Source organism: Muscardinus avellanarius (assembly GCF_963383645.1).
Source record: "Muscardinus avellanarius genome assembly, chromosome: 2".
Classification (NCBI taxonomy): Eukaryota; Metazoa; Chordata; class Mammalia; order Rodentia; family Gliridae; genus Muscardinus; species Muscardinus avellanarius.
In genome coordinates this window covers 78,289,239-78,361,327 of record NC_137787.1, presented here as the reverse complement: position 1 = coordinate 78,361,327, position 72,089 = coordinate 78,289,239, and the positions used below count along the sequence as shown (strand labels likewise).

General features: G+C 38.3%; 2 protein-coding genes across 3 annotated transcripts; one reads left to right on the top strand and one right to left on the bottom strand.

The window, feature by feature from the left end:
• Positions 1-13,484: 13,484 nt before the first annotated feature.
• Positions 13,485-54,657, top strand: GALNT5 (polypeptide N-acetylgalactosaminyltransferase 5; the record flags this gene model as incomplete). The annotated part of the gene is made up of 10 exons (XM_080689241.1): positions 13,485-14,905; positions 30,037-30,203; positions 32,335-32,454; positions 34,234-34,369; positions 35,056-35,175; positions 37,362-37,479; positions 38,709-39,032; positions 44,941-45,021; positions 50,251-50,412; positions 54,517-54,657. 10 exons carry the CDS (start codon positions 13,485-13,487, stop codon positions 54,655-54,657), a joined length of 2,790 nt encoding a protein of 929 aa, XP_080545367.1.
• An 11,043-nt stretch (positions 54,658-65,700) lies between these two features.
• On the bottom strand, positions 65,701-70,151 carry ERMN (ermin; the record flags this gene model as incomplete). Of its 2 annotated transcripts, none has more annotated exons than XM_080690155.1 (3): positions 65,701-66,212; positions 69,203-69,295; positions 69,911-70,151. In XM_080690155.1, the coding sequence occupies 3 exons, from the start codon at positions 70,149-70,151 to the stop codon at positions 65,701-65,703; spliced, it is 846 nt and encodes a 281-aa protein (XP_080546281.1). The 2 variants fall into 2 exon arrangements, with proteins under 2 accessions (XP_080546281.1, XP_080546282.1); XM_080690156.1 differs by having other exon boundaries at positions 69,203-69,235.
• Positions 70,152-72,089: the final 1,938 nt, after the last annotated feature.

Below are 72,089 nucleotides of genomic sequence, written 5' to 3'. Positions count from 1 at the left end.
TAAGCAACATCAAAAAATAGTCTAGTACCTATTCCCTACTCTAACCTGTAGAAGCATTATTGCACTGCCTACATGTAGCATCCCATGACTTTCCCCTTCCCCTCTTTGTCAGAGAGCACCAGGCCGTATCTGCCTCCGTGTCACCTTTTGTCACTGTCTCATGAATTCTGTGGCTCTTCACACCCTATTTTATTCTTCTCTCACTTGGTGTGTTTCCCCTGGGGTGGACGCACTGGTTTAAATGCCTGCAGGACTCTCCAAGCCCTCAGACAATTTTCGAAGCTGGTAGCATCTCTTGATTCTCATAATAGCTGATCACTAACTTTGCCATTGCATGGACAACCTACACACTGTGAAATACAATTTGCAAGAGTTTAAATCAAATACAATTTGATTTAAACTGAGCTCTTCCACTGGGCCCCAACCAAACCAAAACAGTCAACCAAGCTGAAGTTCCATACCACCAAGCCAGAGCAGAGGTGTTTACCTGACCTTCTGAGAAATCAGGATAGAGAGGGATGGAAGGAGAGAGAGAGAGAAAGAGAGAGAGAGAGAGAGAGAGAGAGAGAGAGAGAGAGAGAGAGAGAGAGAGAGAGAGAGAGAGAGATATGAATGGTCACATTCCCAAACAGGCCAGTTATAACAGGCATGATAAAGACTCCTCCTTTTTAAAAACCCTACTAGGATAATAAAGTAACCCAGTGTTAACCCCTATGCTTTTTATACTATGCAGCTTCTTTGTACCTGTTCAAGCCACCTTCTAAATGAGACCATTCTTCCATTCCATCAGAGCACCTTTTCTTAATTCTCAGAGGTGATATTGCACCAAGTAGTGAATAACTAATAAAAACAAATTAGACTATTAAATGTAACAATCATCATCATCTGTTATTAAATCCCATTTATAAGTTTGCCTTGTGATACCACTCCCAACTCTTCACTTTTGCAGTTGGTCTACTTTGTACACTTCTAAAATCCCAGAACCCATCAGAAACAAACATAAATATTTCTTCCTCTTGTGTCTTCTCATTCCTATCTGCCTTGAAACAGTCTTTCTCTAAAATGAACTAAATAGGCCAGGCGTGGTGGCGCATGCTTGTAATCCCAGCATCGGAGGAAGAGAAGGAGGATCACAGTTCAAGGACAGCCTCAGCTACTTAGCGAGGCCCTTTGCAACTCAGTGACATCCTGTTTCAAAAATAAAAGACTGAAAAATAGGGCTGGGGGGTGTTGCTCAGAGGTAGAATGCCCCTGGGTTCCATCCCCAGTACCAAAAAAAAAAAAAAAAAAAGAAGTAAATAGGAGGGCTGGAGATGTAGCTCCTTGTAGCGCACTTGCCCATCATGTGTGGTGTGCCAGTATGGGGAATGACCTAGGAAGATTTGGGAAAGCTCTGATTATTAATATATTTCAAAAGAAAATAATTGGTATATTTCAAAATAGTTGTGTCAAAATGGAAGCAGACATGGATAAAGAAAGGACTTGGTTTCGGCCTAACAACAGGCAGCTATTCCAGTGTAAATCAACCTAGCTCAAAGTACTTAACAAGTCAATAGAGGAGAGCTAGGGCTTCCTCTTTCTAAAGACAGATCTACATGATCTAGGGGGGATGGGGCAGGGTTTGGCCTTGCCCTCCGTGAAAAAAGACACCTTACCACACCTTGCTAGGGGAGGTACCTTACAGGGACATTCAAGTCAGAGTCACGCAAACAAGATGGAGGTCATGGGTATAAAAAGTCTGGTCCACGCGTAAGCCCTTTGGTGTACTCATTCGAGTCATCCCCTCATGCCATCTTGGCATGGGGCTGTATTTCTATTTTCTGTATTTCTATCTTTCTAATAAACTTCATTAAATCTTCAGCAGCTGTCCAAGCGATGAATACTTATTCTTAGCTTAGGACAAGAATCCACGGTTTTTCTGTTTGTCTGTTTGTCTGTCTGTGATAGTGGGGGGGGGGGTTTACTTGTCCACACATACACCACGCACATTTCCCCCCCCCCAACATATTCCCGCAACATGTGGGAGTCTGGATTTGATCCTGAGCATCCAAATAAAATAAAACAAATAATCCACCTGTTTTTGTAAACCCCTTTCCTATCTCTTTTGGGACCTCACTTCTATCTAATAAGAATTTATGAATGTATTCCCACTGTGTCTTCAATCGTAGTTCCTTACTTCTTCTATGCCTTATTTTTCATAAGCATTCAGGTCTTCTTCATCCTCAAATAAAAGACAATTTCATCAAATTATGGACTTGTCCCTTTTATTTCACTGTTTATAAGAAAATTTTATAATGAATTTTGTTTATGAGATTTATAGTAAGTATTCATTTATTAATAAAATATATAACTATAAAATCCCATATTTATGAAAGACATTACAGTATGAGATACATGGTTTCTTCAGTGAGGTAATGCCACTATCTTAGGGTAAATACTGGTTCTTGGTGGGCAAGAAATTCTTAAATATTATAAATATTCAAAGCTCAATACTACTTAACAAAACAGTATTTCTTAGTATTTAATTCCTCTTTCTTTAGGCAGATTTTAATTTGGAAAAAATGGGGTAGTGGGGATTGAACCGAGAGGCATTCTACCTCCAAGCTACACTTCCAGCCCTATTTTATTTTTTATTTTGCAACAGGGTCCTGCAAGTTGCTTTGTTAAGTTACTGAGGTTGGCCTTGAACCTGTGATCCTCTTGTCTCAGCCTCCCATGTACTGTGATTATAGGCCTGCACCACCACACCTGGCTGGAGACTTAAACTTTCCTCATAGAGTGGGGTTTAGTGACAAAGAGAAGTTGAAAAGACATTGGCATAGTGGATCCAGACCACATGAGTTAAGGGCAGTGCGGCTCTGCCGTGACTTGACTGTGTGTCTGTGCAGGTTGCTGAAGCTCTTTGTGTCTTAGCTTCCTTACCTTCTAAACACAGATATTAGCTCCTGATTCACAAAGTTGCTTTCAAAAGAAAAAAGACTGCATGAGGCAATATAACTTTGAACCAGTGAAGTTAGATACCCATTCACTGTGCTGTAAAATCTGGTCCCCGCCCACCGCTCCACTGTTCTCCATCCAGGTTTACATTCCCACCGGTCCCCAAGCTCCAGACTTGCTTCCAACTCAGGGTCTTGGCGCTGCCCCTTTTCTCCATCTGCAATCTCTCCCCCCAGACCTTCCCGGGCTCCCTTCCTCACTTGCCTCGGGTTTATCTTCAGATGTTACCTCTTTAAGGAATCCTTTCTGATGTAGAGCCCCAATCTGCTCATCTTTTTATTTCTCTTTCCAGTGAAATTACACTTTTTAAATTCTGGTTGTTTAGTTTTATAGCCACAACTAGAGGATGAACTACAAAAGAGTGGAACTATAGACAGTTTAGTTACTATTTTTTTCTTACTATTTTTAGTTACTATTTTTTTCTTAGTTACTATTTTTTTCTTACTGAGTGCCATGCCCTAAGGATATGGGGTTAAATAAGACAAATGAAGTTCTTGGGTTTTTATTTTTTGGTGGTACTGGGGTTCCTGGAAACCCTTCTACCTCCGGGCTACACTCCCAGACCTATTTTTTAAATATTTTTATTTAAAAACAGGGTCTCTTAAGCCAGCGCGGCTGGCTTCAAACCTGCGCGATCCTCCTGTCTCCGCCTCCCAAGCGCTGGGATCACAAGTGTGCGCCACCACGCCCGGATTAAAGTTCTTGTTTTTATGGAAACAAAAATCTAGTGAGAGATCAGACATTAAAAAGCAAATATGTAATTAATTCATAATAGAAAATTCAAAATCTTAAAAGAAAAGCCTGGCCGGGCGTGGTGGTGTACGCTTGTAATCCTCGCGCTCGGGAGGCAGAGGCAGGAGGATTGAGCAGATTCAAAGCCATCTTCTCTGGCTTAAGAGACCCTATTTCCAAATTAAAAAAAATATATAAAATAGGTCTGGGAGTGTAGCCTGGAGGTAGAAGCGTTTCCAGGAACCCCAGTACCACCAAAAAGAAAAGAAAAGAAAAGCCTGTATTGTCTGTATTAAATTTCTTATTTGTTTTATTCTCACAACTTTTGTTAAGTGACTCACTTAACACCATGTACAAAAATTAAAGCAAAGTGGATTAGTAGCCTGGCATGGTGGTATACACTTATAATCCCAGTACTTGGGAGGCTGAAATAGAATCACAGGTACAAGGCCAGTCTCAGTAATTTTGTGAGGTTTTCAGCAACTTAGAGACCATGTTTCAAAATTAAAAATTAAAAAAGAAATGGGGTGTAGATTAGAGATAGAATGTCCCTGGCTTCAATCTCCAGTACTGTGTGTGCACACACAAACATGCACCAGTAGCCTAGATATGAATGTTAAACGAATAATAATCTTTGAAAACAAGGTAAATCTCAATGACCCTAGTTTTATTAATGGATTCTCAGCTATTACACCAAAAGTATAAATTATAAAAAATATACCCAGCATTTGGGAGGAGGAGACTGGAGGATGGCAGTTCATGGACAACTTCAGCTACTTAGCGAGGTCCTTCTCAACTCAGTGAGACCCTGTTTCAAAAAATAAAAAAGACTAAAAATTAGGAATGGGGGTGTAGCTCGGAGGTGAAATGCCCCTGGGTTCCATCTCTAGTACCGCAAAAATATATATTTTTAGTAATATATATATTAATAATTATTGATTGGTGTAATTAATAAATATTAATATATGAATTTTAATAAGCCTTATATATTATATACTAAGCTTATTAAAAATTAAAATCTTTTGTGCATCAAAGAATATTTTTAAGAAAATGAAGACACCCTTAATATGGGAACATATATGTACATTATATATTTGTAAGGGTCGTATACAAAATATATAAAGAACTCTTACAACTCATCAACAAAAAGACAGTCTAATTTTTAAAATAGGCAAAGAATAGATTGAATAGATTTTTTTCAAAGAAGATATGCAAATGGATAATAGACACATAAAAATACACTGAACATCATTAGTCATTAGGAAAATACCAATTAAAACCGCAGTGACATACCATTTCACACCCACTAGGATGGCTATAGTTTTTTTCTTTAATGGAAAGTAACAAGTGCTGATGAGTATGTGGAGAAATTGGAATCATTATACATTGCTGGTGGAAATGTAAAAATGACTCAGCCATGGTGGAAATATTTTGGCAGTCCCTCAAAAAGTTCGACATAGGATTACCGTATTACCTAGCAATTCCACTCCTAGGTATGTATTGAAAACAACTAAAACTACTTACTCACATCAGCACATATAAGTACATATTTGTAAAAATACTATATTAAATAGTCAAAAGGTGGGAATAGTTCAACATTAAAGAGAATAGATTGCAAATTGTGGTTCACATAAACAACGGAATGTTATTCAGCCATAAAAAGCAGCAAAAAACTAATACATGCTATAAAGTGGATAAATCCAGGAAACATTATGCTCTTATGAAAGCAGTCATACACAGAAGTCCCTATATGGCATGATTTTATGTGTATTAAATATCCAGAACAGGCAAATCCATAGGGACAGAAAGCAGATTAGGTTGCCAGGGGCTGAAAGGAAAAAAATGTTGGGACTGGCTATTTAATGAGTAGAGGGTCTGTTTGGGGCTGGTGGAAATTTTGTAAGCTAGATAGAGCTGTTGGTTATAAATTCTAGTCAATCATGAAATGTTCCTAAACATGGAGTCCCCCCATCTCTCCACTCTCCTTCTCCTGGTCCTACTGAGTGTGAATATAGCAAATAGCACTAAATTGTCCTCTCTCTCTCTCTCTCTCTCTCTCTCTCTCTCTCTCTCTCTCTCTCTCTCTCTCTCTCTCTGTCTCTCTCTCTCTCTCTCTCTCTCTCTCCTTTCTCTCCTTCTCTCCTTTTTATGGTTCTGGGTGCATTTTACCTTGGTTTTTGACATAACACTTACTTCAAAGCCAGAATCAAATGGTTAACTGGCAAATCTAAAAAACTGTTTTTAGAATATATGTTGCTTAGTTTCTTACAAACATCTGAACCTGTTGACCATCTTATCTTTTCTGTCTCTTGTCTGAAATGTTATGATATTACTCTCCTGTAGCCTTCTCCTTCTTTCCCTCCTAAACTCTTCTTTCTCCATCTCTTTCTTGCTACGTGTTTCCTCCACCCTCTTCATATGCATTTCCCAGGGTTTTTCTCAGCCCAGTTTTTGACATGTGCTCTGGGGACACAGAGCTCACCCAGGTAGAAAGTATTAATAAGATGCTCAAGGTTCCACAAAGGTCTGGAGCCCCGGTCCTTTTCTAAAATCCAAGCCAATATTTTTGTTTTACAAAGGATATTTCTAATCATTCATCATCGTCTCCCCACAGATTTATTTCTTTTATAGGTTCCCATATCTCAGTGTTTCTTAAAGTGTGATTCCCACACTAACACCATGAGCCTCACAAAAGAACTTGTAAATGTGAATCTCTGTTCTCCATTTCGGACCGTCTCCATCTGAATGTATGGCGTGTGGCCCAGAAGGTGATTCCAGTCCTTGCTAAAGTTGGCCGACTATTGAAAACACAAGAAGACTATTCACCCGGTCACCCAAGTAGAAATTTTGAGTTTGTTCTTCACTTCCTGTTTCACTTATGAGAAATTCTAATGGGTCAAGAAATGTTCCTGAACACTGAGCCCCCCCCCCCTACTCTCCTTCTCCTAAAGCCCTTTCCCATCGTCACCAGTGGGCTCAATCTCAACTCTAGGCCTAGGGCTTACAGTCCCCTGCCCAACTCTGCCTTAGAAATACTATATTTTCAAATACATTTTAAAAAATAGGACATTAATTGAAGTCAATGGGCTTTTGTTACAAATGCTATGCAACTCAATGATAATATAGCAATATGGTTTGAGAGGCAATGGGATAGTTAACTCTGAACGTGTGCTTGGCTCATTTTTGGTTGGTGGACACTTTGTCTTTGGCCATGAAGAGTCAGAAGGACTTCCAACAGGATCCATAAGGAAGCACACAGTGGCCACTCCTCTCAGACAGCCTGAGGCTCCACAACACAGACCAGTGGTATTGTGCTGGCCTTGCCGAGACCCACTGGCAGAAGTTCACTTTCTTGGTGGTACCAAGGAAGTAGAGAAATAAGTTCTTGGGACTTATGGACTCTACTGGTCAATACTGGCTCTACTTTTATCCTCACTAGAGTAGGGAGAAACTATAACACTAAACTTATTTTCTTGTCCAGAAATTATCTTTATTCTTTTCTTAGGCTTTTTTCAAAATAGTTTTATTGAGGTATAAGAAATATACAGAGAGCTGCATATTTTAAGGTGTATAATTTAATAAATTTTGACATTATATATGTATCTATGAAACCATTACCAGGATCAAAGAAGTAAAATTATCTGTAGTCCCTAAAAATTACTTTGCGCCTCTAAGTGATAAAAATTTTACTAACAGTGGGAAATAGTTGAAACAGATCCTTCATAAAGAACATATATGGGAACCAGGCATGGTGACTTGTAATCCCCATGCTTGGTAGGCAGAGACAGGAGGATCGTGCAGGTTCAAAGCCAGCCTCACTGGTTTAAGAGACTCTGTTTCCAAATAAAAATATAAAATAGGTCTGGGAGTGTAGCCCAAAGGTAGAAGGGGTTTCCAGGAACCCCAGTACCACATACACACACACACACACACACACACACACACACACACACACACCATATATGGGTAGTAAATAATCATGTGAAAATCTAATCTACTTAAAATAATTATATCATTAAAGTCATAGCAATATAAGTTGAAGAAAGATACCACTATATACTAACAAAAAGATACTATAGAAAGATACCACTATATGCTGAAAAAAAGACTAAATTTAAAAAGCCAAGTATGGCCAGGCACAGTGGCACACACTTGTAATTCCTGTACTTGGGAGACTGTTCTATTCCATTGGACTAAACATCTGTTTTTTACAACAGTATCATACTATTTTGATTATCACAGCTTTGAAATCTATCTCTAGACTTCTTCTTTCTCATGATTGTTTTAGCTATTCAGGGTCTTTTGTGGGGCTATATAAATATGAGAATCTTTTTTCTATTTCTGTGAAAAATTCCACTGGAATTTTGTTAGAGATTACACAGAATTTATAGGTTACTTTGAATAGTATGTACATTGTAGCAATGTCAATCCTTCTAATCCATAAACAGAGGATATATTTCCATTTGTGTATGAATTCAATTTATTTCATCAATGTTCTATTGTTGTCGGTATGCCAATCTTTTCCCTCAGGGAAATTTATGCCTTAACTATTTTTATGTCACTTAATAGGATTATTTGCTTAATCATTTTGGAATAAAATCAACTCACAGTTGATTAAAGACTTAAACACAATACCTGAAACTTTAAGACTACTAGAAGAAAATAGGGAGAAAACCTTTTGACCTTAATGTGGGTGATGACTTACTGGATATGACTCTGAAGCACAGGCAACAAGTACGTGAGACTACAGCCCACTAAAAAGCTTCTGTATAGGCAAGAAACTAGCCAACTGAATGAAGAGACAGCCTGCAAGTGTTATTAGTCCATTTTAGCTTAATAATAAATAAAACTAGAAAAAAGAAATTCAGCGATGTATCTACAGATAATTATTAGTCTCCATAAATAGATATTTAAATATATTTCCCCTTTATACCTTCTTTATAATTAGGGGTGACTACTTGAATAAACATTTTAATTTTCCTAACATTTTCTCAAATAGTAAGTAACTTGTGTTTTGATTAGTAAGGACAACCTAGACAAAGAGGGAAAAATGCATTGTTCTAGAGAAAATGAATGTAAAAGAGTAAGGATATATTTTAAGGAGTATTTAAAATCTGTTATGTACAGTAATGATGTAACGTGTTGACTTTTGTAAGAAGTTTGATTAATTCCAACTGCTGTTTCATTTCAAGTAGGGACATGGTTGGACAAGACTTGAATCTTGTAGAGAAACATATTTACAAAACACTCTAATGTCCCAAATAATATTATAATGTTGCCAAGCAGAGTGATATATGCCTGTAATTTCAATACTTGAAAGTTGAGAGAGAAGGGTCACAGGTTTGAAGGCCAGCCTCAGCAACTTTGTAAGACCCTGTTTCAAAATAAAAAGGCTGAGGGTGTAGTTTAGAGATAGAACCCCACCCTGGGCTCAATCTTCTGCACCAAATAACAACAACAATATTATAATGCAAACTATTTAACCATGATACTAAAAATAACTCACTTTATTCTGGGATTATAAATAATTGTGCTATATTTTAAGTTCATGGTCTACTAAGTGAGTTTTAAGGTCACTGGGGGCAGATGCAATGTCTTCTACCTCATGTTTGTAGTACTTAGTGAGTTTTCAGTGAAAATTTGTCATTAACTAAAATGATAGAAAAGAAAATGGAAATGTTAAAAATAAAATAAAATATTCAGATATACTTCTTGACCCACTGATGGGATTATGTTAGTCACAAGTCTTCTGTTTGATTTTTGGAAAGAGTTGGCTTATTGCCTGACTGAAATATCCCAAACTTCTAACACAACAAAGAAATACTACACCATTAGTGGCAGTGGTGATTATTATAGGTTATATTCAATAAAACAAGAATTTAAGCTAAGTGTGGTGGGGCACACTTGCTATCCCAGCATTCAGGAGGCTGAGACCAGAGGATCACAGTTCCCGGACAGCCTCAGCACTTAGTGAAGCCCTTTGCACCTCAGTGAGACCCTGTTTCAAAATAAAGACTAAAATATAGGGCTGGGGGTGTAGCTCAAAGGTTGAATGTCCTTGGGTTCCCAGTACTGCAAAAATAAATAAATACATAAAATAAAATAAAATAAAATAATAAAATAAAACAAGAACTGAAATAATGCTCTCTAATCTTCACATTAATCTATGGGGGAGAAATCATTTTCTTTTTTATATTGATCCCACATAAAATGAACTAAGCTACAAGGTAATTCAAGTAGAGAAGTGGTACTATGCAATGTTTAAGCATGTGGACTATAGAATCATACAGTTGTATATACAAGACATGGCTCTTCCGATCTCTACTGTAAATTGCTTTAACTCTCTAAGTTTTCATTTCCTGAAAGCAAAATGAGAATTATAATTTTACTGTTCCATTGAATTATTGTAAGAATTGAGTGAGATAATCAATGGAGAAAGCTTAACAAAGTTCTTGAGAAAAATGAAGTACATATACACACACAGTAATACCAAAGCTTCTACTAATACTAATTCTCCAAGTCCGGGCATGGTGGTGCACGCTTGTGATCCCCGCAGGAGGATCGCACAGGTTCCAAGCCAGCCACGCTGGCTTAAGAGACCCTGTTTCCAAATAAAAATATAAAATAGGTCTGGGAGTGTAGCCCGGAGGTAGAAGGGTTTCCAGAACCCCAGTACCACCAAAAGAAAAAAAAAAAAGCATCTATACTTAACAAAGCAAAGCTATGTCCCCTTAAGATCAAGAATACTATTTTTTCTCATACTATATATTTCATATGTGGCTACCTGTCTGTGTCTCCTAATAACCTAAAACATCCCCAAGGACAAACACTATCGTCTTTTACTCAATGTCCCTTGACACCCAATACAATGCCTGAGCCATGGAGCATTTTCAGCAGACACTTGGGAAGACAGAAGAACAAAGACAGAGTTGCATGAAGGAAATAGCTAAGCTCCCAAATGCAGTCACCCATGTGGATTTTCCAAGTCAGAATGTGCAAGCACAAATAGAGGAGAAACTCGGGATCCAAGATTCATGTTCCCATAGCCATATTTATCTGGGTTCCCTCCCTTGGGGCAAAGTACAAATATAAAGGTCACATGCTGTGGAAGTCCATACATATGCAAAATGCCTTCCACTCTCAAGTGTTTGAGAGTCTAGGTTTACCTCAAAGCATGGATGCTAAGTCCTGACAAATAAGTATCCGTGCTGTCTAAAGATTACTCATAATTCCTCAGAGAATATTGCTCCTGAGTGGTGTTTTCAAGCTTTATGCACAGATTTTATAACTAGCAATGTTAAACAGTTCATTCTGATTTATTCTTGTGATGCATAGTTACTAGCTTTTACTTGTTCTGCCTGAGATGAAATTTTACCAAAAAAAAAAAAAAAGATGAACTGTACTAGTTAAGGTTCTCCAGAGAAACAGAATTAGTAGGATAAATAGAAGATAGATAGATAGCCGGGCGTAGTAGCGCATGCTTGTAATCCCCGCGCTTGGGAGGCGGAGACAGGAGGATAGTGCTGGTTCGAAACCAGCCTCTCTGGCTTAAGAGACCCTATTTCCAAATTAAAAAAATATAAAATAGGTCTGGGAGTGTAGCCTGGAGGTAGAAGGGTTTCCAGGAACCCCAGTACCATAAAAAAAATGAAGATAGATAAAATAGATAGATAGATAGATAGATAGATAGATGATAAAAGGAAATGTATTAAGAGGGTGTTGGCTCGCACCATTATAGAGGCTGAGAAACTCAGTGACATGCTGTCTACAACCAGGAAAGTTGGTAGCATGGCTCAGTCCAAGTCCAAAAGCCTCAGAATCAGAAGAGCCAATAACGTAACTCTCAGTCTGAGGACAAAACCTTGAGAAGCTGGAGGCCCAGAACCCAAAGGCCAAAGAACGTGGAGTTCTAATGTCTTAGGACAGGAGCTAATGGGCAGCCTATCTCTCAAAAACAGAGAGTAAATGTGTTTTTCCTCTGCCTTTTTGTTCTGCCTGGGCCCTCACTCCACTGAAGGATGTCCACGCTGAGTGAGGAAGAATCTTCCTTGCCCAGGCCACTGGTTCTAATGCCAATCTGTTCCTGAGGTACCCTCACAGCAAAGAAAAAAAGAATGCTTTGCCAGTTCTCTATCTCTTATCAAAGACAAGATGACAGGCAAAATTAACTATTACATAGGCAGTGTTCAAAAAATAAAATAAAATAAAATAAAATAAAATAAAATAAAATAAAATAAAATAAAATGGAGGCATTTTATTCTAGACCAGTATTTCTGAACTTTGGCTGTGCAGTAGAAAGACCTGAGAAGTTCTAAAACGTACAATAGCAAACCAGCTATCATTTCTACTTTTGCCTTGTTAATTAATGAGAGTTTGGAGGGTTCCTTCTAAGTGGTTCTAATGTAATGCCTGAATGGGAACTACTGTCCTGTCAGCTTACCAGGTCACTCGGAGTCTAAGCTAACTCCTGGCACAATTCTTGAATCCTCAGTTTGTTACTGATCCATAATGAGAAAATTACTGAAGCTAATACTGTATCTTAATTCATTTGAACAGCTATAACAAAACACAAGCAGAGTCACTTACAATCAGTATAAATTATTTTCTCACAGTTCTGAAGCCAGGAAGTCCAAGATGAAGTCACCAGCAGATGTGTGTGGTAAGGGCCCATTTCTTTCTTTAATAATAAAAAAAAGCTTTCTTTGCTGTGTCTTCACCCAGTGAAAGGGGTAAGGCAGCTCCATGGAGCCTCTTTTACAGAGGCACTAATCCTGTTCATGAGGGCTCCTCATAATCAATTTACTTCTCAAAGACTCCAAATCCTAATGCTATCACATTGGTCACTAGGTTTTCAACTTGTGAATTTGGTGGGGACATAAGCATTCAGACCATAGCAAAGCATCTAGAAACTTCTATAGCAGTATGACAAATTAAGTTTATGTCTACAAATAGATGGCTTACTGAAAAAATAGTTGACTTCCAGAGAAACATTTTTGTAGCCCTTCAAGGAAGCCTTCTCAATAACCAAATATCCACTATTGATACTGAGTATATGCTGGACCCCCTTCTTTAAGTCATTAACCTCTTAAAGCTGACACATTAATGACAATGACAGAGATTAGTTTCTGAGGCAGAGCACCGGAGCACGTGGGTACCACAGGGTTAATAAGCAGGAGTGGGGTAGGTGGGGTCGCAAACCAGGAACACATGCTCTCCAAGTTCCATAGCTTGCTTTCTGTTTAATTGCCTTTAAAACACACACCCTCTCACATAACACAGAAGGTGCAAGCTGAATGAAGTTTTCTGAGTAATAGCTTGAAATGTTTTCCTTATGAGAAGCGGTGTTGAGTTACAGCATGCGAAGGAGACTGGGAGGAGAGAAGCAACAGCCCCAACCCGGTCCCCACCTCTTCTTAGGATTGTAGGAAGATGGACACGGACTCACGGAGACAGGACAAGTGACATGTTGAGCTGTCCTGCAGCTGCCACCGACTGTGCCCGGAGCTCCCTGAGGCCACTTTCACCAGGGTTTAGCTGGGGCTGGCTGAGCAGGCACAGATGTGCTGCTGTGAAATGCCACGCAGGCAGAGACTGACAGGCAGTAGGAGCTGAGCTCTCCCCTTGGACTGCTGTTTCCTGCGGTGTGCAAGGGAGGGGCTTCTTCTGGCAACTCTGCTGCTTCTGCTGCTCCTTCATCTCCACCTCAGGTAAGCAGGCGCAAAGGGAGGGCCGGCCGCAAGGGAAGCCTTTGTACCATGAACAAGATCCGAAAGTTTTTCCGAGGAAGTGGGCGAGTCTTGGCCTTTATATTCGTGGCTTCTGTCATCTGGCTGCTCTTTGACATGGCAGCTCTCCGCCTCTCATTCAGTGAGATCAGCACTCAGGTCCTCAAGGAAGGCATGGTGAGGAGAGAGCAGACAGGATTCAGAGTCCAGCCAGACCAAATGAAGATCCTTTACGACAGCATCAAAGAGATGAGGCCTCCCCTGGAGAGACCGGGAAAGGGGGCCTGGGGCAAAGAGAAGTTTAGAAAGACTGAAGACAGGTTGCGCCAGGTGGAGGATCATTTGGACCAAACCCAGAAGGAAAGGAAAATGTACAATGTCCTGGGAAGGGGCCAAGCTAAGGCTCTGTGGCATCCTATACATGTGCAGACCCTCCCAGGAACCCTTACCAAGCAGAAGTCAGAGAGCAGCATCAACAAGCCAAAAGGGTTCCTTCACCAGGTAACACCAAAGCAGACGACACCTTGGGGAGCTGGGAAAGCCCCACTCCCAGTGGCAGGAGGAATTTCAGTGGTCAAAACCGCCGTACACACAAAACAAGAGGCCCTGAAGAGTCATCATCTCCTCAACGACACGTCAGAACAAGCAGCTGAGAGGGACCCGAGTATGACTATCACTCTTAGGACTGACAGACCAAAGCAGAAAACTCAGGCAGTAGCAATTGAGAGGATACACCCGGAAGGCCCATTGGTGACAAAGTCTGGAGATGCGATGGCCTTGAATAATAATGAGATTCAAGGCAAAGAACTAAATTTGAACAAACACAAAGTCAATGAGGGTCTTCCTTTTTTCAAGTTCCTGAACCGCATAAAGAAGCAATCTATGAACGAGACACAGTTGAGAGGCTTGCCAAAGGTCGAGGGAGCCCAAATGGCTCATGGGAAGACACTCAGTTTCTCTGAAAGCCACATTGTGATTATAACTAAGGAGGAGGCAGATACCAAAAAGGTGTCCAGTTCTAAAACCAAAACTACGTTCCCTAAAGTATTAGGCGAAAGCCAACATAAATATACTTCCGGGAACAGAAGTGAAGCATCTTTCTCTTCACTTGCTTTTCAGAGAGCAATGCTGTCTCCAACCAAAAAATCCTTAGCAGGGGTTCTAGGGCCAGCAAGGATTAACTTACCTGCCAGGGAACAGCCTTCAGAACACAATCAAAGTCATGCAAAAACCCCTTTACCTAAAGACCATGGGATGCACCAAGTGTTAAGAGTAGATGTGACACTTTCTCCAAGGGACGCCAAAGCTCCAGGTCAGTTTGGACGGCCTGTAGTTGTCCCTCCTGGGAAAGAGGAGGAGGCAGAACGAAGGTGGAAAGAAGGAAACTTCAATGTCTACCTTAGTGATTTGATCCCAGTGGACAGAGCCATCGAAGACACAAGACCTGCTGGGTAAGACTCATTTCTCTTCTCTCTTCTCGAGGATAATTTTTTTGGCTCTTCTATAGAGAATATTTATTTCTAGATAATTTTGTGTGAACTTTTGGTTACATCGAGAATAAAAGCAACAGTAATCATTAGGTATTCTCCGAGTATTCTGCCATCTACAAAGAAAACAAATTTGATATCAGAATATGATTTGTGTTTTCTTTTTATGTTTTCTTCTCTATCCTTCTTTCAGTACTTCTTTTCTCTGGCTTTCACCCATATGAACTCAGGTTCCATTTATTTTCCTTTGTTGTAGACATGTGAAAATGAATAGATGAATTCAATTTGTAAATATATATGAATGGTGGAATCTAAAGTGTACCTCCATTATAAGAGTGATAATAGAGAAAATTTTCAATTTTGAAACTTTTAAATGTTAGAAAGTTTTCCAGGAATATATCTGGGAAGTGAACTCAGATAAAAGAGCTTTTAAGTCTTTTTGAAATACTCTTATTTATCAGAATTTTGCCTTATGGGGAGTAATGATAACAGCAAGGAAGAAGTCCCTTTAATCTCTAAAACTTAATTCCTTTTTAGTGAAAATGATAAACACTTCAGGAGTTCATTTACACAGAATAATAGTATTGAGGAAAGTCCACGGATAATTAGCAAACACCTGTAGGAGTGCAGACCATAAGAATAGCAAGCACTTATGTTTGTAGAGTTTCACCATTTACAAAGAGCCTGCTGACACATAGATGTACTTCTTAAAAGCCTGAGAAAAGAAGGTGGTTGTTATATGGTTGAAATTAACAGATGAGGGTACTCAGAAGTTCTATCACTTTCTCCAAGTAGCATAGCTCTAAAGCTGCCCAAGGGGCCTTCTTGAGCCAATTCTTTGAAGAAATTCCTATAACTCAGTGATCAGAAGATGGATTAAATCACAAAAAAACTTGAATTGTTTAAAATACTTGGGTTTCTGGCTCAATTTGGCCCCTTAATAAATGAGGGTATATTCACTCCCTATTAATTGGTAGTAATTGGTAGTATAGTTTAAAGTATGCCTTGATAGTCAATTTCCTGAACTGGGCAATATTTGCCTAAAGTTAGAAGTAAGGAATGTCAAGACAGAAACTTAGCACATGGAGTATGTGAGCAGTAGCCTTGTTTGTCTTCTGTAGAAAACTCTTCTTTATAATCTAGGTGTCTGGGTTATATTTTAGTCAGTGTTACTAACAAGGACCTGTGTGTAGATGAACCATTTCCATATAAATAAGAAGAACATTTTCAGTGTCCACCATGAGGACATTATCAATTTCCTCGACATTGGCAAACTCCTATCAGCCACTTATGAAAGGTATGCTTAGACCAAGAACTGTAACATTTACATCCCATGCTGTGTTGCACTCATAACATTGATGGGAACACAAAAACACTCACAGATGAGGAAACTGAGGCCTTAGAAACATAAATAACCTGTGATCATAAAGCTAGTAACTGAAGAGCAATGACTAAAAGTCCTGCTCAAAATTAAGCTCACTATGATCTCTCTCCTCTTTCACTATTATCTCTCCAGGAAGGATAAAAAAAATATGTTGATCCAGCTCTAATCTGATATCCTGCATACCACAGGATTGCATGTATGAGTTTTGAACACAAAATGCAAGGGAACACAGTAGTGGTTAAAGTACCTCAAGTTAACATGCCCTGTAGCAACGTACCAGACTGCTATGGCGTCTAGAGAAGAATCTGACACAGCACAGAAGCCCCAGCTCCACTCCAAACTGGAGAGAGGGCCAGCGTGTGAGGCCAAATGCAAGTAGTAATGATGTTATCATCCCTGTGATGGATTTATGGAAGGCCTGGCAGCTCCCAACACTTGTTAGTTTTTATAATTTGGACTGTTGAAGTGAATCGTTGCAGCCTGGGAAAGTTACAGTCAAACTCTGTTTTCTGTCCAGCTGCAGAAGAAACTGACATGTGTGCTCAAGACCGTGAGTCAGACAGCACAGGGCCGGGCCCACTACCTCTTATCACACATCCCGCCTTGCTAAATAAAGGCGCACTGTGGGCAAGCCACCTGGCTGATGCTCTGCTCTGCCAACAGGGTGAAGGGTACAAGGGCGTCTAGATAGGGGGCTCCTCCCAAGGATATATAGCCCTTCTGTGCCACTTTTCCTTGAAAGAGGAGTCTTTTCTATTTACTTTTCACTTCTTTCTTCTTTTCTTTCCTCCCTTCCTTTTTTCTTCTTTTTCTCATACTGAGGATTGAACACAGAGACATACTACCTTTGAGCTACACTTCTAGTACTATTTTATTTTTTATTTTGAAACAAGGTCTGGCTAAGTGGTTGAACTAGGCACGAACCTGCGATCCTCCCGTATTATCCTTTTAAGTACTGAGATTATGGGTGTGTATTATCATGCCTGACTTCATTTTTTTTCTTTACCCAAACACTGACTATAACTATGTGCATATTATGTATTTGTATAGATAAAAGTGAGAAGAAAACACAGTGAAAGCCATTTGCTTCATTGCGTAGGCAAGGGTTGGATGGAAGATTTTTACTTTGATTTTATTTTCTGCATTTGAGATGTCTTACCAGAACATACAAAAGATTTTTTTCATTAATATTAATTTATAAACTTTTTACTGTGGTGTTGGGGATTGAACTCAGGGGCATTCTACTCCAAGCTATACCCCTAGCCTGATTTTTTATTCTTTATTTTTGAAACAGGATCTCACTAAATAGCTGAGGCTGGCCAAGAACCTGGATCCTGCTGTTTCAGCCTCCCAAGTACAAGCATGGGCCACCACACCTGGCATTAATTAATGAACTTTTTAAAGTTACCATAAGGAGAAAATTATTATAAAATATAAGAGTAAAGTGTGTGTGTGTGTGTGTGTGTGTGTGTGTGTGTGTGTGTGTGTGTGTTGAGAGAGAGAGAGAGAACTGGAAGAACACAAATCTTAAAATTAGCTATAGTAGCAGCCTACTGCACCCTTTAAATTTCAAGAGTCCTGGGGAATACATCCCTTATTGTCCTTTTTGTTTACCCCAAATTCACCATTAAATATTTATTAACAGAGTAATTAATATACTATATCTACTGATTAAATATGGTTTGGAAAAAAACCCATAGACTTTCTATATTCATTTAAGCTCAGTTCCCTTCAGCAAAGATAATAACTAGTTACTAGTTAATAACTTAAGGATGAATTAACTGAGATGCTAGAACAGGGTTAACATCAAGCTAAGTAGACAAGAAGGGTTGTCAGGACCACTTCTCATTCTATAGGTCTAGAGTCAGATTCTTTTCCAAACCTGCGTTTCCCTCCTTTTCCTCCTGAATCCCAAAGAACCATTTGTAAGATGAATTCTCATGGCCTTTATAAAACGTTCACGAACTTCTGTCTGCTACCAGCATTGTTCACACTATTCTCTATCGTTTTCTCTATTTCTATCGTATTCTCTATTCTGCTATCGTTTTCTCCCCAAGCAGTGGATCTCTGCCATTGTCTTAAAGGTGAGCCCTCATGCAAGGAAAACCAGTCACATGGCTCTTTCCTACAGATGCTTACTACATCCCCTGTTGTTGTTGTACTGGGAATTGAACCTAGGGGATTCTACCTCCAAGCTCTATATATCCATAATCTTTTAAAATTATTTTTACTTTGAAACAAGTTCTTGTTAATTTGCTGAGGTTCTAGCTAAATTGCTGAGGCTGCCCTTGAACCTTTGAGCCTCCTGTTTCAGCCTCCAAAGTACTGGTATTAAAGGTGTGTACCCCACTTCCTGATTTTTCTTTTTTGAGGTACTGGGGATGGATCTCAGGGGCATTCTACCCAAGCTACACCCCCAGTCCTATTTCTTTATTCTTTATTTTGAAACAGGGTCTCACTGAGTTGCAAAGGGCCTCACTAAGTAGTTGAGGCTGTCCTCAAACTGCGATCCTCCTGTCTCAGCCTCCCAAATGCTGGGATTACAAGCGTGTGCTACCACGTCCGACTCTTTTGTTTGTTTATTTATTGTTGTTGTTTTTGGTACTGGGAATCAAATCCAGGGGCATTCAACCTCCAGGCTATACACCCCCAGACATATTTTAGTCTTTATTTTGAAATAGGGTCTTAGTAAGTTGTGAAGGGACTTGCTAAGTAGCTGAGGCTGGCCATGAACCCGTGATCCTCTTAAGAAGTTCTGGGATTACAAACCCGTACCACCACGCCCAGCTTCCTGTTGTCTTTTATTAAAGAGTTTCTTCCCACAGTTCTCCCTCTACTTTCTCCTTACATGGTCCTCACCATTTTCTCCTCTGAGTGTTAATCCAACATTGCTAAGTCCAACTATAGGCTGCCTCCACCGGGACCATAACATGCTGTGGCCTCTAAATTCCAATGACTCTTAGTACAGCAGGCAGACCTCCTGGTTATGGAGACACTACCTTTTGTGCCTTTCACTAACTAGAGCCTTGAGCATCTGGTTTGCCGTTTCCATGAAATTATAAGCTTCTGAAGAAAACAATTCCTAACTTCATTCTGTACTTCCTGACCACTGAGCACAATGCTGTAATAGTCCAAAGATACGGGTTTATGCAATGCACATTTAAAGAGGCTGTTTTTCTTAAATGCTTTTTGATAAATTGATATTACTTTAACAAAATAAAGGAGAGGTATCAATTCAAAAGAGGATTGTAATAAATCATTTTATAAATTAATAATGATGCTCTATTTTTTTATATTGAATATGCAGAATATATTAGTATTTGGTTCAAGGTAAATATGTCCTGCTTAACACTGTGATCTATTGATTCATGTTTATTCATTAGTTTTTATTTTTGTTGTCGTTTTGGGCTTTAGTTTTAATGTATGACTTTCAAGGGAGGAAGATCTTTTTTACTTACAGGAATATTTTTATGTCAGTAAGGAAAATACTTCATCTTTACCTAGAATTTTATCATATAAAATATGCCTAAACTGAAATACTCTTTGACAGTTATTATAAAGTCCCATACTTAAACTATTTTATAAAAAATAATCCTGCAGTTCTTCCACCTAATTACTGGTTTGCTTTCATCATCAATAATCAATGCACATGCACACACACGCACATAAAGTTTTGCTGAAATGTAGTTCTATCTACTAAAAATGCAGGGCAGTTTTATTTGGAAAAGCCTTTTTTTTTTTTTTTTTTGGCCTGCAGCTATAGTCAAGATGAAACTCCAAAAATGAAGTTACTTTAAGAGTGAATTTTTTTATCTGAATTCATAGAAAAATGACTCAAAGAACTTTGGCTGCCAGCATTTCGTTTTTAAAGTACAATAAGAATTATGATGTGCTTGTCTATAACTTATGCCGTGATGTTACTCATTTGCCTCGTTTAGTGCTTTGCATTTCCTACAGAACTCTGGCAAGCTCCTCAATGAAGCAATTAGAATGGGGTTTTATTTTCTTCATCCAGAACTGGGACTGTCAACCAATAATTTGCTTCCTTCCCCCACGGTTATGGAGAGTTTTCTTTTAGCATGGAAAGCAAAAGATAGCACTGTGTTGCCACAAACCAGTCTAAATTACTGAGGGGAAAGGAAAACTTTTTGAGACCTTCATTTTGATCCTGCCAGGGTCAAAAACCATAACTAATGAGTTGCTGGAAGAGGAAGAGAAGAAAGAAGTAGAAAAGCTAGAAGAGAAAATAAACAGATGACATATTTTTAGGCTTCTAAAAGTTTATCAGGATAGAAGGAAAGAGAAACTTAAATGTCAATGAAAGTTAAGATTTTTATACCTGATGAATATTTTAATTATAAAATGAAAGCAGTCTTGTGACTAAGAGTAGTTGGAGAATATTTTCTAAAATTGAATGATGAAGCTATGATATCTCCCTAAAAAACCAATCACAGTAAGAGAAATTCAGAATGAGTTTTAAAGGGCTTTTTGCTGCTTTCATTCCTGTGGGTGAAAGCAGCGCAGTGCATTTGTGCTTTTTGAGTGTGTGTGTGTGTGTGTGTGTGTGTGTGTGTGTGTGTGCGTGTGTATGTGTGTGTGTATGTGTTTGCACCTACATGTATTTGTGAGCATATGTATGTTTGTAAGTTAGAACTCAGTGGTACTGTTTTACTGAGACGTCATTCAGGAAATAAAAGGGAAAGGGAGGCTAGATTATAACATCAAAAATTAAATATGACCAAGAAATGATGAATTAGCCTTTGGATTCTTCTATTTATTTATTTATTTTAATTTTATGTGGAACATATTGAAAATGGCATACATTCAGACTGTGCTTGATGCCCTCTCCCCCACCCCTCTTCCCCTTCTCCCTCCCAACAATGAGTGTCCCGGTTAACCATGCTACATTTATACTTTTACACATATTCAAATGTAGCTCCTCCATTAATCAACCTCAGCCTTCTTCCTCTCCTACTTTCCCTTTCTAGCTTTGCTGAGGTTTCCCATTCATTATCTGTAGTCCCTCTGGTATCCCTAATATCCCCTAGTTTGGGCATATTAGAGAAGACATATGTCCCTTCTCTTTCTGTGCTTGGTTGATCTCACTTAACATAGTGTTCTCCAGACCTTTCCATATTCTTGTGAATGACATGATTTTGTTCTTTTTAGCTGGGTAGAATTCCACTGTGTGTATTTCCTATAATTTTGCAATCCATTCATCTGTTGATGAAGACCTAGGTTGGTTCCATATTTTGGCTATTACAAATTGTGCTGCTATGAACATGGGTATGCATATGTTACTGTAGTTCTCTGCTTTTAACCCCTTTGGAAAGATACCCAGGAGTTGTAGAGCTGGATCATATGGTGGATCTACTCCCAGTTTTCTAAGGAATCTCCACACTGATATATAGCGGCTAAACTATTTTGCACTCCCACCAACAGTGTAAAAGAGTTCCTCTTTCCCCACATCCTCACCAGTATTTGTTGTTATTTGACTTCTTTATGCTTGCGACTCTGATTGAGGTTAGATGGAATCTCAGCATAGTTTTGATTTGCATCTCCCTGATGGCTAATGATGTTGAACATTTTTTCATGTATCTCTTGGCCATTTGTATATCTTCTTTTGTGAAGTGTCTGATAGAGGGCTAATATCCAGAATATAGAAAGAGCTCAAAAGACTCCACACTAGCAAAACAAATAACCCAATCAAGAAATGGGCAACTGAACTGAATGGATACTTTTATTTATCACATTCTCCCCACAACCAGACAGATAACAAAGAGAAATATTATCAGAGGAATGTAAGGAAAACATTCTGCAACTAATGAGAAAAAGGAAATGATTAAATAGTGCTTAAGTTATGTAAAACTGAGAAATGTTAGAGCATTTCAGATTGATCATGTACCTAAGTACTGCCAAAGACCTAGAAATACTCCTGGAAATGAGTAATTAGTAAATGTAGAACTTTAAACCTATTTGCACTACTTTATTCGCCCATCTAACCCGGGGCCCAATATCAAATTATTGATGTAATCTTTTTTTTTTTTTTGGTGGTGGTTCAGGGGTTCCTGGAAGCCCTTCTACCTCCGGGCTACACTCCCAGACCTATTTTTTTGGAAACAGGGTCTCTTAAACCAGCGAAGCTGACTTCAAACCTGCGCAATCCTCCTGTCTCTACCTCCCAAGTGCGGGGATTACAAGTGTGTGCCACCACGCCCGGCTTATTTATATAATTTTGCTCTGGGTCCTTTTGTCCTAGAAAATAACTTCCTATAGGGCTCTTCTGGCTGACCCATTCAGAGCAGAACTTCCCAGGAAGGCAATCAAGTTTTTTTGCCCAAGAGTCAGAAAATTCATGGAAAATACCAATGTTTAGAGGCACAGTTTTGTTGTTTGCTTTCAAAAATGAAAGGAGCTCTTTTTGGAGTACCCTTGGAAAAACATCTATAGTATGCCAAACTCAAATACCGTTTCAGTTGGCCCTGCTTCTAAAATGTTGGTTGGTGAACATGTGTGAGAAGGGATTATTTGCTTTTACTACGGCCTTCTCACTTGATCCTGACAATGATTCCTCAAGGTAGATACTGTCACCATCCCAGCTCAACCTACAGAAAAGTGGAGACGCACAGAGAAAGCCATGTTTCCAGATGTGGTGAGAATGCAGAGGGGCTGTTTATTTCACTCTGGGAATCATTTGCTCACTGCTTATCTTAAACGAGCGGGAACACGGTGTCAGCCCGCTGAGGCCTTCCATCCTGCAGGGACGTCATCTCATTTGATCCATACAGCAGCCATGCTGGATGGATAATTGTCACAGCTGTTAGTATATGAGGGAGAAAATGCAGGGAAATGCAAAGTGACTTACCCATAGGCCCACAGCCCAAGTGGCAGAGCCAGGCGCAGCCTTTAGCCTTCTGGTCCTTCTTTGCTTCTGCTTCCAAATGGGTTCTCCCTGATCCCCGCTCCTCTTCTTTCCCAGTGGCCACCTTCACCTCAGTGAGGGTTTGGATCTAGAATGTTCCCAGAGCTTGTACGTTGGCAATGCAATGACACAATGATATATTATTACTCAGTAACATAATGGAGTCATGAGGGCTCTGAACTCATTAGTGGATTAATCCACTTGGTGGATTAATATTATAAATGGATTACTAGGTGGTAACTCTAGGAAAGTAGGGGGTAGCTAGAGGAAGTAGGTCTCTGGGAACTTGGTCTTGAGGACTCTATCTGTCCCTGCCCCCCCCTTCTGGTTGCCATGGGCTCATCGGCTGTCCTCTGCTGTGTACTGCCACCCTGATGTTTCTGCTTAGAGCCTGCTGACCATCCACTGAATCTCTGAAACCATGAGCCAAAATGAACCTTTCCTCCTCTGAGTTCTTCTTGTCTGTCATTATGACCATAGCTATGGAAAGCTGATGAACACAACCTTTAGCTCTTGGCTTGCCAAGGTTCCCTGCACAAAAGGGAATCCTTCCCTTGCTGAGAATCACACACACAAAAGTGCTTATTCATGTTCTAGGCAATGGTGTGTGTGTGTGTGTGTGTGTGTGTGTGTGTGTGTGTGTGTGTATAGATTTCATATATGTGTGTATGTATGTGTATATATTTTTTTCTAAACGATCCTCACATAAACACTAAGAAGAAGATTCTCTGAGTCTCAGAGTCTCATATGTTTTACAGATGAGAAAATGAGGCTGTAAAAGAACAAATGATCTATCTTTGTTCCAGCAGCCTAATAGCATATTTGAAATTCTAAAGAAAACTTCCCAATTTCCAATTCTAGTACTCTTTCCACAGGGTACAGCTCCTGCTTTAACAGTTTCCTTGTAAATTGAAACACTTCTCTTTCTTATACATAAGTCAGAGGTACATGAGAGTAAATATACAGAAAGTCGCAGATGGTTTATACTGTATAAAGATTCAGAAGTGACTCATCTAGTCGTTGATGCTAGGAGAAGGTGTGAGAGGATAGTGACTTGCCCAAAGTCATGCACAGCAGGAAAGACAGAACTACCCTGAGGTACCTGCCCTCCACCCAGGACTATTTCCATCTCACCCCACCACCTTCTGCACATCTCCGTCTCATCCCGGTTTCACCCTGACAGCTGCCTGCTCAAAATAGACTATTGTTAAATAGGTGAATGTTGACACTGGTGGTTCATATTTCTGAGCCTGAGTCCAATCTCTTTGATGGATACACTCTGGCTCAGCAACCGCAGTGTCAGTTGGCTAAGCCCTGTGGAGAGTGGAAGATGAGCATGACTTAAATGTTCTCAGTTAGTGTCCAGGAGGTTTTGACCACGTGTCAGGGGTAGTCTTCAATTGAAGGAACAAGACCCAAAACCAAAATCGTTATAATGCTATACTGTCTTATCACTGAGAGGCAAAGATGACTGAATAGTTCTGTGTTTAAGAGGAAAAGAATATAATTTCAGGCAGAGCTCCTCAGCTGGGTATTCAGTTCTCCTGGCACTTCACAAGACAGAACTTAAGGAGTGAAGGTCCCTAAAAGCTCCCATCAAGACTGTACTTAAATTTTATTTATTTATTTATTTATTTATTTATTTATTTATTTCACAGTACTAGGGGTTGAGCCCAGGGGCATTCTACCTCTGATCTACACACCCACCCCTATTTTTAATCTTTACTTTTTGAAACAAGGTCTCATTAAATTGCAGAGGGCCTCACTAAGTAGCTGAGGCTAGCCTTGAACCTGCGATCATCCTGTCTCAGACTCCCAAATACTGGGATTACAGGCATGTGCTGTCACGCCTGGTGTTTGTATTTAAATTTTAAATTGAAAATAAGGAAAGAATTCAAGCTTTCCGCTCAAGCCTGTGAAAACTCAGATTTGACCTGCCCTGCATAGCATATTTGGACTATGTTGAGATAAAGGAAAAAATACATAAAAGTGAGAGAATGGTATTATTCCACCAACCTTCTGGTTTGAAACCTTCTTTATTTGGTAGGCTGCATTCAGATCAGGTTAGTGGCTATGCATTCAGCACAAAGGAGCTGGGAAGCTGAAGCACCTCCTGAGCTTCTTGATAAATTATTAAGCACTTCATAGATTCAGAGTAAACAACTATCCTGGAAAAGGGCAGCGTGGCCAGTCTGAAGGGGTGCATTGACATTGTCTCACATGGGCTTTTCACCCTGAAGCCTACAAAGTATTTTTATATTCCTCTCTCATAAAGTCTTCATCATCATCTGTGATACAGGCATTATAATCTTATAAGCAGGTGCTGGTGGTTAAGTGACTTGCCCAGAGTCGTGTGACCAATAAGTGACTTACTTCCTCATCATCTTCCCCAAGTCCAGATCTTTCTGTCCTCCCACAATAGTGCACCAGTTATGTGAAGGATGGTGAAATTCCCCATGTCAGAGTTCCCATTTGGGTCCAATAATTGGCTACAGTAATCTAAACCTAGATGCCTCCCAAATAAAAAAAAAAAAAAACAGTTTAATTTTTAAGTAGAAAACAGGACGTATAGACACTAAATACCTAATCTGTGTAGTAAGTGGGCATATAAAATAAAAATATGATTTGCGGTCCTGGGGACTGAACAAGGGAGCATTCTACCTCCAAGTTATACCCCAGCCCTATTTTATTTCTTATTTTGAAACAGGGCCTCACTAAGTTGCTGTCTTCAATCTGTGATCTTCCTGCCTCAGCCTCCCAAGTACTGGATTATAGGCATGCACCATCGTGCCCAGCTCCAAAATATGATTTTTTTTAACCTCAAAAAGTTTACAGAGGCCGGGCATGATGGTGCACGCTTGTAATCCCCACACTTGGGAGGCAGAGACAGGAGGATCACGCAGGTTCGAAGCCAGCCGCGCTGGCTTAAGAGACCCTGTTTCCAAATTAAAAAATCATAAAAATAGGTCTAGGAGTGTAGCCCGGAGGTAGAAGGGTTTCCAGGAACCCCAGTACCAACACCAAAAAAAAAAAAAAAAGTTTACAGACCCATACCAAGAAATATATTGCATTTAAATTAAATTTCACTTTAGCTGTCATTTCTCCCCTCGTAATACATCAGAAATTAAGATTTCTGCTGGGAAAATAGATTTAAAGGTATCTAATATTTCTACTTATTAAATAGGTATAGAAATTTCTAATTTTTCCAAGGTTTTCAATGTAAAAATAGGAGCAGAAACAGTTTACTTCAATTGGGTCCATGCAAGAAAATTTGAAATGGTTTTTACAACCTATGGAAACTATATGAAACTACATGACCATCAGTACATACAACTGGTACAGAAATTAATAATCTGAAAGCCTTTCTGGTCTTAGTCATCGTGCCTGTGAACAACAACAAAAATATATAAATGCATGCTGGCTTCTCTAGAGACCTGTAAACATGTCTAGCTTGTTTTGTAATGCAAAAGATGAAGACCTTATAACTGTTAAGAGTAGCCTGATATCTCAGTCACCAAAACCTGCCCGCTCTGAAGCTGTACTTGAAGCCTCTGCCACATCCTTGGTCCCCTCCCCATCCTTTAATACTGCCTTTTACTGGTCACCAGTGTGATCTTTACCATGTCATCTTCCCCAGGGCCTTCTGCAACATGATTCCTTAAACACATCTGAAATACTTGTCACTAATTTGCAGAGACTCTACTTAAGTTTTAGGATAGTAACATCTAAATGAATCTTTTGCAATTTACCTATATAGATTTCTAACAATGAAACTGAGGTACTATGACACATTAGGAAAAAATGAAGAATTAGATATTTGGTAGTTGAAGGTGCCTTACCTGAATATGTCAAATATTTCAGCTGTTCTCTCCAATTTCAAACTGGCTAGCATTCATTATATTTCTCAGAACTTCTATTTAAAACAGACCCCACATCTACTGATTTGTAATATAAGAAGTCATCTATATAAACCTACTTGTTTAACATATATATATATATTTTTTTTTGATTCCTCATGGATATTTCTAAAGCCAACCAAATTATAAACATAAAGTAACTCTTAGGACTTCACAACTAGTCTGGTTGATTGACACAGAATTTGTGCAGCTAACCTTTGCTTTTCAGAACTGATTCATTTTCTTTTTTCAGCACTAAATGTTGAAGGAACATTTAAGCATGAATTGGGCATTTCTCATTAATTTACATTATAAATCAGAGATATAAGCCGGGAATGGTGGCGTACGCTTGTAATCCCCGCGCTTGGGAGGCAGAGACAGGAGGATCATGCAGTTTTGAAGCCAGCCTCGCTGGCTTAAGAGACCCTGTTTCTAAAAATTAAAAAAAAAAAAAAATAGGTCTGGGAGTGAAGCCCGGAAGTAGAAGGGCTTCCAGGAGCCCCAGTACCACCAAAAAAAAAAAAAAATCAGAGATGTAAAGTCATAGGAAATCACTAGTTTCTTTTCTTCCTTCCTTTCATGCAGGCTTTTAAACTTTTAGCTTTATTTCCCATGATCCCATGAGAGAACACTTAACTGTTTTATACCAACATCGTTAAGATCTTCTACCAACCTTTTTGTTATGCTTCTCTGCACTGATGATGGTAATGGTTGGATTTTGAGTGTCCCTTTAACCCTCATGGAGAGTAATCAGCTATGTTAGGACTGGATGAGGAATGGGGAGTGGCCTTGGGGATTATATGTGGCTCCTCCTCCTCTGGCTTTCTCTTCTGGCCTCTGTGATTTGAGAGTAGGACACTTGCTTTCTCCCTGTCTCTGAGCTCCAGAGGCAGGCTGCCAGAAATGGCCCTCCAAAGATATAGTTACTTCCTAATTTCGAGAACCATTGCAAAAGAGTGGATAATATATTCTGTAACAAAAGGTGTAATTGAGCGTCAGATAAATAGGCAAAGGCTAGAAGAATTTTGAGTATCATAATATAAAAAGTCTAGGCTGTCTTGGAGATACTGTTTGTAGAAATATGGATGCTAAAGATGCTGCTGGTGAGAGCGCCAAAGGAATTGAGAGCTCCACCATCTTTGTGAATACATATATGAAAAAATGTTGTTAAAAAGAGGACCATTGTAGCCAGGCATGGTGGTGCACGCTTGTAATCCCTCCACTTGGGAGGCAGAGACAGGAGGATCGCGCAGGTTCGAAGCCAGCCGTGCTGGCTTAAGAGACCCTGTTTTCAAATAAAATATAAAAAGTAGGTCTGGGAGTATAGCCCAGAGGTAGAAGGGTTCCATCCCGAGTACCACCAAAAAAAAAAAAAAGACCATTGTAAGTGCTTCAGGTAAGGGCTCAGGAGCAAATCTGAAACACCATTGGGACTTAGTGGAAAGATAATGTGTGTTACATAATGACAACGAACTTGGCTAAATTATGCCCTACTGCCATATAAAAACTGGCAGAACTGCAAGTGATAAATATTTAGCTAAGGAGAGGAAAAACCAAGCATAGTTTTGAAGGTGTGACCCGGTGTTCTTTTTTCTGTTACAGTAAAATGTGAGAGGGAAGAGATCAATTGGGGAAGGGACTGCTAGGCAGACTCGTTAGTAACTTGTTAGAGCAGCCAGAAGAAACCTATATAGTCCTTTAGTGAAGTCAAAAGTATCTCATATTATTCAGAAATGCCATTTCATAGATTCTTTGTGTAGAGTAAGATCAGTTTAGGTAGTCCACTATTTCATTTTAACATTAGATACCTGATCATTAGATCAAGATACCTAATCTAAATGTCTTCATTTAATTTTAAATTGCCTGAAAATGTATCACCAGCTCTTATCAGCCCTCATTTTAACTTTAAGATCACTCACAAACAATAGGGGAATAAGTTAACTTTATCTTCCACCTTAGCTAGTCTACCAGTGACTTATCAGCCATTCTTTTGTTTGTTTTTCCCCACTTTGTTTTGTTTGTTAATTTTAGGTATTTTTTGCTGTTATAAGTAAACATTTTTATTTTTTATTTTTTTAATTTTTTATTGGTGCATTATATTTATACATCAACATGGGGTAAAAAAAACTTGTGCACATCACCCAGCCCGCCTCCACCAAGCCAGACTCCGTTCAAGCTCTCTAAATTATCCTCTGGTTGAAGGTGGGATGTGTTTATTGCCAAGGCTCTGTTTGTTATTTTAACAACTAACCGGTTTGGAAAATCACTGAAATCACAAAATATAGCTGGATTTGTCTAACATTTCTCAAGTCCATGCTATATGTCAAATATATACTATCTAGGTGTATAATAACGTATAACTCTAGCAATTGCTATGAATATTGAATTAAGTCTTATACATAATGCTACTTTGCTAACTGTAAATAAAGTGCCAACCCAATGTGACTTCCCCCATGGTTTATACTCTTATCTATTACCTATTGAATATGCAAAGTATAGTCATGTTATTTGATAGGTGAATTTTATGTATGCATTTAGTCTTACTTAGACTTATTTAGTCTTACTTACTTAGTCTTACAAGTAGACTTTTCACTTCTGATTCACTGGTAGAAAATTAAGGTTCAAAAAGTTATGTAACTTCTCCAATCTAGTAATTAGAAGGATCTGATGTTTGACCACATGTTTATCTGATTCCAGAACCCATATTTTTAGTATAGAAACACTACCATAGAGCACTGGAATGAAATATGTATTTATGCATATTTCCATGTAAATTCTAGGTGAATGCCTTTGGGTAAGTAATTTAACTTTCAGAGCGTCATTTTAGTATATCCGCAGAAGCGTGCTTCTGGATCTCAGGACTTCTCTTGTGTTCTGCTTATATCCTGGCCAGGTGTGCAGAGCAGCTAGTCCATAATAACCTCCCAACCACCAGTGTCATCATATGCTTTGTAGATGAGGTGTGGTCCACTCTCCTAAGATCTGTTCACAGTGTCCTCAACCGCTCGCCTCCACACCTCATCAAAGAGATCCTGCTGGTGGATGACTTTAGCACCAAAGGTAAGAAAACCACTCAGGCTTTCCACTACAAAGTCAATATTTGTTAGGTGGAGACTTGGGCATAAATCTAAGAATTTATGGTATATTAAAAGTTACCCAGGGTTTTGTTCAGCTAGCTTCCTCAGGCTCCCTCTCAACTGGGATTCTGCCACATAGGAGTGATTTTGCAACTACAGCTCTTTAGACATAGACACCTTAAAATATCAAAGTCAAGAAGATGTTCCCCCATAAGTGCACAAGTCTTTTGCCATGGAATCTAATAAGCAAATGGCCCACATTACTGGAGATCTTTTCTCACTGATAATAACTAGAGTTAATCCCTATGAAAAGCAAAAACAAACAAACAAACAAAAAAAAAAAACGGAAGTCCCGTGGCTTCTTCCTCAAGAGTAAAGCAAATTATGCATTAGTTAAGTGTAAGGAAGATACATTTCCAATGGAAACAGAGGTGTGGTTCCAACAGATTTTAAAAGCAGAATCCACCAGGGTCTTTAAGTTTGTATTTGTTTCTTGCAGTGAAAAAAAACAACTCACTATTTGAGATATCAAATAATTTGCATATATAGGCCAGGCGTGGTGGCGCAGGCTTGTAATCCCCGCGCATGGGAGGCAGAGACAGGAGGATCACGCAGGTTTGAAGCCAGCTGCGCTGGCTTAAGAGACCTGTTTCCAAATAAAAAAATATAAAATAGGTCTGAGAGTGTAGCCTGGAGGTAGAAGGGTTTCCAGGAACCCCAGTACCACCAAAAAGTAAATAAATAAATAAATAAATAAATAAATAAATAAATAAATAAATTGCATATATATGTAGCCTCTTGGGTTCAATGACTGTCACATTGTGAATTCCCCAAATACAATCATTTCATGAATTTTAGAAAATAGCAAAGAAATGGCAGTGCTACCAGTACAGCTTAGCCTTGATCTGTGACCACAGTGACGTGAATGGTTTCTTTGTCCACAGTTTCTCCTGTAATCACACTGAGCTCAAGATACAGTGAGATGCCACAGGAAAACTGGTTGAAACTGTACAAAGTGGCCTTGAAGCATAAACAAAAAATAGTATCCAATTACTAAGCCTGAAAAAAGTTCTTTTATGAGAGGCAGATCCAGGTTTTGTGGACATGAAGCCTAGGTGGCTTTTGGGGTCCCTTTAAGAAAAAGAATATAAGCCAGGCATGGTGGCACACTCTTGTAATCCCAGCATTCGGGAGGCTGAGACCAGAGGATCATGGTTCGTAGACAGCCTCAGCTACTTAGTGAGGCCCTCTGCAACTCAGTGAGACCCCGTTTCAAAATAAAGAATAAAACTTAGGGCAGGAGGTGTAGCTCGGAGGTCATATGCCCCTGGGTTCCATCCCCAGACACACACACACACACACTATATATATATATATATATATATATATATATATATATATATATATATATATAGTTAGTATGAATATAACCTGCAAAAATATTCCAGGAAGCCATTCCTACTTGGGATAGCTGTCAATAACTTAATTGTACACAGAAAGGACTGTAAAGGACATACATATCTCCTAAAACTCCTAAGTTTTCCTCTAGCTTGACTTCTTTTCGGCTATCTAATAAGTAGCTGGGTTTGGTGGCACACACTTGTAATCCCAGTACTTGGGAGGCTGAGACAGGATCTTGCAGTTTCAAAGCCAGCCTCAGCTACTTAGTAAAGCTTTCAGCAACTTAGACAATCTATCCAAATAAAAAATAAAATTGGAAGATAAAAGTGAAAAAAATAGCCGGGTATGGTGGCACATGCTTGTAATCCCAGCATTTGGGAGGCTGAGACAGGAGGATCCGGGTTCGCCGCCAGCTTCAGCTACTTAGTGAGGCCCTTCACAACTTAGTGAGACCCTATTTCCAAATAAAGAATAAAAAATAGGACTGGAAAAGTAGCTCAAAAGTAGAATGCTGCTGGGTTCCATTCCTAATACTGCAAAAAAAAAAAAATGAAAAAAAGAAAATAGAAAATTAGAAGATAAAATATGGAACAAGAAATAAAATTTAGTCACTATAGTAACGTCATAGTTTTGGGAATTTGATATTGCCCAGGCACCCCAGTACAGGACCTAGTTAATGAAAATTTTTATTTATTTATTCCTACCTGACATAGACTACCTAAAAGAAAATTTGGATAAGTATATGTCTCAGTTTCCAAAAGTTCGAATTCTTCACCTCAAGGAGAGACATGGCTTAATAAGAGCCAGACTGGCAGGGGCACAGAACGCAACAGGTAAGCTACTCATTCTTTTGTTCTTGTTTTTATTATACTTTTTCTGTAATTGAAAATATTTCTCAAACATACAGGAATTTTTTTTTTTTTTTTGGTGGTACTTGGGGTGGAACCCAGGGGCTTTTCTACCTCTGGGTTATACTCCCAGACCTATTTTATGCTTTATTTGGAAACAGGGTCTCATTAAGTTGCTGAGAGCTTCACTCAGTAGCTGAGGCTGGCTTTGAACCTGTGTGATCCTCCTGTCTCAGCCTCCCAAGTGTTGGGATTACAAGCATGCACCACCACGCCCGGCTCCAAACATACAGGAAATTTAAAAGGATAGTAATATGAACATTTATATCACTTAATTCTACAAATTTTTAACCATTAGATATACGTGCATAACAGATATGCTCCTACACACACACAAAAAAAAAACAACCCTTTTTTCTGACCATTTAAAAAGAAATTTACAGACATCATGACACTATACCTCTATGTATTTCAAAGGGCACCACTGATGAATAGAGACATTCTCTTAAATAAACATAACTTTCACTCCTCAATAACACCTAATAACTGTAAAGCTTCTTTGCAAATGTTATCATTGCTCCCATTTCTGTTTTAATTCAGGATCTAAGAGCAGAGAAGGGAAAGCCCTGGATTCTGAGTTGGAGTGAAGGGAAGTGTGTTCAGACCCATTTCACTCCCAGTAAGGGGTTCTGATAAGATCTCTGAATGGAGGCACCAGGGATGGGGATGGAAATACACTCATGAACAGGTCCAGTGGAGGGGAGGGAAGGACCGAGTCCTGGACTGCAGCTCACTTTAAAGATACCAGTGCACTGGCTGGGCACTACATCTGGATGGGAAGATGAAGTCTGCCAGGTAGTTGGGCCTGAAAAATCACACAGGGATTTGGGCCAGGAGCTAATTCCTCACAGTATTATTACACACACACACACACACACACACACACACACACACACACACACTGCTTATATAAAGTCATTTAAATCATGGTATAAACTACAGTGGAGAGGAAGAGAATTACTTCACACTACCAACAATAGGAAAAAGTTCCTATAAGTACTTCTGCATTTCAGGTTTTTTTCCTCATTTGTATTTTTTAAAATTGTGGTTAAATACACATAACACTAGGTTTTTCATACAGACAATTTTAACTGTGTAGTTCAGTAGTGTTAAGTATACTCATGGTATAATACAGCTAGTTTCCAGAACCCTTTTCATTTTGCAAAAATAAAACTTCGTTTATTAAATAATAGCTCCCACTGATCCCTTTCCAGTAACTCTTTTAACAGTACCTTCTAGTCTTGCAAGTTCTGCCAGTTTAAATTTTTTTTTACCCCTATTATGTGAAGTGATTTCTTCTCTTCATCATTCCTATGCCTGAATTTGTAACCTTAAAGTCTGGTCTTCTGAAAAGCAAAGTTCCTTGTCTGTCACCTCCAGAGTAAATGGTGCCCATCTTCCTTAGAAGCGACTCTAGCAACTATCCTTAACACTGAGCATTAATATTAAGATGGAGACTTGCTGCCTAGTCTAAGTGGGTCATCTTTTTTTTTCCAAATATGAATGATGCTTGTCCCACAAAACTCCTATGTATAAAATTTCTTCATATCACTCTGGTATGAAGTTATAGGGATCAGGAATTCAGTGAGAAGAATACTGTCTTTACACCCACATGTCTGGAGCAGCACCGGACACCTTTGAATATGAAGTATATGCACGTGGTATGTTGTATTTTCAAATGATGATTGTTTTTTTACCCTCTAGGTGATGTGTTGACATTCCTAGATTCTCATGTGGAATGTAATGTTGGTTGGTTGGAACCTCTACTAGAAAGAGTTTATCTAAGTAGAAAGAAAGTAGCCTGTCCAGTAATTGAAGTCATCAATGACAAGGACATGAGGTAACATTGCAATATATCTTGAAATACTCCTAAGTGCACTTTTACCCACAATAGTGAAAACTTCAAATCCCAATATGTGTATTTCTTTAAATCTAAGAAATATGGAGTATATCCACTAACTGAAAATATATGATAATATTTTGGGGTCAGAGCCCATCAGTTTAATAATTATTTGGTCACCATAAATTCTCAACTCTGATTATATTTTGGTGCTAGAAATTGAACCCAGAGGCTACAAGCATGTACCACCATGCTTGGCCATTAACTCTAAATATTAATAAACCCTACTATTCTTTGTTTGTTTTGTTTTGTTTTTGTTTTTTCTACTATTCTTTATTTAACTGATTCCTCTTTAAATTTGGCTAAACTCAAAATTATTTTCCTCAAGTTTAGTTCTTTCCTTTGTGGTAAACAAATGTAGTTTTTTTTTTTTTTTCTCAAAATGGCCAGGGCTTTCTTAAAAGTATAAGTTAAAAACAAGCAGTATAGCCAGTTAGTGACCAACTGCCAACTGTACTCATAAACTTTTTTGAACTGCTATTAAAAGGTGAAGAACTCAAATTACCTGCATAAACACCTGTTCCGTGCATGAATAGGTCATGGAGCCAAGTTGTTGGATTATATAAAGATGCATACAATCTCAGGTAGCACTTTTATTTCTGTTTTTGTTTTTTTCCTTGGATTAGTTATATGACAGTGGACAACTTTCAAAGAGGCATCTTCGTATGGCCCATGAATTTTGGTTGGAGAACAATTCCTCCAGATGTTGTTGCAAAAAACAGAATTAAAGAAACTGATATAATAAGGTAAGTGTATGAAATTTGAGACCAGGAACCAGTCAGATGTCTTTCTGATAAGGCATAGAGAAAAAATTCACAAAACAGCCATAATCTACAGTTCTGAAAAACATTACAAATTACAAGTGTAGCCAATGAATTACCAAATCAAAGTTTTCCTAAGAAATAGATCCCCACTATCTAAATTCATTTCTTAAATAGTTACTTGCCCCCTCCTCAGTCTTGACCTTAAAATAGTTAACTTAAGCCGGGCGCCGTGGTGCACGCTTGTAATACCCGAGTTTGGGAGACGGAGACAGGAGGATCGCACAGGTTCAAAGTCAGTGGCGCTGGCTTAATTAAGAGACCCTGTTTCCAAAATATAAAATAGGTCTGGGAGTATAGCCCAGAGGTAGAAGGGCTTCCAGGAACCCCAGTACCACCAAAGAAAAAAAAAGTTAGCAAAGTGGGTCTTCCTGTTGCTTCTCCCAGTCAAACCCTGCAGGACAGGCACCAGCCAGCCCCAGGCAGAGCAGTAAGAGTCCCGATGTATTTGTTCCCTGGTAGAGAAAGAACTTGAGCAAACACACGCTCCCACATCCCAAAAGAAAGCCAAGTTTAGACTGTGCACTGGAGCAGATTTTCCTAGACTCACTCCTGAATAAACCCTGCCTACTCACTTGCCAGGTAGGATGCCGTTAGAACCAATAACCCAAGGGAGGAAAGTGGAGGTTCTATGATATATTATGCACCAAGTGCCAGGCATCTAAGCCACTCCGTAACTGTAGGAGAAAAGTGGTAGTATGGAGATGAGAGAATTGAGGCTCAAAATGTTCCATAAGTTTTCCAGGGATACATAACTATTATAAGAAGAATTTGGGCTGGCATGCTAATGCATGCCTATAATCCCAGAGACTCAGGAGGTTGAAATAGGAGGATCACAGGTTGGAATCCAGCTCAGGCAATTTAGCAAGACGCTCTCTCAAAAATAAAAAGGGCCGAGGATATAGCTCAGTGACAGAGTGTCCCTGGGTTCATTTCCCAGAACTGCAAAAATAAGAAGGGAAAGAGGATTAAGAGGGGGAATAATAACAATTTGGGATTCAAACCCAGACCTGACTAAACTGTTGTTCTAATTCTACAACTCAATTTGTATTCCCAGTTTAGGGTCAATATAGGGGTTGAGTTTAAACTATATTCAGCATAATATTAGAGAATGGTAGGATACCTGGAGTACAAACAGAATGTGCACATCGGTGTTGGAAAGAAGGAATGGAGCAGGATTACTTTGCCCTTGAGATGGCTATAGGCCCTAAACAAAGCAGAGCCGGCTCCACACAAACCACTATTGGCTGGTGCCTTGGTAACCACCATGGGAAGGGATCACTGCCTGATCCACCTGCTGCCTAGAATGTCTCTTTTGTCCTCCACCATCAGTGATAGTTGTGAAGGTTCCGAAGTCAGACCTTGCAGGTTGGAACCTTACCTTGCTACTCACTAGTGTTATGACCATAAAGAGCTACTTCACCACTTTGAATCTATTCCCTCAGTTTTACATAAAGACTAATAAAACAGTTACTACTTACATTGTTTTGAGAATTTAATCATATTATACATACGTGTGTGTGTGTGTGTGTGTGTGTGTGTGTGTGTGTGTGTGCTTTGAACAGTTCTTCCTACCTAGCAATCTGTCAGTCAGCTTTGCCGACGGTTGAGAGGCAGGGCAGTCGAGTGGTATGGAGTCAAGTCAGACTGCTCGAGTGTGACCCTGAGATGTAGGATATACTTGTCTATTGTCCTAGGAAAAGTTTCTTACCTTCTCTGCATTGTACTCTTTTTTCAATAATGGTGCACATTCACAGCATTTTTGTGAAGTTTAAGTTAATACACTGTTAGTACAACAGGGCCTAGTATCAGATTAACCCTAAATAAACATTTGTTAAAATAACCTCCCTAGAGAGTTTGTGGTAGAGTACAAAGGAGAAAGAAGAATCCTAGTTCTAGGTCACTCCCTTGCTGACCCTAAGCAATCTCTGCACCATGAACCAGAGGATTCCTCACTTAAGAGCAATTTGCAATTCCATCCCAAGGCCTCCCTGCACTTGGCAGCTCTTCAGAAATGCCTCCTATCTCCGACTCACCTGTACAGAGGACCAGCTCTGAAAGTGGAGCTTCCATGTGATACAAGGTTAAAGACCAGCCTTCTCTTTTTGTAGGTGCCCTGTTATGGCAGGTGGATTATTTTCTATTGAAAAAAATTACTTTTTTGAACTTGGAACCTATGACCCTGGACTGGATGTATGGGGTGGAGAAAATATGGAGCTCTCATTCAAGGTATCACCAAGTGTTTCTTAAGTTTTCTTTGCAGTTAAGAGTGCATTCCTTTAAAATGGCTTTATTTAACTAATGCAATGGGAAAAACAACCCCCTTTATATAATCCCAAAGGCCACACCTTCAGGGACCCACCTCCAGCCACACCTTACAGGCCTACTAGGTACCACCCTGGTAAATCCTTTACAATGGATTTATCCACTTCTAGGATTACAACCCTCATGGCTCAATTACATCAGCCCCTAGCATTAAGTGAGCTCTTTAGGGGACATTTTATATCTAACTGTAACACTTTCCTATGGAGATGAGGGGTCTATACTAAAATGAGTGGAACTTTGGAGCTCTTGGTTAAGAATGGTGTTTAAGTTGTGCACCAGGAGCCTCACAGATATCCCCAGGAAGAGACAAGAAGAAAACGGGAAAAGAAAGGTGATTAAATAGATGTCCATTCACCATCTCAATTCAACCAAAACAGGAACTCACAGTATATATTTTATACAATAGTATTCCATGAAGATTTCTTTAGGGAAAGAAAAGGTTTGATTTGCTGGTTTAAAAAGGTAAAAATATAGCCGTGTGTGGTGGCGCACACTTGTAATCCCAACATTCGAGAGGCTGAGACCAGAGGATCGTGCTTCCTGGACAGCCTCAGCTACTTAGTGAGGCCCTGTGCAACTTAGTGAGACCCTGTTTCAAAATCAAGAATAAAAAATAGGGTAGGGGGTGTAGCTCAGAGGTCAAATGCCCCTGGGTTCCATCCCCAGACCCTCAAAAAAAAAAAAAAAAGTAAAAATATTTTTCTAATTGTATTCATTCATTCATTCATTCATTGGTGCTGGGAATGGAACCCAAAGGCATTCTTCCCCCTATTTTTAATTTTTTTTCTTATTTTGAAAGAATCTCACTAGATTGCCTAGAGTCTCGCTAAACTGCTGAGGCTAGTCTCAAACCTGTGATACTCCTGTCTCTGCCTCCCAAGTACTATGATTACAAGTATGCATCACCATGCCTGGCCATATTTTAATAGCCTTCAAAAGGTCCATCACACTACCGCAAAACAAAAAACTAAGTAAATCTGTAGAGTTTTGCCTTCTTTCTCTTAAGTGTTTCCTAAACTGAAAGTACTACTTCAAGCTATTAAGAACAGACACTGGGTGTTTTCTTGTTATTAAATGCCCATTATTTGTGAATAGTCATTTGGTAATGGATGCTTATCATCAAATTGTTCCAGGTATGGATGTGCGGTGGTGAAATTGAGATCATTCCCTGCTCCCGAGTGGGACACATATTCAGAAATGATAATCCGTATTCCTTCCCCAAAGACCGCATGAAGACGGTGGAGCGGAACTTGGTGCGAGTGGCCGAGGTCTGGCTCGATGAGTACAAGGAGCTGTTCTATGGCCACGGCGATCACCTCATAGACCAAGGGCTGGATGTGGGCAACCTCGCCCAACAGAGGGAGCTTCGGAAGAAACTGAAGTGCAAGAGTTTCAAGTGGTACTTGGAGAATGTCTTTCCAGACCTAAAGGCTCCCATAGTGAGAGCTGGTGGGGTGGTAAGTTCCTGGGGTAATTCAAATCTTAATCTGTAGCAACACAAATATGTCTTTTAGAAATACATGGGAAAGAATAGAATATTAGATTTGCATTATATCATAAGTAAACACTAAGTATGAAAGTCAATAAGATAAAACATAGTTGAGAATTAAATGTAGGTAAACTTGAGGAGAGTTAGTTTCATTGATTGAGGTTAGGTACAACTTCAGAACCGGATTCCAGAATAATGAATACAATAGACTGATCTCTTCCTTTTGGAAATCAAAGTTGAGTAGGAAGAAAGATAATAAATAAGTTTAAATACAATATACAGCGTACAGGTGATGAATCCTCCTACATTACTGTGGTCAAGAAATGTCTCTGAGGCTGAGACTTAGAAACCTAAACCTGAAACACAGGCGACCAAGCTCTAAAAAGAGAGGGCAAGGAAGAGGGTGCAGCTCATGCAAAACCCAAAGACAGGTGAAATTCAGAGGTTTCTGAGAAATGGAAAGAAGAGGAATGGTGTTCTTAGAATGGGAAGGAGGGGAGAATGTCACCAGATAAACATGGAGCAAGAGGCAGAAATGAGACCCCACAGGTCTCTGAAGGTAGAAAAGGGGTGTTCTTTATGTTCTTCAGCCCTCCCTCTCTCTCTCTTCTTTCCTTCCTCTGTGTGTACTGGGAAACTATTGAATAGGGTTAAGACATGTGATGAGATTTAAACAGGATTTTTTGCAAGGTAGCACACACTTGTAATCCCAGTACTTGGGAGTCTGAGCCAGGAGGATCACAGGTTCAAGGATAGCATCAGCAAGTAGCGAGACTCTTAGCCACCTAGCAGCTAGACCCTGTTGCAAAACAAAAAATAAAAAGGCTGGATTGTGCCTCAGAGGTAAAAAAAAAATACCCCTGGTTTATCCCCAGTACTGCCCCCACACACAAAAAAAGGGAAGAAAATAACAGAAACTATAAAAAAATAACAGATAAAATTCCAGGCCACAAGAGGAGGTATAAAAAGAAAAGATGCTAAAATAGATTGAGTAGAGTACAAAGCTAAGAAGGACTCAAGGAACAGAAGAGCTTGAGGCAAAGTTGCTTCAAACCCATCCTAGGAGCAAAGCCTCATTTTAAGACGATGATAGGACTTGGACACCCATCATACGGTGGGTTTAAGAATGACTGCTCAAGTCTCCACTTACATACAGCTCTTCTTTAATCAGACTTATTTTAATCTATTTTGCTTTATATCTAATTTAATGTTTACTTATAACATTTACTTATTCCTAGTGTTCTTTTGTTTTCTTTCAATTTCCTCTTTTTTTCATTCAAAAAGTTCCCAAATTTAATCATCAACAAGACTGCTCTTTCAGGCCAAATTGTTCTTGTTTTTTTCTGGAAAGTGGAAAGAAATCTTTCTACTGCTCTGACTGCATGGCAAATCTCCTGATTCTAAGAACTTAGTAAAGTTCTTACTATCAGACCATATTCTAGAAATTCATCTTGACCATATTAGAGAAATTCAGGAAAAGTGTTAAAGACAGAAACTAGTCTCAAAATTCATCCCGATTTATAAATTCAACTGATAATTATGTTTGACCTTCTTACATATAGCATAGTTTATTATAAAAGTTGCCATTTTTATAACTCAAAATAGAATAACAGCTGCTTTAGGTGTCTCAACCTGAATTCATGTATCTCAACCTGATAGTTAGCCTTGGGTAACCCATTAGAAAAAGTTCTTAGATTTATACACAAATAACAACATTTTAAATATATCTACAGCCAGGTGTGGTGGCGCACGCTTGTAATCCCCGCGCTTGGGAGGTGGAGGCAGGAGGATTGCACAGGCTCGAAGCCAGACACGCTGGCTTAAGAGACCCTGTTTCCCAAAATAAAATAGGTCTGGGAGTGTAGTCTGGAGGTAGAAGGGCTTCCAGGAACCCCAACACCACCAAAAATAAATAAATAAGTAAATAAGTAAGTAAATAAATAAATAAACAAACAAAAATATATCTATAAAATAATTTTGTATTTTAATTCTATCCTGGAGCAATGGGAACAAAAAAAAAAAAAAAAAAAAAAAACAAACAAAAAAAAGAATTCCTACCATAGTGATTTTCTTGTCCTAACAAAATCTTATCAAGAGTATTACTGCACTATAACCACTAGAGGGAACTATAAAACTACCTTTAGAGTACTGTGCAACTAACTTGTGAAGGTTTCCAGCAAATTTTTGAACTCTCCTAATGAAATAGCTCCTGCTGATTCCTAGATGATAATAATATATAAAATGCAGCAAATACTTCTAATAATGATTTTAATGGATCCCTTTATTCTGCTTTCCTGTCCATTTGTTGCTTTCCTTAGATTTTTTTTTTTAATGTAAATTCGGATTTAATAGATCTGGGAAGAAATGTACATTTCTCAAGAGTTCCCAGATGAGGCCCATGGTAGTAGTCTATGAACCACCATGCTGTAGGAAGTTTCCTTAGGTAAATTTTAATAAAGATGTCATTTGCTCCTTTCTGAAGCAATCAGGAGGGTTACCGTTTTTATAAAAAAAAAAATTGAGACTTTCTTCCAGATAATTCAGAAAAATATTAACTAGAGTTTGTGTGTGTGTGTGTGTGTGTGTGTGTGTGTGTGTGTGTGTGTGTTACTAGGAGGGTATTCTACCTCTGAGCTACACACCCAGTTCTATTTTATTTTTTATTTTGAAACAGGAAGTTGCTGAGGGTCTAAGTTGCTAAAGCTGGTGTCAAATCTGTGATCCTCTTGTCTTAGCCTCCCAGATATTGGAATTATGAGTATGAACCATCATTCCAAGCTGGACCAATATTCTTAATAGACAATCTTAAAATGTTTTGGAGGGAAAAAGAATCCGTGTGTGTGGTTGTTCATGGTTGTAATCTCAGCATTTGGGCGGCGAAGACAGGAGGATCTGGTTTTCAGACAGCCTCAGCAACTCAAATTAAGAATAAAAAATAGTGTTGAGCGTATAGCTCAGATGTAGACTGCCCCTTTATTCCATCCCTAGTACTGCCCCCAAAAAAAGTTTTGAAAAAAAAAAAGCCTACATCTTTTTTGTTATTTACTCTATGGTTTCCTGTCCTTCAAGCCACATATTTAGGAATTTAAATCAAATGAACATTTTATTTTTAAAAAGAAACAAGAACAAAAATTTCTTATTGAACTAAAAATACTTGACTCTAAGAAAAAACCCTCACCAAAAATGTATTTTCTGCACTGGATTTCATTGTTAGCAAAACAACCTGTAGTCTATGGTGTAACAATTTATAATAGTAGAAACATTTCACATTCTGGGTTGGAAAATGAAATAATTCAACATGGAAAATTCTAAATTTATACACTGTCTAACTAAAGAAAAAGTTGAAATAGTTTACAATAAAAGCATAGATACAGAGCTGGGCGCGGTGGTGCATGTTTGTAATCCCAGCATTTGGGAAGCTGAGACAGGAGGATCAAGGTTCGAGGACAGCCTCAGCCACTTAGTGAGGCCCTCTGCAACTCAGTGAGACCCTGCTTAAAAATAAATAATTTAACAAATAGAGCTGGGTGTGTAGCCTGGAGGTAGAATGCCCCTGGGTTCCATCCCCAGTACTGTAAAAAACAAAAACAAACAAAACAAAACAAAAAGATAATAGATATACACTTTCGTTTCCTTAAAAATAAAAATGAAAGAAAGAATTTCAAGCTATTCAAAATGAAATGATGAATATAAATTTCTTACCAATTTCTAGATACCATTTCTATAAAAAGAAGTATAGTTTCCTTAGGGATTTCTGTTACGAAAGAAGAGGAAGAGCTTTTTAGATGTAGTGAAGGAGAGGGGCATAGAGACAGGGCAGCTTTTTTCCTTCCAGTGCCTTTCAGTGCTTGGAGGAAGGAGTTATATACAATAATCACCATGCAATCCATTGAACCAGGGAATACCAACACTGTTCCATGCTAGGCTATTGGTGCTGCCATCATACTCCACAGTCAAGCAAACCTGGGGAACATTAGCTACGTTCGGAGCCTGAGCTGAACACTAAGGTGCTGAAGAGGCTGAGATGCTCTGCAGCCGGGCAAGCTGGTCATCTGTGTTGGAGCTGAGTTTTCCAAACATATTGAAAGAAAGAATAATTTTTGCATAATCCACCTATGCAGGAGCTTACATTTATCTCTTCTAAGGTCCAGGGCATGGTCCCTCTCTTTAAACCCCAGGATTAGTTGACTCATCTGTTCTCTCTCCTCTCAGAAGTTGATGGTGGTCATGTGCTAGGCCTGCCCATGTCTGCTGAAGGTGGACTGTCCACTCTGTGTTTGTCATTTTAAATCATGAATAGAGCTTTCTTTGAAGATTTTTATGGAGATACTGTTGCTCTGAAATTGACTTGTGTTTTTCTTTGCCAGACACCTCAGCAGTTACCAAGCTAGTATTATTTTTAATCTTTATTTTTATACTTTGAAAGTCTATGAGGGTTATTATTTAATTAAAGTAGTCTAAATTTTCTTCTAAAAACCAAATGAAGGTTTATATAAGGTTATGTAAGGTTAGATATTTCTAAGAAAGACCTAGATTCCTGTCCTAATGGGTAAACACTGCTTTTCCTAGTTCATTCTTCCACTACCTGTCTAACTCTAGTTTTCTGTCTTTCAGTGGAAGATCTCAATTCCAACTCTCTGTTTTTTCCATATCCAAATTCCTTTTCAATTCTTATGAGAGGACATATATCATGGTTACCAAGACTGCAATTTTCCCTCTCACTCTTCTTATCTTTTCAATGATCTCCCTAAATTATTGAGGCTGGCCTGTGATCTTCCTGTCTCAGTCTCCCAAGTCGTAGGACTGCAGGCATGCACCACAATGTCGTGATTCACTTTTCCTTTATTCTGCATTTTCTGGTCACTGAAGATGTCTCCTCTATTTTTTTTTTTCTTGCAAGCTAAGCTATGCACATAAGCTATGAACATAGGCACTTTCTTGTTGTGACATCTGGCAACCCCGTGAGCCTGTTCAAATGCAGCACCAGCTTCAGGGCCCTTTGCTAGGCACCATTAAAAAGGAAGGAGCAAAAATAGTGTTCGTGGCAATGAAAATTTCACTACCTACCATATCAGGATGTTTTTACTGGTTCATAAAACTTATATTTCGCTCTGGACAGCTCTTTTAGAAATCTGAAAAGCCTAAATTGCATTATTAACCTACCATCTCATTAGCTTGACCCAGAATGTCAAAGAAGGTGAGGGAATCAACATTTTTCTGCATTAAATAGTGACTGATAGAAAGATACTTCCATATTTGATCCTGTAAATCCATTAAAAACCTGGGGGGCTGCCAGAAAGTACCTCTATGCTTGGCTCTATATTAGCTTTCGTGACTTTCCTGTAATGAATTGTAGCCTGCTTGAGTCATTAGAAAAGTTCTGACAGGGAATCAGCTGGAATCTGCTGTTCTTTGAAGGACTCAGTTTATTTATTCAGTGTCTAAGTAGGCAGATAGCTCAGAAGGGTCAGTCAAGGAACATAGTCCATGACTCTTGGTTTGATTAAATTGAAAGTATGTGAATAGACTTTTAAATGTGCATCAGATAAACTCTAGGCAAGAAAACAACTCCTTTCCATGCTACCTATTTCTCATTTGCCATTCCAGGAAAGGGTTAATTAAAAACTTCTGTTTTCTGGCTCTCTGTCAATCACAGGCCCAAATTGATACATTGAAGCTGTACTGTAACAAGATCATATTATGTCTTCTCTTATCTAACAACCAATAAAATCATATGGTGATAAGTAATGCTAAGCTATTAACTATCCTTTAACCTTATTATGGCTTTATATTCTGTGTTTTCTAGATGTGTCTGAATGTTTTGTTCTACTTTAAAATGTTATTCTTTAATTCATATTTTACATTCTTTCTTCTAGCTTATTAATATGGCCTTGGGTAAATGCATTTCCACTGAAAACTCCACAGTGACCCTGGAAGACTGTGACGGGAACAGCAAGGTATGCTAAGCCAGGGCTTTCTATCTCGTGGTAGTTGATAGGTGCAGTGTGTGACATATGCATTGCTCACTTGAGAACTTTATCTGCACCTAAGGAAAACCTACAGTTAAATTTAAAACTTCTCCATAATCAATAGGCTGATGTGAGAAAGTCCACTACGAGCAGGTTATGGTGATACACACTCATAATTCTCATACTTGAGAGGCTGAGACAAGAAGATCGCAGGTTTGAAGCCAACCTCAGCAACTTAGTAAGATCCATTTTCCAAATAAAAAATAAAATAGTACTGGGGGTGTAGTTTGGAGGCAGAGTACCTCTCAGTTCCATCCCTACCACAGAGGAGGAGGTAGAGGAAAAGGAAGAGGAAGTAGAGGATAAAGAAGGAGGAGGAAGAGGAGGGGGGGAAGAAGGAAGAGAAATGTCCATCACCAAATCCAAAGACAGTGACTGAAAGAGTAAAGGTGTGGGTACTGAAGTCTGTCAACTGTCTCCTGGCTCCTTCACTTACAAAAGTGTGTTAATTTGCACAAATGTTTTAACCTTTAGGTAAATGGTAATAAATATAGTGCTTACTTCTAAGGGTGAGGCTAAAATTAGGTAACACATAGGAAGCATGTAAAAACAGTACTTAATGTTCAGTGTCCTGTAAACATTTGCCACAAAAATAATAGAGACCAAAATTTTTAAAAACATGTAAAACATGGACAAAATAATAAAAAATAGAGAATGTAGTGTGTGTGTGTGTGTGTGTGTGTGTGTGTGTGTGTGTTGCTAAAGATTGAACCCAGGGGCATTCTTTTCTGAGCTACACTTCCAGCCCAATCTTTTTTTCTGTATTTTGAAACAGGGTCTCACTAAGTTGCAAAGGGCCTTACTAAGTAGCTGAGGCTGCCCTTGAACTCATATCCTCCTGTCTCAGCCTCCCAAGTACTGGGATAACAAACGTGCACCACCACATCCGAATTGAGAGAACTTATTTTTAAATAAGCATTCTCTCTAATATGTGAAAACTAGGGAGAAATGGGTAATAGGAGGAACTCTCGTTGAAGAAGGGGCCCATTAGAGGAGCAATTAAAGTGACCTATCTGAGGGAATGGGAGGGAGGAAGATAGGAACTCTTTTTTTTTTGGGGGGGGGCAGGGTTTTGCTAATTTAGCCACACTGTCCTTGATTTTGATCCTCCTGCCTCAGCCTTCCAAATAGCAAGTAGTTGGGATTATAAGTATGCATTAGCATGCCAGGCAAAATTGGCATTTTTATTCTCAAATTTTTACAATTTTGGCAATAACATCACACACATTTATATTTTGTTAGTGAAAAATACTTTAAAAATGAGAAATTAAAAGGCATAAAGCTTGAACTTAATCGATAAATATATTTATTTATTTATTGTGGCAATTATTTATTTTTTTGTAATCATACATGACTTTGGAATACAAGACTTGAGAGGATACAAGCACATATCATCCAATAGGCCCTCATCCAGTCCCCATCCCATTCCCTCCCCCTCTCTCGATCCCATGCCTAATTGTTGATTATCTTTGATATAATTGTTTATACACCTCATGATTTTTAAAGAGATTCCATCCTCCCCCTTCCCCTCCCCTCTGATTGGTCACCTTAATTACTTCTCAATAGGGCCCTTTCTACTACTTGACCTCCTCCTGTTACCCCTTTCCTCCTAGTTCTTGCTAATTAGGGGAAGCATCTGGATTTTATTTTCTGTGCTATTTCTCTGTGCATGCCGCATTGCAAGTTCTGATCCCACTCTTGGCAGCCCCAGTAATGGCCTGGCCACCCGGAGGACTCTGATCATGACCTCGCTGGCTCCAGCACCCGCCTTGCCTCATGGGAGGCTCCAATCCTGGCCTCAATGGCCCCTGCACCGAACTAACCCCTCGGCTGGCTCCTCTCCCAGCCTCAGAGGCCCCAGCACCGGCCTAGCCTCACGACAGGCTCCGATCCCGGCCTCGCTGACCTTGGCACCGGCCTAACTCCTCGGCAGGCTCCTATCCTGGTCTTGCAAATCCCAGCTCCATCCTTGCTTCACAGCAGTTTCCAATCCCGGCCTCGCTGGCTCCGGCACCGGCCTTACCCCTCGGCAGAGTCCGATCCCGGCCTCATAGGTCCCAACATCGGTCTTGCCTCATGGCAGGCTCCGATCCCGACCTTGCTGGCCCCAGCACCAGCCTAACCCCTCGGCTGGTGCTGATCCCTGCCTTAGAGGCTTCTGTAGCAGCCTTGCTTCATGGCAGGTTGATGGAAACTCTTTAAAGCACATGATGTACTTAAATATATCAAAGTCAATCACTAAATCAAGCATAGGAATGAGGGATGGGATGGGATGGGGATTGGATAAAGAATAACTGGGTGATGTGTGCATGTATAGCTCCACTAGTTTCTTATTCCATTAAGATGTTTGACTACAATGTGCCAATAAAAATATATTTATAAATAAATAAGCATTCTTAGGAAATAATTTTACTTTCTGATTTCATCTCTCCTGCTCCTTGATCCTCCTGCATCTTAAAAGAGGAGTGGATATCATATAATCCCTTATCCATGATGGAAAATTCAGAAGCAAAACTCCTGCAAACTTAGGGCATAGTGATTAGGAGAAGGAGTTGGAGAGGGGAAATGGACAAGGACTCCCTCCTACAGTACTGGAGGTGAGCTGAGTGACCACACCTTGCTCTTCACATATGTTCCCTAATAGCTTTGTATTCTATGGAAATCAATATCTGGTTTGGGCACCAAATAGGACTCATAGGAACATCAATTCCTGAGTATAAATCACCCCCCCCCCCCATTGCAGATCACTCTTTGGTAGAAAAATTATTTTACAATGATAGTCTGGGTTTATTAAGTCTTACTTCTTTGCTTTGGCTTACAGATACTGCTTATATATTCAAGCACATCCTATCTTTCCTTCTTAAAGCTGCCATGAGAAATTGAGGCATCTCTATTGCTATAATTTACTATGGATTGTACATGTGAAGCCAAGGAAACTCTTTCTTAATTAGGAAGGAAAAGAGACAGAGGGAAGTAGAATGTGTCAAAAAATCAACTGAAAGAAACAACTTTTACCTACTAACAACTCAAAGAAGAAATAAAGTCATAAACTGTTAAACAAAACCACAGTTAGTCTAAATTACAAGAAAATATTAAATAATGCATTTCTTTAAGACTCATTATTGTAGGGATTTACTGTGCCTGAGAAACCAGTATCTGATCTGAAAACATAACTTCTGTTCTCTTCTTTATGGCATGGTTCTCAAAATGTAGCTACCTCATTGCTCCAAGCTTTCAGCTCCCATTTTATCTAACTGCTCACTTTTAGCTTCTGCTTCTTACAGTTTGTTTGAGTAATAAAAGGGACAGGAACTTAGAATAAATTAATTTGTTAATTAATAAAATTTAATTTTAAGCCTTGACTATGGCATTCACCATGTAATCTCAAAAGGAATAACATGCTTAGATTATCAAATTCTATCCCTTACCTTGCCTAAAAAGTCTCTCTTCAGTTTTAACATCTAAACCAGTTGAGGTGTCACTTTTCAGGGTAATGTCTAGCTTGTTTTAGTAGCCAAATAACCTCCTTCTATAATACCACTTGTCCATGATTCTCAGATTTTAATGTCCATACAAATCACCTGGTGAGTTTGTTGATGTGGATTCTGCATCAGTAGATTCACAGTGAGGCTGAGATTTAGCCTTCTATCTGGCTCCCAGGTGACACTGGTGTTGATCCAGGGACTACTATTTGACTGGCAAAACCCAACACAGTAACTCTAATTTAACCTGAAATCTAAATTGAATCTTTATCACATATTAAGTGATTCATTACGTAAAAGCATTTAGATAGACTTTACTAACATTATCTTTTCTCCTAAATATGTTTATATTAGTAAAAATGGCAAGCTTCCAAAGACCTAGAGCTTTAGAATAAATTGACCAGAAAAAAAAAAAAAAAAATATATATATATATATATATATATATATATATATATATATATATATATATATATATTGTGGTGCTGGGGATTGAACCCAGGGGCATTGTACCTTCAAGCTATACCCCCAGCCTGATTTTTCATTCTTTATTTTGAAACAGATTCTCATTAAGTTGCAGAGGGCCTCACTAAGTAGCTGAGGCTGGCCACAAACATGTGATCCTCCTGTCTCAGCCTCCCAAGTACTAGGATTACAATTGTGTGTCACCATACTAGGATTACAATTGTGTGTCACCATGCCAGGCTTGTAGAAAATATTTTAAGTATTATAAACATGGTTTTATTGCCTGAATAAGTATTTATCTTTGAAATTCTCAACTCTTCAAATTGAGACTTCACCAAGTGCAGTTTCCCTGAACTGAGGGATGCTAGTGTGAATGCAATCTCATGGTTCTTTGTGAAAGGTTTTTTATTCTTTTCCACAATAGGATGCGCCTTTAGGAGTCCACTTGTCTACATAGTCTGAAATAAGAAGGCATAATAATTTCCACCAAAGAGATTTCTGGCTATGATTAGGATCTCCCTAAATCTACGTAGGGCCTGGAAACTTAATCATGCTTCAAACAATAAGAGTTGTCAGATTCAGAAGAGCTGAAACAACATTTATAATTAAGTATGTTCTAATTGTACTAATAATTTTTATAATAACTAACATTTACTAAGGGCTTATTGACCTGTATATGGTGGTACATGCCTATAATCCCATTACTGGGTAGGCTGAGATAGGAGGACCACAAGTTCAGAGGACAGCCTCAGAAATTTAGCAAAGAGAGAAATCTAGCAAGACCTTGCTTCACAATCAAAAATAAAATAACCCTGAAGCTGTAGCTTGGAAGTAGAATGCCTCTGGGTTTAATTTCCAGTACCAAAAAGAGAGGTGGGGAGCTTGTTGTGGGCCAGACACTTGATGATCATTACTCCAATCTGCTTTTGCTATCCAAATTAAAAAATCAGAAAAATGAGAGATTAGACTGAGTAAAGAATGTGCTCCTATTGCAACAGAGATATCTTACTTCTCGCAGCAGCCTTAATAACAAAAGATGGAATATGCTTGAAAATATAATATCAGAATTGGAAGTGGTAGCACTGGAATTTGAGTATAAATTATCAGATTAGAATACCCATATTTCTAATTATTGCTAACAGAAATATCCGACAAAGCCCTCACCTTTATTTGCTGCCTAAAGTGACCTTTTCTTTATTCATTTCTCCAAAGCTTCAGCAATTTAATTACACCTGGTTAAGACTTATTAAACATGGAGAATGGTGTTTAGCCTCCAACCCAGATGAAGGATCCCTAAGGCTGCACCTTTGCGATAACAGAAACAAAGCACTAAAATGGCTGCATAAATCAACATCCACCTTTCATCCAGAACTGGTAAGCAGAACATTTGCACCTCTTCTTTACCACAAATTCAATGTTCAGTCCAATGGGATATAAAACCCTCATTTTCAATTTCCTTAATCAGAAGCTTTACATGTATCTGTGACAATAACAGCAGTGTAAAAGTTGATTCAGACAGATAAACTTTTCTTTTTGGTAAACTGTCTTTTCTTTGTCCAAATGTATTTCAAATGAACAATGTTCAAAAGAAGTTATTGGGTTCCTATGGTTTTATTGTTATTGTTATATCATTTTATTATTTCTAAAAGTAATTTGCTTCATTCAATCCACAGTGCCAAAAGTCTAGCTTATAGGCTGAAGCTGGTTGTCACTGGTAACCAGAAAAGCTTATAAGGACAGTGTAGGGAAAAAAGAAAGTAGCTCCAGCATTCAGGAGGCTGAGACTGGAGGATTAAGGTTCGCAGACAGCCTCAGCTACTTAGCGAGGCCCTACGCAACTCAGTGAGGCCCTGTTTCAAAATAAAGAATAAAAAATAGGTCTGTGGGTATAGCTTGGAGGTATAATGCCCCTGGGTTCAATTCCTATTACCACACACACAAAAAAAAGAAAATAGCCGTGTGCTTACCACAGCTCTGAACTTTAGAATGATTCTACTTCCTTATCCTTCCCTCTTTTCATGCAAAAGCTTCTCAGAGACCTGGGCTCTTAGGGGAGTGCAGGGACTAGTTCTTGTCAGCTTACAGGAGCTGATGGCCTACATCTCTGCCAACTTTGTATTCAGTGATATCACATGGATGGCATGAAACCATCCATGATGAGGGTGTGTACACCACAGCAGTTGGCAGATGCTATTAGATCAGGGTATATTTTCCCAGAGGTCTGGTTGTTAATATTTGCCAGAATACCCCCATTGTACTGTATTCACTTTCAAAGTCTTATTAGTTTTTCCCAATTTTATATTAGCAAAACAAATTCATATTCATGTAGGATCCTGAAATAGCAAGAATAATCTCAGAACTCCCTTCTCAAATTTTTTCCATCCCACTAGTAAGTAGCTTGTAAACCCGCTGAATGCTTCGGTTATATGAAAACGATATACATACACCAAGCAGTGCATACTTATCACCTTGAATCTCACTATTTCCTACAATTACAGTGAACCACTAAAAGTATAATATATTCAATAACTAACCTGAAACAGAACTTAATTGCAACAGAGAGGTCATTGTCAATAACCAAGGATTGTGACTAACTCAAAATCCTAATCCAATTCTTTGTTCATAATGTCAATAAAATTAATGAAAATGAGAGAGAGAGAGAGAGAGAGAGAGAGAGAGAGAGAGAGAGAACTAAAACACAGCCTTTGTTTCCAGAAGTGAAACTTAGAAAATATTATGGTAAAAAATATTTAGGAGTAAGTTTTTCTAAACAGTAAAATTATTTTGTCAAGAAGGTAATTTAATTAAGCCAGGCATTAAGGCATGTGTCTGCAATCTCAGTACTTGGAAGGTTGAGAGAGGAGGATTGTTGGGTTCGAGGTTAGTCTTGACAAGTTAGCAAGACCCTGCATCAAAATAAAAAACAAAAAGATTTGGGGATATAGCTCAGAGGTAGAATGCCCCTGGTTTCAATCTCCAGCACCACAAACAAGCAAACAAGGTAATTTAATTAAGAATTAAGATAGATAGCAAAAACTAAGTCTGGACATGATGGCTCACACCTGTAATCCAGTACTTGGGAGGCTGAGACAGGAGGAATACAGGTTTGAGGACAGCCTCAACAGCATAGTGAGACTCTCAGCAACATAGAGAGACCCTTTTCAAAACACACAAAAAAAATATTTTAAAGTGTTGGTTGTATATCCCAGCAGTAGAATGCCTGTGGGCTCAATTCCCAGTAACACACACACACACACACACACACACACACACACCCAAAAACTAGAAAACTGACCTCTTGTTTTTATCTGTCACTTTGCAACAAGCTACATAGTACATGCTTCATATTCCGTTTTTATGTTGCTAGATGGTCAAGGAGAATAATTTGATGATTGACTTTCTTATATAAGTTTTTTTGATAGTTTTCCTAAATATCTCCTAAGTCTCTGTGTTAACTTTCCATCACTATAGAAAATAACTTATATTTTCAAATTATAAAAAGAAAAGGTTTATGTGGACCTTGGAGGTTGAGCACCACAACCAATTACCCTAGTGCTTTCTACCTTTGGCAAAGTAGTGGTACAGCGTGACAGAAGCATGGTGCAAAGCCACTATGTTTAGGAAGCAAAGGAGAGAAAAAAGAGGAGACTGAGCCCCCTCCCAGTCCTCCTCACTGCCCCAAGGACCTACGGAGCTCCCACTAGGCCCCCATGGAGGGTTTCACCACCTCCCAGTAGTGCTTCTCAGGGAACCAAGCCTTAAACATATGGACCAACGGGAGCCATTCAAAACACAAGCTATGGCAGCCCCAACCCTGCCAAGACAGGCAAGTCTTAAAGAATAGGAAAACTGGAGAAAGAGACTACAAATGCCAGAAACCATCTGAGTTTGACCCCAAGTAACCATGATTGCTACATCTATGTTCAAAAGGTACTCTCTCTAGGTCAGCCCTCGCCAAGTACTCTGGATTCCAAACACCCTAAAAGAAATGGTCACGAAGGTGGCAGATATGGAGCATGAAATGCTTCTCCATTCTCAAGTACTATATCAAGTCTTTAAGTTGAGAACAAGTGATTTAGTGGCCTCTTTATGACTCACTGGCAGAACATGGTAGATAATCTAGGATGAGTTCCTTTGAGGCCAACTGCATTACACAGCCTTCAGCATATTCAAGCATCTACATTTCTTTTTTTCTTTTCTTTTCTTTACTTTTTTTTTTTTCAGTACCAGGGATGGAACCTAGGGGCATTGTACCTCTGAGTTACACCCCCAGCCCTATTTTTAGTCTTTTTATTTGTGACAGGGTCTCACTGAGTTGCGAACAGCCTCGCTGAGTAGCTGAGGCTGTCCGTGAACCGCGATCCTCCCATCTCTGCCTCCTGAATGCTGGGATTACAAGTGTGCGCCACCACACCCAACTAGCATCAAATTTCTAAAGACCTACAACAGTAATATTTTTTTGGTAAAGATGTCTTTAAAATAAGTTATAATAAAAGTCACCTCTGCTTAGATAAATTTTATAAAGAATTTTAAAAGAACTTATTTAAAATTAGTTTTATCATTTTCATTATCATGAGAGACTGAGAGGATCTATAGGTGAGAAATCTAAAGCCATTAGTAGGTTCTAACTAGGTTATCTATCATTTATAAGACATTCAATAAATACTAAGCAATAATAAGACCTTATAAAATAGCTTTGCCTTTTTTTCTAATTAAATCTGGATTCTGGACATCAAGCATTATGCCCTAACAGAAATTATGGAAAGGAGTTCATAAATAAAATACACTATTTCTAGCATTTTGCAATACGGATGTACATTCTAAAGCATGAACTTAATCAAAAAATAATAAACTCACTTTCTGTCATGGCATGTGTTTTTTTTTTCTCTTTACTACCAAAAATGAGGTATCCATCATCCATCAAATAAATTAAATGCCGTCTGGAGCTTTTTCCTTTAAGTAGCATAGTTATCAGCTATTTTCTAAGAAAATTCATCTTTTGTGTGTGTGCGTAGTACTGGGGATGGAACCCAAGAGTTTTCTACTTCTGAGCTACACTTCCAGACCTATTTTATATTTTATTTGGAAACAGAGTCTCACTAAGTTGCTGAGAGCCTCACTAAGTAGCTGAGGCTGGCTTCAAACCTGCGTGATCCTCCTGTCTCAGCCTCCCAACCATGTGAAACCATGCCTGACTAGAAAATTCATCTTTTACTTCCTGAAGTCCGATAGCTTGGAGAAACAAGATAACTTAGTTTGAGACACAAACATACTTTCCAAAGCCTGTGTTTATGTTAAGCTTGTGTCAATTTAGGTCAGGGTAGCTCCTTAGGAATAAAAAGTACAATTGCATATCTTAGGGATAAGCAGTTATCTTATCTCTAAGATAATTAGGTATCAACTTTCTTTTTTATTTTCTTTTTATCTCCATTGTCAACTTCAGTCTGTGGCTCATTTTTAGATCTTCTTTCCCTCCAGGTGGATCACATTATTTTTGAAAACCATCATCAGCTGTTATGCTTGGAAGGAACTCTTTCTCAGAAGACCCTGAAAGTATCTTCTTGTGACCCTGGGAAATCAAATCAAAAGTGGAAATTTGAAAAGTACTATGAAGAATGAAGAGGAACCGCTGCCTTCATCTATTAAACCTATTGGAGACTGTAAAAGTGACAGTCATTGTGTTGATGGTATTTGTTAATGGCAGTTAATATTTTCAACCTTAATAGCATTTCAATGGTAGATTTTTTTTTTAATTACAGTATTTGGAGTACCAGATTACTCAGGGAAACGGTCCTCTCTTGGACTGGAGTACTTCAGCATTGGGTAGCCTTTGGAATTGCCTGCTTCCTGCCCTGACTGGGAATTCATCCTGCAGATTTCCCCCATGCAATCTCACAGGTAACTAGGGGAGAAATGAAGAGCCTCACCATGACTGCATTTGATTTTAACCAGCTCTTTTGACCCACAAGTAGAGGTATAACCAATGTGAACCTGGTTCTTTTTTTTTTTTTTCTATCTTTTTTTCTTTTTCTTTTTCAGTACTAGGGATTGAACTCAGGGGTATTCTGCCTCTTAACTGGTTTTTTTTTTTTGGGGGGGGGGGAAATGGGGTCTCACTAAGTTGCAGAGGGCCTCCGTAGCTACTGAGGCTGATCTCAAAACTTTGATCCTCCTGTCCCAGCCTCTCAAGTATTAGGATTACAAGTGTGGGCCACCATGCCCAGCTGAGTTCTTGATTGGCTATTTTTTTCATTAACATAAACTGCTTGAGTTCTTATGACTAGAAGATCTCAGATAGATGTGCAGAGCTCTTGAAATCCCTCCGAACTACAGGTACGCTTGCTAATAGTTTAAATAGTATCAATCAACTATCAGTGCCCCTACCTAATAGCAGGGTTTTTATCTAGATTATTGTAGCTTTTTTCCTGTTGGAGTTAGCAGAAAAAAATTTAAGTGAGAAATAAGAGAGGTCTTTAAATACTTATTTAATTCTAAATATGGATATTGTTCCAGCTTATTTTGTGTTTTTAAATCCACACTTTAAAATTTGGTAATATCGCCGGGCGTGATGGCGCACGCTTGTAATCCCCGCGCTTGGGAGGCAGAGACAGAAGGATCGCACAGGTTCAAAGCCAGTCGCGCTGGTTTAAGAGACCCTGTTTCCAAATAAAAAAAAGTATAAAATAGGTCTGGGAGTGTAGTCTGGAGGTAGAAGGGCTTCCAGGAACCCCAGTACCACCAAAAAAAAAAAAAAAAAAAATTGGTAATATCAATAACCTCCTAGACTTATGTAGATGTTAATTTTTTAAAAGCAAAGAAAAAGAGTCTGGGTCACAACACAGTAACCAAAAATACACTTAATCATTAAAAGTATTATAATGCAGTGCAAAGTGAGGAGAGCTGAAGTAAATAAAGCAGAAATAGGGTGCTGAACAATATTTTTATATGAAACGAATAAAAAGTTACTTTTTATATAACAGTATTCACAGGTATGAAATATGCTAAAACTTTAAAGTAGGAAAAAATTTTTAAAAACGTTGTAAAGCCAGGTGTGGTGGCGCACGCTTGTAATCTCAGCTTTCCGGAGGCTGAGACCGGGAGGATCGCGGTTCGCGGACAGCCTCCGCTACTTAGTGAGTCCCTCTGCAACTCAGTGAGACCCGGTTTCAAAATAAAGAATAAAAAATAGGGCAGGGGGTGTAGCTCGGAGGTCAAATGCCCCTGGGTTCCATCCCCAGACCCGCAAAAAAAAAAAAAAAAAAAAAAAAAAAAAAAAAAACTTTAAAGTAGGAAAAACTTTTTTAAAACATCGTAAAGCCAGGCGTGGTGGCGCACGCTTGTAATCCCAGCATTCGGGAGGCTGAGACCCAGAGGATCATGGTTCACGGACAGCCTCAGCTACTTAGTGAGGCCATCTGCAACTCAGTGAGACCCGGTTTCAAAATAAAGAATTAAAAAAAAAAAATAGGGCAGGGGATGTAGGTCGGAGGTCAAATGCCACTGGGTTCCATCCCAGATCCAAAAAAATAAAGAAAAACAAAAAATACACACAAAAAACAACATTGTAAAGTTGGGTGTGGACGTTCATTCCTGTAATCCCAGCACTTGGGAGGCTGAGACAGGTGGATTGTAGGTGCAAGGCCAGTCTTAACAATTTAATGAGGCTCTCAAAAACCTAGTGAGACCCTGTTTCAAAATAAAATATAAAGGGATATAGGTTGGAAGTAGAATTCCCCTGGGTTCAATTTCTAGTAACACACACACACACACACACACACACACACACGCACACACACACACACAAATGAAAGAAGAAAATAACAAAAAAATAATAAAAAGGAAGAAAATGAAGTAAATAACTTTTAGGAAGAATGTTAAGAAAAAACTGCCTGGAATTGACCAAAAAGGATGTGGGCGGGGGTGGGATATGGTACCTCTAATGGGGAAAAACACAAGAAACCTTCAATATGGATCTAATGATCACAGTGTCAAAACTTGAGGAAAATTAAGTATACTTTTGTCCACATCAAATTATTTTCTTAAGGATAGCAATACTTCAGCATACTAGAAGATATTGGATATCTTTTACATTCATTTTGGTAAGAAAATTGATGCCTAAACATCAGCTACCTATCTAAAATGCACTGTCCAATTAATGGAAGAGTCAAGATAAGAATTCACATCTCCAGTGACAAGGCTTATTCATTTAGATGTTGCTTTTTGGATTGTTTGTGTTGTTGTGATACTGGGGATTGAATCTAAGGGCATTCTACATACTACCTCTGAGCTACACCTACACACCTTTTTGTTTTTTGTTCTGAAAAAAATAGGGTTTGGGTAGGGTGGTGAGACTCTCACTATTGCTGAGGCTGTCCTTGAATTTGCAGTCTCCCTGTCTCAGTCTCCCAAGCACTATAATTACAGGGATGCACAACCACACCCGGTAGACAGAGCTCATTCCACCATTTCAGGACACTTACCTAAACAAATTTGTTCCACAACATTCCTTAGAAAAAGATACAAAACCTTCTTTATTGGGGTCAGGTCCCTGAAGGATAGAATAATTAATTCTTGTAAATTTTTTTTTTTTGCTCCTAAAAATCTTTTTTCAGTTGAGATGATGGCAAAGCTGTACACTTTTAGTTCTGACTTCCCCCTATTTGACACCCAGTTTCAACTTCCAACTACATAAAAGCAGAGCTATAATGAAGAATGGGAAAGAGAAACATTTTTGCACATTTTTAACATATTTAAAATGTTTTGTTCAAATAATTGACAATTGCAAACGAGATAAGAAAATAACTAGAAAATCAGATTATTCTTTTCAAAACAACCATATTGTGAAAAATACACAAGTCATTGCCAAAGTACTTACTAATTAAGTTACTGACCAAACAACACACTGGATTCCTCATGTAATTCTAATTCTTCATGTGAATGGAAAATGAAGGATCGCCTCCAACCCCCAACCTCCCATCTAGTCTATCAAGTCTCAATTTTATTCGGTGACAGTTTCCACACACACAAAAAAAGGCAATGTGTTCAGAAAAAGAATGAGTGGTGTTTGGCTACACCTACCTTTGGGTATACCCGCTGAAGTTCAGTGTTTTCTCCAAAGAACCATCAGTGGTTTCTAGGCATATGCTTTCTCTGACTCTACTTTGACATGCTTATTATATGAAGCTATATTTGAACCTGCATTGTCAGTAGAACAAATTACTGTTTTCAAACATCACACATTTGCTCTTGGATAGAATTTTAATAACCATTTACCATATATTTGTTCAAAGACTCTGAAATGCAAGGAACTAATCACCAGTGAGGAATCTGTGTGGGCTGAACTTTGAAAGAATTGACTAATTATCAAATTCCTACCAACATTTTTTAAAGCATTGTCCTCTAAATTTTGTTGTTTAAAAGGTGGAAGAAGTGCGTAAATGCTACTTGTAATGATAAACCCTTGGATGGGAAACATTATGTTCTAATCAGCCTTGAATTCTTCAATACGGGACAGTGTTAGTGGGAGCTTGGGTGTTCCTTGGATTGGCTTAGGTTATTGCTCTTCCTTAGGGAAAAAAAAAAAAAAGCTAATACACCTGAGCATGCTCGCACACACCTGCAATTCTAATACTTTGGATGCTGAGACAGGAAGATCACAGGTTCGAAGCCAGCCTCAGCAACCTAATGAGATCTTGTTTCAAGATCAACAAAAATAAAATAGATGGAGGTATCGATCAGAAGTAAAATGCCCTGGGTTCAAAAATCCAGTACCACCAAAAAGAAGAAAGTAGAAGAAGATGGAGAGGAAAAGGAGGTTGATTCATCTTATTAACTTGAACACAAGGTATCTTTGATAATATTTGATGGAACTTATTTGATCAAAAACCAAACCAAACCATCAAAAGTGCTTCTGTGCCATTTAGTTGGCACAAGTCATTTCTCTTTTACTTCAGTTTCCCAGAGCTCTCATCATAGTGCTGTGATGCATCTATCAGTGCATGTGGCACAGCCCTGTTTTATCACCAGCAGCAAATCTGCTCAGTTCCACTTGCTGACATTTCATTGGCTGTAATTCCCAGGGCTGCAATCCCCCAGGTGCCATGACCACCGGCAGCATGAGCTTCATGATACTGATTTGAAAACACTCTCTTAGGTATTTAAGCACCTCGCTTCTGCCCTGCCTTAGAGATTACAGGGACAAGAACACCAATTACTCTATAGGAATTCAGTATTCCACAGTCAACTCTCGTGTGTGTGTGTGTGTGTGTGTGTGTGTGTGTGTGTGTGTGTGTATGGTACTGGGGATTGAACCCAGGGGCATTCTACCACCGAGTTACATCCCCAGCCCCATTTTTTTTTTATTCTTTATTTTGAAACAGGGTCTCACTAAATTGCAGAGACTGGCCTAGAACCTGCAATTCTCCTGTCTCAGCCTCCCAAGCACTGGGATTAGAAGTGTATGCCACACCCGGCATCAACTCTGATTTTATGACTTTCTTAGAATAATATTCAAGGGCCCTTATGTAAGCGAATGGAGTTAGGGCATTCTAGACAGTACTATCTTTCTTGTTCAAACATTTCTATTTGAATTTTCATATTCAGGATATAGGAAAGAAATGATACCTTAGGTGAAGACCTCATTATCTTAGATAAAATTAAGGAAATTACAAAAGGCAAAGGGAGAAGAAAAAAGCTATTATCATTGAGTACTTAGTATACTAGGCACTGCATTCATCTCACTGAGGGGTGCTCCAGTTCTCTCCATGAGAAGGAAGAGCCCACATTACACTGTTGAGGAACATGGTCATCCCACTAACACCACTAACATGAGGTAAAATCAAGTTACCATTCTATCTAGTTTCCCCAAAGGAGTTTCTTTCATTATACAAAGCTTCTATAATTCCCTATTTTTTTTTTTTTTTAACAAGGGCAGTCTGTATAGTTGGGATCAGTGAAAATCCCTTATTTGTATATTATTAATATCACAGAAAATGGACTGAGGTAGAGTCAAACTTCTGGGTTTTCTTGAAGGTTGTATAGACCGGAAATGGAGCCAAGCCTCTGAGTATAACTGTGACAACTCCACATGTCTTGCAATGATCTATATTCTTGACTTCATTCAAGACCTATTCAAGACCTATTTGTGTGTGTGTGTGTGTGTGTGTGTGTGTGTGTGTGTGTGTGTGTGTGTGTGTTACTGGGGTTCCTGGAAGCCCTTCTACCTCCGGGCTACACTCCCAGACCTGTTTTATATTTTTATTTGGAAACAGGGTCTCTTAAGCCAGAGCAGCTGGCTTCAAACCTGCGTGATCCTCCTGTCTCCGCCTCCCAAGTGCGGGGATTATGCCCGGCTAGGAGACCTATTCTTTTCTATCTCCTGGACTAAATATGGGAAACAGAAATGGACATGCAGAGAGCAGCTTCTCTGTATATAATACCAACTCTGTCTTCCCCTTTAGGCAAAACTGACAAGTTGCTCAATTTGAATAAAGAAGGAAAATAAAAAAATTGGGAAGTCCTTTAATTCAAAATAGAAATTAAAAAATAAAATAGAGAAAAATAGTAACCGTGACTTTTAACTTTCGCTCATTGCGTAAACTGTCTCTTTTGTGTTTCCTGGGTTATTTGATGATTGCAACAAGCCAAATCCTTTGAAATAAGAAAAGAAACACTAACCAAACCTATTGTACAATTTTTATTTTGACAAATACCCCTTCCACGGACATTTTGAGTAAGTCATTTAAGTATATTATATTCCCTCATGAGGCTATAGTATTCCTGGGGTTGACAGTGCCTGTATTTAAAAAAAGAAAGAAAAATAATATTATCCCATGAAGCAGATTTAATGACTCTGTTTTCAATCTAATGGGTCAACTTACCATTTCAATTAGAGATTCTGCAAGTTTATGTGAGTCTTTGCTCTATAAAAACAAAAAATATAAGTGAAAATTCTTATTTTTTAGTAAATTGGGTAATTTTTAATATGCTGAGTTCCTAATAATGACAACTGTGATCGAATGATTTCTTTGAACAATTTCTTTGAAAATAGGAGTTTCATATTTTATTATTGATTGAAATATTTGCTAGCATAAGGAAATTGGTTATAAATATCTATGTAAATAATGTTTTTATGTTAGATATTGAGAATTAAAATTTTGATACTATGAATAAAGATTTTGATTTTTACCTGAATACTCCAAAATATCATTTTTATAAAAATGGGGGAGCATGTACACACGCATGTGTTAGATGCTTTAAATTGGGAGAAAGTGAAACCAAGAATTTATACTTGCAAAATAAAATATTAAGAAATATCATTGGATATTTTTTGAAGATTTAAAGAAGTTTATTAAAAATATAAAAATACAGAAGATAGTTACAGCCCCATGCCAGAATGGCATGGGGGAGAGGGTGGTCCGAGCTAATTCACCACCCCCCATCATTGAATATTTTAAACTCTCTTTTAAGTACAGAGTTTCATCTAATCTGACATTCTGCAAAAAGTATCTTAAGTGAATTTTCACTCTTAATATTGTTTTGCTGATGTGAAGGAGTAAACAAACTCTAAAGGATTGTGCAAAAGCTTTAATTCTTCTCCTCCAAACAGCTGCCCAAATTTCACAAGTTTTTTTTTTTTTACATCTTAGCTATAGGAAGTAGGTTTTGGAGCAAGAGAAGACAAATCATAGTGAATAAATTTTTGTGATTTCCTAAAGATATTTGTCAGTGAGAGAACAAGATTGAAACTATGGAGTATAAAGGATATTAAGAGTTTATTTGGACATTTCATGTCCTCATCTTTTTTTTTTTTCCCCCTCTGACCAACTGCTTATTATAAAGGAGTCATATATATTTCTTAGGAAAAAGTCCACATTACTTTCTAATTTTTTTTCCAAAATTTTCCTGAGCTGGCAGTTAGATACTACCATTTTATTTTGTTCTTTGCTGCGTGTCTGCGTGATTTCTGCTGCCCGTGACAATTTGTGTCATTAAGCTTGTGTTGATTGTGTGGGCTGGTCATTTCCTGTTCTTCTTGAGCTGTGTGCACATCTTGGTCTTCATATTGATGGTATTATCTTGCAGTCTAATATTTTAATGTTGGCAAATATAACTTTTGACATTAGTTTTTATAGCCTCTTTTTACAGAGCAATGAAAGTTCAAGCTTTAAGAGAAGCGGTTGCCTTTTTCATATGGTCAAACATATTTCTTCTCTATGATACTTTGGTGTTTCTTTTTCATAATTCTCTATTATTACTTATTTTAAGTGTTTTTCCAATCACTGAAAAATTCAAATGCCTGTTCTCCATTTGAAATGTGCCAAAAATACTACCTATGTAAATATGTGGAAACAGTTACTATAACTCTATTGGCAGAGTTTAAATGTATTATTTTAATGACCACAAAAATAGATATTTTTCACATTATTAGGATTAACATGAATCTAAAACAGTGTCACTGTTTTTTTAATTAATAGATGATTTTCATGTATATTATATATCCACCTAACCATATTTTTTCACAATTTTATATACAATCATTTTTTAATGGTACTAGGGATTGAACTCTGGGGTATTCTACCTCTGAGCCCTATTTTATTTTTATTTTGAAACAGGATATCATTAAGTTACTGAGGCTGGCCTCATACCTGCAATTCTCCTGTCCTAGCCTCCCAAATACTGGGGTTACAAGTGGGCATCACCACGCCTGGCTATATACAATCATTTGAAGATTGTTTTAGAATAAATAATAGAGTGTTCTCTTGATCTTTGAAAAATAATTTATTGATAGTCTCGGTAACTGCTGATATGAAAGAGTTCTTACTAAATTTTAAAAGACAGCTAAAGGAAAAATAATATAGAAACCAAAAGCAAAAACACAGACATGAGGGGGCACTGTACCTCTGAGCCACACCCCCAGCCCTATTTTTTAGTCTCCCTTTATTTTTTGAAACAGGGTCTCACTGAGTTGTGAAGGGCCTCAGCAAATAGCTGAGTTTGTCCGCGAATTGCTATCCTCTGGTCTCAGCTGGGATTACAAGCATGCACCACCACATCTGGCTCTACAAACATTTTTTGAGAACAAGTCAGACATGGTAGTTCTTTATTTAAATTATTAGTATATATACATACGTGTATATGTGTGTATGTGTATGTTATTGTAAATTTTCTGTCTTCAAATGCAGCATTATATGAAAGGTAAATTTTATATTTATAGAGAAAGGAGGCTATTATTAATTCCTGTTCACCTGGCAACAAGAGAAAATAATGAGTCATTTAAAAATATAAAAATTAATGCAAATAAACCAATTCTCCTTCTTCTTGGGTACTAGAGTCTTTTCCATCCTCTACATGAGATCACAAAAGTTCAAATAAACCTTAATGTATAGTTACCATGTATGTTCTTCATCATCTGACTTGAGTTTCAAAGATGGTCAATATCTCCTGTGTAATGTGAAACAGGACCTTGTCTCTTTTAGGCCGTACAGACTTGAATTGCCAACGTGTTACTCAAGGTAGCTTAACTTTCTGGCTCGGTGTAAGGTGACAGCATAGGCGATGTACACCAAGGCTGAGGAACAGCACTCTTTCCTGACCACGCTGTCTCATCCAGGAGCATGAAGCACTAACCAGTTAAACATGCCCTAAAATTATCTTTATTGCAAAATATTTCATGGTTAGCTGTCTGGTGAGAGAACACAGTTTAAAATGCCAGGTCACTATATACTGGAACTCCATACGAACTGGTCGCTTTGCCATGCCACACGGCCATCGACAACCCTGTCACCAGAGTTCAGCAGGAACGAATCATTCATTTGGAATAACTCAAAATACAGTCTCTCTTGAAGGTAGGTTAATGATATGGTCCTGTTATATGGTAGATAACACAATAATGCTATGCTTTGACATTAAGTAGAAATTTGTGGGAAATCGGTATTACAGAAAAGAAATTAGGATATCTAACTGGGAAGATTTAGGAAATCTAAATCAAACATGAAATTGTCCTAATACATCAGTCTTTTACCTAACTTCATCAATAAAGGTCTGGCTTCCCTCATTTTGTTCTGAAAACCAACATCGAATGAAACCTGCAGATTCTATAGTTCAAGGGTAATTGACCTTTTATAGGGTTGGATTGTATTTAAAGTACCTGTTTGAAAGAATAAAAGGATCTTAAAATTTAATTTTTTAAAAAAATGAATTATGAACACTAAAAAATAGAATATGATACTATGGAAAATATTATATGACCAAGAAGAAAAAAGGAAAGTGTCATTAGGATGTGTGGGATTTGTTACACATAAATAAGCAATAATCTAAGAAGGACTAACCCTGGCTCTTATACAAAATAAAAAAGACATAAACAAAGGACTGAGTAGCACAAAGAAGACTGTATTATATTCAGACAATAAGGAATTGTCCTTTTATTTGCAGAGCCAAAAGATATTTTTATCTGTGGTAACAGAAAGTTCAGGATAATAGATATGGAAGCATGAGATGAAAAGTTGTAGAAAAAAAACTACGAATATAAATATAGACTCTGACTTTTTCATAAATATTCAATACATTATTTGACACATTGGTTTGAGTGAAGCTCCACCAGCACAATTTTAAGCTTTTTAATTTGGGCTTAGGTCCAGTAAATTATATATTCCCAACAACTATCTGAGCTTTTGCACTAAAAATACATGATCACACCCTACTTTGAAAATATTCTAAGATAATTATTTTCATTTTCCTGGTGACTAGTACAGTTGTGACTAGCATTGTCTCGGGTTTCTAAGGAAAGAAAATTATTCTGAGATGCAATTAATAAGAGAAAGCATGGTAATAGGGGTGTTTTCTTGAAATTGTGCTAAAGTTATCATTTTTTATTTTTAATGACTTTAATTGTCCTAGACAAGATTTTATTTTCAGCCACAAAAATAAAAGTATCCAATAGCACTCTTTAATCTATTGCCCACAATTTTCTAGCCCCTCCCTGTATCAACTGCACAATGGGTTTAATTCAGTTGAAAGCATAAAGCCTACATTTAGCAAACATGATTCTCCTACAATTGCTCAGCCCCACTAGTGAGAAAATTCAATGAATGGTAACACCTAGGAAGGCGGTCTATAGAATTTTCACTCAGTAGATGCAAGAAAAATCACTTGGGTTTTTTTTTTTTATAGAAACAAGAAAGGCAAAGAATTTTGGAAAGTTTATTGCCAGAACCTATAAAAACAATTTTAAAAGGAGGGAGAGTTTAATAGCAGGCTTTTCATCACTCCCATGTACAGGAAAAAAGACAATTAAAGAAGTACAGGCATCATTTAAAATAGTCCCCTCTTTCATCCAATGACTACCTTTACCAGCATTGCCACTTTTAAAGCCAAATGACACCAGAGTCTAGAGTAGCTGGCTATTTAATGCCTATCATGTAATGTTATATTAGTGAAGTTTGGAAAAGCAAATGCCCAAGAATGAATCTGTTTTGACTTGAGGTTACTAAACTGAGTTGCATCTAAAGTTATTTCCATATTCTCCTATGTTTGACAGTAAGCCTGAACAAGTTTCAAGAAGATAATGAAAAGGGGGGAAAAAAAGCATAGAAAGTCTCATCTCAGGACAACAGAATTAGTTTTTGCTTTAGTGGATGTGAGAATTTCTCAGTTCCAGTTAGTTTATAAGTGCATCATCGATTCAAATTCATCGATTCTTTGCTTGGTGTTCCCCTTCCTGATTTTCCGATAGGATATTGTATTATATCTTGAATAGGCATTTCTGGAGATATCCCCCTTCTTTCCTAATGCTGGCTGCTCATCAGGTGTCACTGGCTGGGAACTGGGGCTGCTCGGCGCGGAGTCCTCACTCGCATCTGCTTCTTTAAACTGAGAAGACTCTTCCTGTTTCTTCTTGAATTCTATCACTCGAACTTCATCTTCTTCATCATCGTTGCAATCATCATCATTAGTTTCTTCATTCCAAACCTCTGGCTCCTCCTCATGTTTAGAAAGCAACGTGTCAACTTGACTAGATTTTCGAAATCCCAGCCATTCAATTTCCGCTGCCTGGTCAGCTTTGTTCTTCCTATCTTCATCTTCTCTCTCTTCAAGGGGTTGTTTGGCAATTCTTTCTTTTTGTGTACTTATTTTCTGGTTACTGCTACTCAGGGATATCTTCTCCCATTGATGCCCTGTAGCAAAATCAATTGGTAGCTGAGATAGATGTGCAGACATTCTAAAATACCTGGGTGTTATTTTGTTATGCTCTAAGTTACTTCTAGACAATTGTTTTCCAGCTTGTATCTATGGGACATGATTCTCAACTAGTCATTCATTATACATCATCAAACATGCTTCACAGTCAAGTTTGGAAAATAGTAAACTAAATATAGTTAAATAAGCTGCTTCAGAATATTTACAAGACTTCTTTAAGTGCTAATGAAAATTGTAAATCTCCAAGAAAGTCGACCTAACCTTTTTTTGACCATGGAACTCTATTGTAGACTACTCTTATTGAGACTGGAATTCCCTGAGACACTTAAAAATCCTGTCTAGCCTGTTACAACTGGATGTGTGAGGCTATATAATAAAATATCCACACCTGTCTCATTCATACAGACATATCTCTCAAGAATAATAAAAATGACTATGTCTGCTCATACTTATGGTAACAACTTCAGCCTCTGACACTCTTTCTAAGAGATCTGTAAGCACTAATCTCCAAACTTATTGACTTAGCACCCATTTTCAGGAAAAAAGAATACTCAATGCCTCTCTGAGCACTTCCATTGCTCCCTTATTTTTATTTAATGCCTCAGTTGGTACCTGAGGCTACTACTGCCCCCCACCCCTGAGTTGTTCCAGCTTTACCCCACCACCACCATCACCACCAAGGGAGATGTATGGTTGACTCTGGAAATTTATGCTAATCAGTACAGAAGAAAGAGCAGGGGCCCACAAATAGTCAGGACTTTTGTGCTGGCAACTTAGGCATCAAACCCACTAAACATATATAATATGGTCTATGATCTGTCACTGATTTCTAAAGAAACCACATTTAGAAGTCACATTGATGTCTTATCTACACAATGCCAGAATAGCCTGTTGTTTTAGACATGTTCCAAAAGACAGCTAATTGGCACAGAGTATTTGTGTATCATGTAATGATGTTTAAAGGGTTTAGTGAGCTGAAACTGTCACTTTTCAAACAGCTAAATCATATTAGCATATCTTCACTAACATTTATTAAGGATGTTAAGACTTAATTATAAGAAAGCAGAGGTTATTCTCTGAGATTTCACTCCTAAACAGCTTCTGTGGGAAACTTTGTTCTGTGGTTGTCTGGGTTGGATCCCTTCCAAGGCTGGGGTTCACCATTCCGCTTCAACACCACAAGATCATGTGTGTATATATATATGGTGGGAGGCAATGTTCCTCTTTGTCCTTTTCCTCCACAATTTTCTGCCTCCCTTGAGAATGGCTACAGGTTCATTTCCATCCAAGGCTTTTAGTTTTCTTATCAATTTTTTAATGCTAGGAATTAGGTGTTAAGCTTACAGAAAGAGAAGTGAAAATGAGTTATCACTCTATACTAGTTATAAATGGCTGCTATCAGTTCTTTGGCGGCCAGTCAATATTCTTTACATTACACAGAAATATACATTATAATGTTCACTATACTATTAAGTTTTGTTTTGTTTTGATTTTCACAAGAACCAAAGAAACTAATCTTTGTATTCATATTCATGACTCAGGCATGGGTTTGTCATGAATGAAATTACTCCTGAATTTAAATTATAGTTTTTCCTCAATATTTTTAGCATCATTATACTTTTCAATCCAGGAGCATTCTCTTTGAAGATTTTATAGCTGTTTGCCATTGTGAAAATAAAAGACACCAAAATCTGTGCTTCTAGCATAAGAGGAAAAGCACATGCTCCATCAGACATGAAAGGATTCATTCAGAAACAAATTCACTGATGAGACCATGTACTATTAAAATAGAGTCTGCTCTCATTCTCCCTTTAATTCAAAGAGATGAGCTTAGAAAGCTGTTGTGTACAGTGGGTGTCCTGATCAGAAATTTGAAAAGGGATCTAGATGGTAGGCTATGATCACTCACTCAGAGTCTGTTGGAATATAATTGGCTTAGTCTATTGGAAGTCAGTAAGATTAGAGAAAAGATGTTACTTGGTTCCTTTTTGTGGGGGCTTATGTGTAATAATGCAACAGCTTGACCATGACTACTGTTTGCTCTCATTTCTCTTAATGTCCATGCTTTGGCCAGCAGACAGTCTGCAGGTTGTCTATGCAAAGGGAACAAATGCAGGGAGTTTGCAAACAACCCCCAGTCCACCTGAGTACCTACTACTCTATGTGATGTTCTAATATTTCAACTAGTAGCCTCTTCAAAATTTTGCCTCTTAAGGTCCTAAGCTAAATTGTATAAGTCTAATAACAAGCTGGCTTCAATTTTGATATAAGATATTTACAGTTGGGAGAGTGGAAAAGAATAATTCATTAATAGATTGTATCCTTCACTTTATTTTGAAACTGCTTAAATGTAGGTGTCTTTTTCAAAGAAATGTCCAAATAATTTTGTTTCTTAGTCTACTGAGTTTATTTGAAATTAAATATAGTCAATTTGGTGTTCTATTTATTTTCCCATTTACTTAAAGAGCACAATTAAAATTAACTTCATCACTTTGGGAACTTTCTTTGACAAGAAATAGTTAACCATTTTGTACTTTCATCAGAGACCTAGAATTTTCCTATAAAATAAAACAATTTACAAAATTGCTTTAAATTGTCAGTTGTAGACTTTTTGGGTAAATTAATGTTTGGAACATTTGCATTCTACAAGGTGCCTTATGTAGATTTGGAGACATCAAATCAAAAGGAGAGGTTTATTTAGTGAGCTAACATATTATGAGAAAGATATCACATTGGTATGCCAATTAGCTACAGCAATCTTTGCAATTTTAGTCTTGAGCCATCTGGAATACTTTCTAAGGTGAAAGCAACAGATAAGTCAAGATTTTCTTATCTGACTACAGTCTTGAGAATTTGAAGTCATTGTCTGGATTGTTTCTCAACATCACACTCACACAACATGCCTTGCAAAAATTGTCATTATATCCAGTCAGACAATTTCTGTGTAGAAAACTATAGTTCCCATTACCTTCTCTGAATGTCATTTCCTCTGCACTTGTTTCTTGGACAGAAAGATCTGTGATAGCCTTATGAACAATAAAGAGGTTCTCTTCTGGGTTTTCTGGGGAAGAAGTATTATGATATTTAAAATATATTTAGTTCAAGGGTTAACATATTGTAAATTTAGATGCTAAGTAGATTTTAAGATTTTTAATTTAGTAATTTTTAATCTAAAATTACCATTTAATGTTCATGATTTTTAAATTTATTCCATATATTTACTTAATGATTGATTTCTTTATGGATAATCTCTTACTTGATGCATAAATAAGGTACAGAACCATAAATTCAGACATCTTCTGGTATATATAGAAAAAAATATCAAAATTCTAAATCTCTTTTTCAACTAATAATAGGAGTGTCCAAAATCATCACAATTAAACATTTAGCTAACATTTAGTAATTCTTCCAGCAACCCCACAGTATGTTATGACTGTTCTGCTTTTGTATAGTGAAAAATTTTCAGGTTTAAGGAGACAAAACTGTCTAGCATTACAGAGCTATTAAGTAGACAAGCTGGGACTCCCAGAAGCAGAAGTTAATCCTTATCATCTGCAGCCCTAGTAAAATAAGGGGCTATGTTTCTTGGGTGTCCTGCTTGCTTCTATAACAACAGTATGTATATATGATCTCAAGTGAGCTTATAAGTCAAAACAAGCAAAGGGAAATATTTTACCTTTTAGAATCTTCTCATCCATGGACCAGTTGAGTAGCATCTTCCCTTGTGATTTTCCACTTTCTTCTTGACTTCCTCTTGTGGGTAAATTTTCAAGACTGGGTTCTACCCTGTAGTATGGCAGGGTCCCATCCACATCAGTGGTTTCCACATTGATTTCAGTGGTAGGCTGTTGACCATTTTCAGGTGGGCTATCTCCATTATACTCAGCCCTTCTGAATGTTGCTGGAACATCTGTCATGTTGTACCCTGGAGTCGGATTTGGAGAGAGCTTTGGGGAAAACTGAGTGAGCAGATTCTTGAGAAGATACCTTCTCTGACCTTCAAGTCCTATAGTTTCAACTCCTGCTCTGAAAAATATAGATTATTCACTTTGGTATATAATCATAAGATTCTTTTCCTAAAGGTGTCCAGACAGAGTTTAGAATAAATGCAATAGGATTTGTCAGATTTGCCACTAGCTGAGCCTGTGAGCAAGAATCCAGCCAATCACTACCTCCTTTGTTGCTCAGCAGCCCCACATTGCAAAATTAGTGTCACCCTTCTGATTTACATAAACAAACAATCTGAGGCAATCGGGCTTTTGTGTTGGCATGTGGAGGGGGACTTTCAGCTTGTCAGTCCCCCTCTGGGAACAGAGATTTTTGTCCCTTTCCATAAAGGCCCATTGTAATTTTCCTTGTAACAGGAGCCACAATTGTTCCACAGCTTTAATCCAGAGAGAATGACCACCTTGAGGCATATTATTTCTGTGTCACCAGCTTAACATTTCCAAACGGATTTTGTTCAAGTAAAACCTTTGCTATTTTACAGAGGACAATGGCATAGTTTCTTATTTATCAAAGAATAAAAACAGCTTATCAAAGACCTGTAAACAGGATAACTTTATTGCAAATGGTTTGGGCAGCAGATTTCATGGTGTGCTTTCAGGAGGTTAGAGAAGAGACCTAAGAAAAAAATGTTACCAATTTGCTAGCACCAACAATTGTACAAGTTTAGAGCCATTCATTTTCTCTATAGCTTCTCATTCCCTGCTTTACTTATGTCTACTAAAACCTTTTAAAACCCTACTGTAATTTTCACCATGAAGGTTTCTCTTTCCTTAAATAAAATTATTCTCTATGTTTTATCCTGATATTATATGATACTGGTAAAGTGATAAAAGGTCAATATAGTCACCCCTTGGGGAAAACAGGTGGTCAGTTAAAATATTTGCTACTGGCTACACCTTCTTTTTTAAAGCAGGATACTGTTTTTCCTTTTTGAATTCCACATGGTACAAAATGATTCCGGAGATTCTGCAGGCATGCTGCACACTGCTGGAATGCTCTGCGCCCCACTAGGCCACGCCCCTGGCAGAACCAGCTCCTCTGGATTCTATCTTCTTAGGCTTAAATATCATTTCTTTAATGACACTTTCCCTAACACACAGGATTAGGACAGGACTCCTGTTACACATTATGTTTTTCTTTAGACTACTCTTCACAATTGTAATTTGACAAGGAATTGCACAACTATCTGTGTGAAGTTTCTTTCACTACCTAGAATCTAAGCTTCACTGAGGAAGGGGCTGTTTTACTTTACCTACCTATGTCCTCAGCATGTATCATCTACCTTGAGGTAGGTGAAGGTACAGAATTTAAAAACTTAGCTGATTGTGGTGATGCACGTTTGCAATCCCAGTAATTGGGAGGCTGAGACAGAAGGATCACAGGTTCATTGCCAGCCTCAGCTACTTACTGAGGCCCTCTGCAACTTAGTGAGATCTTGTTTTAAAATAAAGAATAAAATTAGGGCTTGAGATGTAGCTCAGAGGTAAAAGACCCCTGGGTTCCATACCCAGTACCTCAAAAGTTAAAATAATAACAATTAAAAACATATATTTGAACAAATAAACTTTACTCCTGAGAGAATATATTTTTATTTTATATAAGAAATTAAGAAGAATAGCAGTTGGAGAGTAATTTTCAGTGCATCACCTTTGAAATCATGTCTAAAGAGAACCTATTAGGGTCTGTATCCGGGATGACAAGTGCTGGCACTGTGGTATCATCCTCACTCCCATGTCCTTGGAAGACTTCCCTAACAAATCCTGCAACTACATCCCTTAGCATCACCAGCACTTCTCTATTCACAACACACATTATTTATTAGTTTTTTAATTTATTTTTAAAAATAC